General features: G+C 41.5%; 5 protein-coding genes and 2 long non-coding RNA genes across 9 annotated transcripts; 5 read left to right on the top strand and 2 right to left on the bottom strand.

Annotated features, from left to right (window-relative positions):
• Positions 1-2,751: 2,751 nt before the first annotated feature.
• prkacab (protein kinase, cAMP-dependent, catalytic, alpha, genome duplicate b) lies at positions 2,752-17,022 on the top strand. Its single transcript, XM_052085025.1, has 11 exons — positions 2,752-3,287; positions 4,852-4,913; positions 7,812-7,940; positions 10,322-10,420; positions 11,608-11,690; positions 11,789-11,915; positions 12,992-13,087; positions 13,364-13,486; positions 16,047-16,106; positions 16,210-16,314; positions 16,396-17,022. Exons 1-11 carry the CDS (start codon positions 3,242-3,244, stop codon positions 16,519-16,521), a joined length of 1,056 nt encoding a protein of 351 aa, XP_051940985.1. The 5' UTR covers positions 2,752-3,241; the 3' UTR covers positions 16,522-17,022.
• A 3,588-nt stretch (positions 17,023-20,610) lies between these two features.
• samd1b (sterile alpha motif domain containing 1b) lies at positions 20,611-27,788 on the top strand. Its single transcript, XM_052084958.1, has 7 exons — positions 20,611-21,926; positions 23,589-23,796; positions 24,351-24,472; positions 25,562-25,601; positions 25,759-25,879; positions 26,109-26,223; positions 26,341-27,788. Exons 1-7 carry the CDS (start codon positions 20,943-20,945, stop codon positions 26,485-26,487), a joined length of 1,737 nt encoding a protein of 578 aa, XP_051940918.1. The 5' UTR covers positions 20,611-20,942; the 3' UTR covers positions 26,488-27,788.
• Positions 27,789-27,977: 189 nt separating this feature from the next.
• Positions 27,978-30,638, top strand: LOC127613853 (uncharacterized). The gene is made up of 3 exons (XR_007966338.1): positions 27,978-28,180; positions 29,114-29,387; positions 29,533-30,638. It is a non-coding gene; the product is annotated as an uncharacterized LOC127613853 (long non-coding RNA).
• Positions 30,639-30,997: 359 nt separating this feature from the next.
• Positions 30,998-32,665, top strand: ndufb7 (NADH:ubiquinone oxidoreductase subunit B7). The gene is made up of 3 exons (XM_052085097.1): positions 30,998-31,275; positions 32,134-32,302; positions 32,505-32,665. The coding sequence occupies exons 1-3, from the start codon at positions 31,164-31,166 to the stop codon at positions 32,590-32,592; spliced, it is 369 nt and encodes a 122-aa protein (XP_051941057.1). The 5' UTR covers positions 30,998-31,163; the 3' UTR covers positions 32,593-32,665.
• On the bottom strand, positions 32,604-33,134 carry LOC127613858 (uncharacterized). The gene is made up of 2 exons (XR_007966344.1): positions 32,817-33,134; positions 32,604-32,698 (listed from the first exon to the last, which is right to left on the bottom strand). It is a non-coding gene; the product is annotated as an uncharacterized LOC127613858 (long non-coding RNA).
• Positions 33,135-33,759: 625 nt separating this feature from the next.
• tecrb (trans-2,3-enoyl-CoA reductase b) lies at positions 33,760-45,572 on the bottom strand. 3 transcript variants are annotated; one of them, XM_052085028.1, is made up of 12 exons: positions 45,494-45,572; positions 39,947-39,997; positions 37,485-37,536; positions 37,365-37,409; positions 36,972-37,075; positions 35,960-36,075; positions 35,519-35,624; positions 35,335-35,407; positions 35,204-35,247; positions 35,073-35,130; positions 34,478-34,566; positions 33,760-34,342 (listed from the first exon to the last, which is right to left on the bottom strand). In XM_052085028.1, the coding sequence occupies exons 1-12, from the start codon at positions 45,506-45,508 to the stop codon at positions 34,169-34,171; spliced, it is 927 nt and encodes a 308-aa protein (XP_051940988.1). In that variant the 5' UTR covers positions 45,509-45,572; the 3' UTR covers positions 33,760-34,168. The 3 variants fall into 3 exon arrangements, with proteins under 3 accessions (XP_051940988.1, XP_051940989.1, XP_051940987.1); XM_052085029.1 differs by lacking the exon at positions 45,494-45,572 and adding an exon at positions 45,265-45,472; XM_052085027.1 differs by lacking the exon at positions 45,494-45,572 and having other exon boundaries at positions 39,947-40,286.
• A 1,698-nt stretch (positions 45,573-47,270) lies between these two features.
• dnajb1b (DnaJ heat shock protein family (Hsp40) member B1b) lies at positions 47,271-52,032 on the top strand. Its single transcript, XM_052085033.1, has 3 exons — positions 47,271-47,669; positions 50,753-51,342; positions 51,451-52,032. The coding sequence occupies exons 1-3, from the start codon at positions 47,459-47,461 to the stop codon at positions 51,682-51,684; spliced, it is 1,035 nt and encodes a 344-aa protein (XP_051940993.1). The 5' UTR covers positions 47,271-47,458; the 3' UTR covers positions 51,685-52,032.
• Positions 52,033-52,296: the final 264 nt, after the last annotated feature.

Here is a 52,296-nt window from a genome sequence, read left to right as displayed (position 1 = left end):
CCCTCCCCACCGCGACATCTCACCGCACCTCTTCCAGGGGTCCACCCCAATATTAGAGAACTGGTTAAACCATGAGTACTACCTCAATCATACATATCCCCAAAGTAGAACATAACTAATTTTTAAATCATTTTATTTCATTCCTCTAAATTGAACATTTAATTCTTTGGAATAGCCTTTTTTAAAACTCAAATGAAACAGAAAAAAATACTTAGAAAATAAATAAATCAATAAAAAAAAACATGGGTGGCCTAGTGGTCGACTGGTTAGCGCGTTGACCTCACAGTGCAGAGGTTGTGGATTCGACCCCGGCTCCGATCTTTCTGTGTGGAATTTGCATGTTCTCCCCATAGCTTCATGGGCTTTCTCCGAGTACTCTGGTTTCCTCCCACATTCCAAAAACATGCTTGGCAGGCTGATTGAAGACTCTAAATTGTCCCTAGGTATGAGTGTGAGTGTGGATGGTTGTTTGTCTCTGTATGCCTTGCGCTTGGCTGGCATCCGGTTCAGGGTGTCCCCCGAAGAGAGCTGAGATAGGCTCCAGCACCACCCTTGTGAGGACAAAGCGGATCGGAAAATGTATGGATGGATGGATGGAAAGATGCCTTTGTTTTATGTCTTACAAAATTTCCCACAAATAATGGAGCTCCTTTGAATAATTCCCATTTAAACTTGAAATATCAGGAACAAAACATCAATGTTCTGTGCTCCCTGGACATCATAGGTTTGTTGATGACAAAGTAGGTCTCCAGATTCCTAAGTAGTGAGGCCAAAAGGAAGCACAGTGGCACAGGCAATGATAGTCAGCTCACTCTTGCCCCTCCCCGACCCCCTTACTGTTCTATATTTCATTCATAAAATGCAGCATCACTCGCCACTCCATTTTCACTCCAGCCAAAAGTTGCTAGGCAACAGCAGGAAAAAAAGGAAGGTGAATTGGGAAGAGGGAAACTTTCACCCATGTAATCTCGTAATTGAAAGAATTTAACAGTTGGTGCCAAGTCACTGAATAATCAGATCACCACTATTTTCCATGATATAAATCTTATTTCAAATGTAATTGTGTGTGTGTGTGTGTGTGTGTGTGTGTGTGTGTGTGTGTGTGTGTGCGTGCGTGTGTGTGTGTACATACATGCATATGTATGTATGTATGTATGTATTTATGTATGTATGTGTATAAAGTATACATATATATGGGCACCCGGTGATCCAGTGGTTAGCGCATCAACCTCACAGTGCAGAGCTACCGGGTTCAATTCCAGCTGCGGCCTACCTATGTGGGGTTTGCATGTGTTCCCCAGGCCTGCATGGGTTTTCTCTGGGTACTCCGGTTTCCTCGAACATTCCAAAAACATGCATGGCAGTCTGATTGAACACTCTAAATTGCCCCTAGGTGTGATTGTGAGCATGAATAGTTGTTCGTCTGTGTGTGCTCTGCGATTGGCTGGCAACCGGTTCAGAGTGTCTCCCACCTATTGCCCGAAGACAGCTGGGATAGGCTCCAGCACCCCCAGCGACCCTTGTGAGGATAAGCGGATCGGAAACCAGTGAGGTAGAGGGGCTGTGAGCATTTTCATGAGCTATCATTAACATGATTAGTGTCTTCACACATTAACAGCAATCATTGGTAATAACATAGCAAGGTAATTTAAACAAATTTGTTATCCAGTACAATATATATTTGTAGAGCACTTTCAGAACAGCTGCAGCTTTATCTCAAAAGATTGTGTCAAACCGTGAACCCGCTGCATTGTTAGTACGAAGAAGTTGCTCTCAGTTGCAAAAAGGTTGTTAACACTTGATAAGTCAGTCATTCCAGCCCTCTGAGGTCAACGATATAGCCCTCAAAGCAAATGTTTACCACCCCTGGAGAAGTTGGCAGATCTTCTCATAATTTTCATATATGTTTCCTTGTGGTACATAAGTGAATACACAACTTTGAAAGAGACCAATCCCAAATGATCAGTTTCTCTGATTTAGTGATTCATAGCTGCAGGTAGTTTGTGTTTCATTGAGTAAAATGAGACTTTTCTTTTGATTCCATAAAATGAGATAAAAATTTTCAAATACAAATATTTGCAGAAAAAAAAGTTAGACAACCCACAGGGGTATAGTGTTTTTCTTGTTTTCTCGTTAAATATAATTAAATATAATATTGAGTTTCAGATTTTGTGCACGTTCGCCCAATGGGAAGAACCCGAGTAGGCCTATGGGGAAGAGTCGATGATGATATGCTTCCATTTTGATCTTTGGTTGTTAGTGCAGAAAAGCTGCGCTCTCGAGTTGTATCTCCCTCCCGCGTCCGTCTACCATGCCGCGTCCTGCCAAGATGGCCAGACCGCGCCGCGCGTGCGTTCCATTCTGACCAACATTTCTAAAAATAGCTATTGGTTGACGTCACTCGGTGAAACGTGTATGAGTCGCTTAGCGGCGGTAAGAGAGGTGGTGGGGGGTGATGGAGGAGTCTGAAGCTCGTGTCTGTATTTGGAGTGATTTGAAACCTCGATACAATCAGCAGTCAAACGGCTATCACAAACATTGTCACGGTGCTGACACGCCAGGTCAGCGGCAGAGGAAAATATCGGTGACGTTACCCCCATTCCACCCACTACCCCACCTTCGTTTAGTAGGGCGGTGTGATGCCGTCGTTAGAATGACCAATTACAGCGCGGAGTCTGACGTCGCCGTAGATTGTTGGCCAATGAGATCCGAGACTTATCTGTCAATCAAGTCGGATTCACTTGAGTGGGCGGGACATTCACTGGACTGTAGTTCCGTCATCCAGCTCATCTCCGGGGCTACTGGGGGCCAATGTTGATTTGGGCGAATTCACGTCGATATTGGTGGACAGTAGATTTTAAAAAGCCTCAGGTTGCTAGCGCTGAAGCTTTCGACTGACAACACCGCATCCCCGTTATCTCATCGCTGTTTTTTAATGTCATTTCCAATTATTAATTTATTTATGTTTTTGGGGAGCCTGTGTTGACGGTGGGAAGCCAGGGGGGGCTTTGCTCGCAGGGGGCTGCAAGGAGGCAGAGGAGAATACTGGCTTCTCGGCGACCCGGGATTGTCGCTTAGAATCGGCCGGGTGAGCGAGCGGCTGCCTGCACTCTCGCGGCATCAGCAGCGGACAGCCTGTTCAAGATCAACACCTTGTTCGGATTTAGGAAATACGCTCTAGTACTAATCGACCTGCTCCTGCTTGGCGGAGCCCGAGATCGCCCGTTGACAAGTTGTCATCATGGGCAACGCTCCCACGGCTCGGAAGGGCAGCGAGATGGAAAGCGGTGAGTACAGCAAAGCAGTACACTTCCACACCTGACTTATCACCTGGCCGGCGCCATCCTCTTCATGTGAGCGTCAGAGGCCTTACGATGTATTTATTAAGAGCCACGCCGGATTTGGCTGTTCATGCAATCCATATAGTGCACACTGCCAGTTTTACAATCCGAGCCATTCATTATGGAAGTAACATGCTGATTACGTGGTTTGTGTTTTCAGTGGTGTACAACTGTATTACATCAGCCCTTTTGAATGTTTTGTACCTCTCGTGAAGCCAAACTAAGCAATGAAACTATCAGCCCAAACGGATCTGTATGATGCACAGCACTTCAAGTGGCAACCACAAGAGTAAACATCCCTATAGTAGTATCTAACTCAATGCACGTGGGCCAGATGTGGGCCGCCAAATCATTTTATGTGGCCCGCAAAATCAAATCATGTATCTCCACGTGTTTCTTCATGTGTTTCTTGTCATCACTTTGAATACTACTGAGTTTTTGAAAGCATTTTTTGTCATCAAATCATTTTTTATATTAAATGGAGTAATATTTAAACAATTGTTATGAATGACCATTTTAAACTAGCTGTCCCTCAATGAGGCTACTTGTTGAGGTGTTTATACATTTTTATTGTTTTGAAACTTAGCTCTGCCCTCTGGTTTTCTCCTGGTGCTCCGGCTTCCTCCCACATTCCAAAAACATGTTTCCTAGGTTACTCAAAGACTCTAAATTGTTCAGTGGTTGTTTGTCTCCATGTGCCCTGTGGTTGGCTGGTGACCAGGGTGTAGCTTCTCAACACTAGTAAACATGAGTGATATGTACTCCAGGAGAGAGGGTTTCAGTCATCATGGCCTTCAGAGGAAAACCAAAAGTATGACAGAAATCAATTTTACACCATTGTTCTATATGTACTGTGTATCGCTCTAGAAAAGTCAATCTGATTATCATCTTTGTAAAAACGGATGTGTTACCACAATACACTTATTTGATCTTGTAGGTGTATCTAATCATGTGTCCAGTGACTATGCACATACAGTGCATGTGTCTGTTGTTCAGTCAAGCATGATTTAATACGTAACATTTTCAACTTTGTTCCCCAAATCAACACAAGATCTCAGCATATTGACATCTTAAGTGCACTAAAATACAATCAATGTGTGATCTTGATTTCCAAATTATTCTGTTGATCAACTTGTTTGAGAATGATAACTAAAGCTATGTGGTGTTGACTGGCTTTTTTGCATTATTAGGTGCTTGCTTGGCTAAGGCCCCACTCTGCAGTTGAATGAAATAAATTGTATGTCCAATTCATTGTAAATATTGTTGAAATCGAACACTACTGTTATGTGGGTTAAACGTCCATTAATAAGATTTTCATATGAGGGTAGGGAGCTGTCCAGAGCATTCACCGTATCACTGAGCAGTTAATTGTTTTGATGGGTTAAAACTGCCTTATCTGAGTATTTTTTTAATGCTTTGAATAATATTAATATGAAGAAAAGACAGTGGCTTTAATTTTTTTTCCTCTTGAAATAAATAAATCAAGCATTGCTGGTGTTGTCTTCAACAGTTAAGGAGTTCCTTGCTAAAGCCAAAGAGGACTTCCTAAAGAAGTGGGAGAGCCCTGAACAGGTGAGTGAAACCGCCAGACAGTAAGTACAAGAGGTCCTGATGGAAGATGTTCTCTTTGTTTATTCACTTCCATTTCATCTAAACATGTTCAATGCTATCTTATCAAGTAGCTCAATGTCATATTATTAAACCTTTGCTTTTGTTCAGAATAATGGAAAACATAATAATAATAATAATACATTTTATTTAAAAGCGCCTTTCATGCCACCCAAGGACACTATACAACAAAGGAAATAAAATGTAAAAATAAGTAAGAGAAATATTTTATAAAAACAGAACATAAAATTACAAAACAGAGGAAATGGAAGAATTATGTGTAGTAGGCAGTCCTAAACAGGTGTGTTTTTAGACAGGACTTGAAAGTGGAGAGAGGTATACAGTTTTGGAGGTCCGGGGGTAGATTGTTCAAGAGCTGAGGAACAGCGCGACTGAAAGCTCTGGCTCCCATAGTGCTGAGGCAGGCAGGGGGCACTGACAGGCGGAGGGAGGACGAGGATTTGAGGAAGCGAGTGGAGGTAAGCACCTGGAGAAGGTCGGACAGGTTGGGAGGGGCCAGGTTGGGGATGGCCATATATGTATATAGGAGCAGTTTGTAGTTGATGCGGTATTGGACACGGAGCCAGTGGAGCTGTTGGAGAACGGTGGTGATGTGCTGCTGTGAAGATGTTTTTGTGATGATGCGAGCAGAGGCATTTTGAACCAGCTGGATTTTATGGATGGACTTGAGAGGTAGGCCGAAACATGTTACATTTCTCTATCAAGAACCAAAAAAAGAAGTCAAGGAGCGATATGAGGTCCCAAATTATTAATTTCCATGCTAGCTGTGAATTTGTAATTGTTTCATGGGTACCTATAGGCTAGAAATAAGACAAGGAAGTGGCAATCTACTAGGAAGTTGAATTTGAGATCTTAATGACAAATAATCAGGATGTTTCTTGTGTTTCAATTCAGATTCTTGATGTAATAGCACAATTATTGAGGAGAAAAAAATCTTGACACCATTATAAACGGGGTCACCAACCTTTTTGAAATGGAGACCTACTTATTGGGTACTGAGTCCCACAAACGCCTACCAGTTTGATACGCACTTCTGAAATGTTAAATTATTTCCGCGGTAAACTCCTCAACTCCACGAACTAGTTTGGCCATACACACAATACGAGAAGTATACAGTTTTTTGTTTTGTTTTAATATTGTCATTTCCAAATTTTCACTGATGAAAATATGATTTTGAAAAAGAATAGCACCCCAAAAAATGTCACCACAACTCACAGCTAATTTCCATTTTTACGTGGATTTACAACACACACAAAAAACCCGAATACCATAAGCATGAACTATTTTTAGAACAGACCTGTGGGCTACTCATGTGGTCCTTGGGGGCTACCTGGTGCCCGTGGGCACCACGATGGTGATCCTTGTTTTTGTGAAATCCATTGAGTTCTAATAAGTTGTATATTTAGAACAATGGATATGAGTCTATTGAGAAAACTCTTGAAAAACTGCCATGGATCTGGATATGTTTTATTCAATTTGTAATTTGTAAACATGTAAATAATAATTCCTTTTAAAAATGAATAATTTAAAAATAATCAGAAGAAATCTAAGATAGATCTTTTAGGACTTTTTTGTCACATCTATCTTTAAAAAAACACTTCTCAAGTGAAAATTCTATTCTTGAAATGCTCAGACAAAATTTGGCCACCGTGTGAGAAATAAGGGTCAAGACATAAACCACATGTGGGAAGAGTGCTGAAATATTTCATTTATTGTTCAAGGCAGGTTTAGGACAAAAGGTTCAAAGGGACATCTCAGCATGTTATGAAAATATGCACAGCTTTACTCAGTGTGCAATTAAAGAACACAAATAACGTTTGATTTTCCTAAATATTAAAGGGGCCATATCATTCTCAATCAACTTTTTTTTCAGCTTTTTGCCATGGTAAAATGCTAATTCCGCACCAAAAACACACCATTGCCCCATCTTGGAGCATTCCTGCTAATTCCTGCTGTCTAACACAAACACAAACTTAATATTATCATGTTTCAATGGATTCATTTCAGTATATGCTTGATTGACCTCGAACGGTATGTTCTCACAACTTGTACACAATGGAGCACACAGAAAAAAGGGCCAACTTGAGCTGAATAAAGCCAAGTCCTCATTAACTGATAATGTTGACAGGAAGGTTCAACTTCGATAGGGCAGCATGATAAGATGTCTTCAGTTTGCAAAATCTACCCATTGAAGTAACTAGGTATCCATCCATTGTTTGTACCGAGAGATGTTTTGGCCTCTGACAACACGCTGTACTGAGAGGCCTGACATGTAAATGAAGAAGGGAGTGTTTTTCTGATGTATCATTTGAAATTTTCATACACGATCAATAAAAAGCCGGCAGAGGCTGCAGAGGTCAGGTGTCAGTTGGTAAGCGCACACGGAATGGCTTCGTATAAAACTGCGCCTCCTGCCTGCAGAAAAGACAATCTCTTCCTGAGTCTGTTTGTTCAACTGTCCAAGTGAACATCTCTGACACCCGCCCAATCCAACAAAATGCCAAAATGAGTCTTCACTTTTCTGCATTACAAAGTGAGGAGCCACTCCTGCCCCACCCCTGCCGACAAAACACACGACCAATTTCTCAGAGCATTCTCGCGTATTAAAAAAGTTGAACAAAATAAAAAAACAGCTATACCATGTGCCGTACTTGTGGTATGACACATAGTTCACATTTGGTAGGCCAGTAATCCATATTTTCTAAAAGTTACAGTATGCTTTAAGTGTAGTTCTTATCAGATAGACAATGTAATGAAAGTTTCCTGAGAAACCCTCACACTTAAAATGCCGTTGTCACAGAAAACGAATCAAACTGACGCTTTGTGTTTTTGTTATTTCAGAACACTGCTTGCCTGGAGCAGTTTGAGAGGTTGAAAACTCTGGGCACGGGCTCATTTGGTCGCGTTATGCTGGTGAGGCACAGAGAAACGGGACAGCATTACGCTATGAAGATCCTCAACAAGCAAAAGGTCAGTCCGGGCCAGAAGTCAGGGTGCACTCTCTGCCACAATGCCAATTTTGAAAGAGGCGATGTGTTTGGATGCTCACAGGAAACATTGGAGTGTAATTGTGAAAGGTCCAGACATTTTGACAAGATATAGTCGGGTTCGCCTTGACACACAGCTTGGGCTCTGCTATGAGTCCTCTTGAGGAGTGCTGGACTCTATTTCACTCTGGAGTTGACCCCCGTTGAAAGACGCCAAGCAGGTGTCGGTATGCTTATTCCTTATTAGTGTTTGCCGGTGTGGTAAAACCTGAGAGGTGGGAGGAGTTTCCTGAGGCAATGAAGAACAATTTCCGAATGGCTTTGAGGAAATTCTGGTCCCACAGATATTGTGGGGCTGTCCTGGTTGACTCACCTTGAGTAGATATCAAGGACAGTGCCTCTGGATTGACAGATCGAAATAGTGGTTCCCCTTTTTAAGAAGACTGTGTTCCAACTAAAAGGGGCTCACACTCCTCAGCTTCCCTTGTAAGGTCCATTCAGGAGGGTCCATTATGAAGTTGAATTTAAAATTCGGAAGGAGCGTCGGTTTTCATTCTGGCCGTGGAACAGTGGACCGGCTCTACACCCTCGGCAGGGTCTTAGAGGTACATGGGACGTCGTGCAACTAGTCGACACGACTTTTGTGAACTTGTAGAAGGCATTCGACCGTGTCCAATCGGAGTCCTGTGGAGGGTTCTCCAGGAGTATGGGGGATTGGCTCCTCTGATAGGGGCTGTTTGGCACTTGAACGACCGGTGTGAGACTTTGGTCCGCATTGCTGGCAGTCATATTCGTTTCGAATTAGGGTTGGACACCGCAAAGGCTGCCATTGTCACTGTTTTTGTTCAGAACTTTTGTGAACGCAAAGTGCAAGAGCTGCTTTTTCTAGATGATGTAGTTCTGTTGGCTTTATCAAACTGCGATTTTCAACTCTTGCTGGGTCTGCTCACAGCCAAGTGTGAAGCGACTGGGTGAAAATGCATCTGAGGCCATGGTCCTCAGAGAGAAAAAGGGTGGAATCGGGATTGAGATCCAGCCCCAAACGAAAGAGTTCAAGGACCTTGCATTCTTGTTCGCAAGTGAAGTTGAAGATGGGAGTAGGAGATCAATGCGGCTTCTGCTGTGCTGGTGAAAAAGGAGCTGAGCAGAAAGTCAAAGCTCTGGATTTACCGATTGATCTACGTTCCTACCCTCACCTATGGTCACAAGCTGAGGGTTGAGACCGAAATAACAAGATCACCGATATGTGCAGCCGATACGTGTTTCCTCTGCAGGATGTCTTGGTTCTGTCTTACAGAGATAGGGTGAGAAGCTTGGTCAGTTGGGAGTGGCTCAGACTAGAGCAACAGCATCAAGAGTAACTACATCAGGTGGCTCAGGCAGCTGTTTAGGATGCCTCCTGAACGCTTCCCTGGAGCGTGTTCCGGGCACACTGCACCGGGAGACGGCCCTGGGGTAGAACCATGACATTCTGGAGAGGCCGTGTCACATGGCTGCCCTGAGAACGTCTCTGAATTCCTTCAAAAGAGCCGGCTGGGAGAGGGAAATCTGAACTTTTCTGCTGAAGTTGCTTCTCCTGTCTTCCTAGATAAATCGCGGAAGTACATGAATGGATGTATCATATGTATCGGAGTCTGATTATGATATTCATCCACTCATTTTCAATACCGCTTAGTCTGTTAAATGCTGTATGTGTTTATGTATGAAAAGCACTTGTAATGTTGACCACCTTCACGGTGAAACTCTGTCATCTGTCACTAAAGTCAGGACTTTGTGTTTTATTGACTTTTGTTTAACCCATTCAATCAGTACCAACCAATTCTAGACCAAGTCTGAAAAGTCGTGTAAAAACGTCTTTGGGAGTGAATGAGTTAATATACATGCAACTATCGTGAGGATACGCGGTACAGGGAATGGATGGATGAATGTCTTAACAACACAAGTTAAGTCAGTTTTACATCAGTGTGACAGTTAAGAATAGTTCCTATGCAATTTCAGCTTCATCAAATCTGGAATGGATTCTTTCTTTTAATTTCAGTATTTCCTATTTATTTATTTATGGATTTATTGATTTATTGGGGTAAATCCAAATAAATTTTTCCAGAGGTGATTGATTGCATTCGACCTTGGAAGTTCAAAGTTTGTATTTGGAAAGCTGCATCTTCACATTAGTAATTAACCCGACGATTTATATTTTTATGTCTCTTTTTGAAACACAGTGGTATTCCAGATTCAGAAAACGTTATTTATCCCCGTAGGGCAATTAGGACAGGGATAAATGTTAGGGATAGATGTGTTATTATAACTTTCATTAACTAATTGAAAAATGAGGCCATTTCAATTCTCGCTTTCCCCTAATTTTAGGTGGTGAAACTCAAGCAGATTGAGCACACTCTGAACGAAAAGAGAATTCTTCAGGCCGTCAACTTTCCTTTTCTCGTGCGGTTAGAGTACTCGTTCAAGGTAAGACGATTTTGATTGTTTCTCCCAAATCGTGTCTGATTGAATGCTGATGTCATGAGGTACACCTTGACAGCAGACTTGTTTGACACTGTACCTGGTCCCCAGCTGGCTGTTCTCCACTTAAGGCTTTATCCATTTAAGCTGTTTGGATGAACCTTAAATGCCCCGCGACTGAATACTTTGGTGCCTCGGATAAACCTGTTAACAGCAGGCTTGCCCAGTGTCTGGTTTTTCTACCTCCTTGACATTTCACAGAATTAAGTGGTTGGTATATGGAACAAACCGGTTTGTATATTCCAAAGATAACACCGACCCGCGGGCCATATTTCTTTGAGAAAGGACGACTGCAATCCCATTTTATTTTAGCTGCTTTTTGAGGAGAGCGGACTCTAGTGGCAATTTTTAGAAGTAGAAAATAGGAGCTAAGGACAGTATTTTGGTAGCATTAAAATGATACTTTCTGAATTTTAATTGATAGCATTGTTAATGTCATAGTTCAATACTGCCAAGCCCAATGAACATAATAACCCGATAACGGAAGAGTCAATCTCATCAATTTATCTTCCCTCATTTATTACACAGATTTTTCAAAACATATACTGTCGATATATTTGTGTTGTTTTAAATATAAATAGTTATTGAAAATATTATATAATTGTCTTGTCATCCCAACTCGCCCTAAAGGTCTTATTTGGCTTCCTGTTGCGCATTATTGCTGGAGTGTATTTTCACGTGGTTCAGGGCTTTTGAACAATGTTGGGCTTTTCCAATAGCAAGGCAAGGCAACTCAATGAGCTTTACATAATGAAGTAAAACATTTAAAAGCATTTCTAAACAAACAGATGAAAAACTAAATCTAAAAATAAAGTACAGAAATAAAAGAAACATTTCTAAAATTACGAAAAGAACATACAGTGGAAGACAAGTCTTTTGGAAAGTTGATTTTTTTTTTTTTAAAGAAAGCTTTAAAAGACCTCCATTGTAGGTATGGTTAAAAAAAAACTTTCCAAACCACCATATCATAAGAAGAAAGTTGGTGGTAGCAGGCTACAGAGAAAGAACATTAATCCAGTCTGTTCTGTGTATGAAAATATATGAAAACAACTGTTGTTGGTTATCCGCAGTTTTAGGCCCTTTATCATCATGACATAAAAAAAAGTAAAATTTTCACTCTCCTTTCTCAACAGGATAACACTAACCTTTATATGGTCATGGAGTATGTGCCAGGTGGAGAGATGTTCTCCCATCTACGGAGAATTGGCAGATTTAGGTTAGTATGTAGTTGACATGAATCATTTTTTGGGGGGCATCATGACAATGGTGGTTCTACACATTTGTACTCATGCGCATGTTTGCCTATGTTTGCAGTGAGCCTCATGCTCGGTTCTACGCTGCTCAAATTGTTCTGACCTTCGAGTACCTGCATGCTTTGGATCTGATCTACAGAGATTTGAAACCGGAAAACCTTCTCATAGATCAACAGGGCTACATACAGGTACATTTAATGAAGGAATACAAGAGTAACTTTGGAGATTCCGTTGTTTGAAGCTTTTTAAAAAGTCATTCAGTTAGCTCTGTTTTATTTACTTCCTGTGGTGTTGCAGTTACAGTGATCCCTCGCTATTTTGCGGTTCTTTTATCGCGGCTTCAGTGCATCGCATATTTTTTCAAACATATTCATTTTTAAAAATATACTGTATATATTTTTTTTTTCATATACATGGAGTACAGTACTGTAAACAGTATGTTGTTCTATGTGACTCGCTGTTGTTTTGCAGCTTCTTGCGGACCGTTTGCGGACTTTTTTTAATCGCGGTTGGTTTTGGTCCCCATTAATCGCGATAAACGAGGGATTACTGTACATGTTTTGAATATGTAACACTGCTACATGTATTCAGTCACTCCTCAAGCCTGCCCAATCCTGCCTTTTAAGACTTTCTGGGTCCCTGTTGAACAATGTAAAACTGGCGCCCCTAGAGGGCACATCCATTACGAATGCAGTCCCAGAACCTTTCTCAGTCTCTTGTTACACAAAGCAAATTCCCAGGCCATCTTATAGAGTCATGCAGCAGTATCGCCTCTTTGTTACCTCTTGGGGAGACGCAGGGAGCCGGAATTGCTGTCCTCCGCCGATAGCACCTGTGGTCCGTTGCCAGCGATGGTGGAAGTCGGTAACCATATAACAAAGAGGCGGGCGTAGCACTGCCGAGATGGCTGTATTTATGGCACTCATTCCCTCTACTTATTGAACACATGTCAAGATTGTTTTGTTCTTTTCCTACAGTACACAGCTGTGCATCGCTATACACAAAAACATCTGCATTTCTCTCCCGGGCACCCTCTTCCCTCACACATGTGCACTCCACCCGCAAATGGCTAAGGAATATTCAGTTTGAGGGTAGACTTGGACAGTTTTATTGGTCCATTGTGACGTGTTCTGTAATTTCATTGGTCAGGTGGGACGAGACTATGGGTAAATCTATTGGCAGCTTGAAGCTCATCAGTGAAAATTAATAGATAGATAGATACACTTACTCAGAATTCAGTCATTGGTCTTTTCCCCCCTCATAGGTGACAGATTTTGGCTTTGCCAAACGTGTAAAGGGCAGGACCTGGACACTGTGTGGAACTCCAGAATATCTGGCCCCTGAAATCATTCTTAGCAAGGTGAGCCACTGTTTTCCTCTTTTTACATTTTTTTTATATAAACTAATGCTGGTACTTTAGGTTACATTCAACCTTTTATTATCAATCAATGTCATAAACTGTTTAAATAGATTAAGACACAAAACGTTGTACTTGTGTCACTCAAATGGTGGCATATAAAGCTATAATAATTTATTTATTTTAATTGTGCAGTTCCTTTTACTGATGCAATCTGCTTCGTGACTGCACTGAACGTGTTTATGAGATGCCGCATGACCATGCTCTCCTCCTAATTAGGGATATAACAAGGCAGTGGACTGGTGGGCGCTGGGCGTACTGGTCTACGAGATGGCAGCCGGGTACCCGCCTTTCTTTGCTGACCAGCCCATTCAGATCTATGAGAAGATTGTATCGGGGAAGGTACAATTCACTCACTGACTGACAGTTATGTATTCATCACTGTCCGTTGACAACTGTGTACTAAAAATTGCAGTTTTATCTCTTGAGGAAAAAAAAGAGACGGTTTTACAGCAGTTATTCATTCAAATACACCACAGACAACTGACAGAAGCACAAGGAACCTAAATATGTCTTTGCACAGACATTTACAGGATGTATTGACAATGACACCTTTAAAACTGTGTCTTATTTGGTTTTACTGGACAAAAGGCAAAAAAGAAGCAAATCCTTGGAGAAGGGTGCTTCGGTATATTTTCAGCTGCAGTGGTGCATGCAGGTCATTTTCATGTGGTGACTTCAATCACGAAAAGAGTAATTAATGCTGCTGGGCACATTTTAATGCAGTTGTTGGTTTAATCATCTCATCATAACCTACAAATGTAATTTCACACCTGTCTGCAATTTACAGTATGCTGATAATTCTTTTTGAGTAAATATACCAAAATATTTAGTTTGACCTTCAATTCCGAGTTAGATTTTTAAATGATTGGATTCATTTTGCTGTCAACAAATTTAAATGCAGAAGTAGCTGAGTGCTGGGGGGATCGAGGATCCTTGCTTATAATTACAATTTGAAGGGACACAAAATGAAAATGTTGCTTTTGATCATTCAAATATCTGTGTGTAAAGTCTCTGACAACCCCTCGTGTGAAATTCAACAGGCAGGTACATTCAGTTCACACAATGTGAGCATGCTCTTCTGCACTTTTGTCCCACTGTTACAAAACATTGGGGTGCATGCATAACATAAACATAAACATAAACCATCCCACAAAGACTTTCGCAGCCAATGACATGATCAGTGAGGTGGCTGTTGACCACTATCATGTCAAAACCAAAAGGTAAGCAGAAGTAAGGGGTGTTTGGCAATGGTGATGTATCCGTGCATTATCTATCGAGGTAAATGTTGCGTCCTGGGTCAAATTGCTCATATTGTCTTGAAGCCAGGCATGGAGGAGTACTGACACAGCTATTAGTATCGATACCGGCCTTATTTCAGTGTATCATGATCGCGTGAAGGCAGCCGATACCAGCTACTGATACTTACATGCATAGCTGGCATTATGTTTTATGGCTGTGTGTGTGTGTGTGTGTGTGTGAATTGTATCCTTTGCAATCCTCTCATATGCCCATTGAGACATATGTGTGTAATTACACATGTTTATACATTCTATTTTGATGATTAAAGTGCTTCATTAGTATATTGCTATCGAAATCCATCCATCCATTTTCTTATCCGCTTATCCTCACAAGGGTCACAGGGTGTAATGGAGCTGATCCCGGCTGTCTTTGGGTAGTAAGCGAGATACACCCTGAACTTGTTGCCAGTCAACTGCAGGATGTCACGTTGTGCCCGAAGCGATAGAATGATCGCTCCGTGCACAACAAAATAAGGAAGAGGATCCCCGAAATAGCAGACACAGAAAGATGTTTGTCAAAGAACAAAAGGAGTCTTTAATATGAACACAAAATAACCCGACAGGGAGAATAACAAAAAGCGCTGGTCAAAATAGGGACGAGGGATCAAATAAAAGGACAACAGAAAACGCTTGCGGAAAAAGATAGCAAGGAGGGTCAGATTAGACAATGAAGATAAATTTCATTCACAAGAGGAACGACGACGCGTAATAACAGCCACAAGGCTAAGAGGCAATGAATAAATGCAAGTAGGAATTGGGCGAGAGAAATTTTGGCACGGCGTGGAATTCTCCGGCAGTGAGTAGACTGCCAGAGCGTCCAAATAAAGGCTGAGCAATTACTCCGCAATGGGTGACAGGTGTGTAAACGGCGGGCAGAAAGCCCGCCCCCTGCTGGCAACCCCGGGACGTGACACAGGACAGACATAGAGCAACCATTGGCACACCCAATCACACTCAGGGTCAGTTTAGAGTGCTCCATTAACTTGCCATGCAAGTTTTTGGAATCTGGGAGGAAACCAGAGTACCCGGAGAAAACCCACAATGTGCATGTTTAGTTACTCACTCAATTTGGGCGGTTGATGACTTTCTGCATTAAGGCATGTCATGCATGTATTTTACGACGATCATTAACAAATATTTTTATTTATTTGTTATTCTATCAATTACTCCATCAAGTTTGCTTGAGTCTATGTGTTTACACGATACTCACTTCAAAGTAAACATTTTCATATTAACCAGGTTAAGCGGGGCGGTCCCTCTTCTGCCGCAAAACGCCATTAAATACAAGTTCCTTGGGTGCAGTGGGCTTTGTCTAGATCATATTTATCATGCACTGCTGTCAAATCATGACTGTTATGACAAATATTAAATTAATGTTTTTTGGGGGGGGGCGGGGCAACCCCACCCCTTTCATTTGTGACAACAAAAACAATTTCAGTGACGTTTCCTTGAATATACTGTCGCTTTTGATCCCTTATGTCACATTGTAGTTAACATTTTGCAAGTGAGGCAGACCATTTTCGAAGGTGAAAATGAATATTGGTCAACTCTAAAAACAGTGACGGATCAAGACTAGCAAGCAGCTTTGTTTTCTGCCTTAGGTGCGTTTCCCGTCTCACTTCAGCTCCGACCTGAAGGATCTCCTGAGGAACCTGCTACAGGTAAAACAGTGCAGCTATTTAAATGAGCATTTTCCATTTGGGTTTCTTTGCCAAGTGTCCTCACTGAATCGTAATGGAGGAAATGCTTTGGTCTGATTCTCAGGTGGATCTCACTAAACGCTATGGAAACCTCAAGAACGGCGTCAATGACATTAAGGGACACAAGTGGTTTTCGACGACAGACTGGATTGCCATTTACCAGAAAAAAGTATCTCTAGTTTTCTGCGTTTGTGCCGTTTTTCGTTTTATGTGCAGATGAAGGCAAATTGTTCTTTTTGTCCATCAACAGGTGGAAGCTCCATTCGTCCCCAAGTTTAAGGGGCCAGGCGACACCAGCAACTTTGACGACTACGAGGAGGAAGAGATCCGCATTTCCTTCAATGAGAAATGTGCCAAGGAGTTTGCTGAGTTCTAGAGTGAGTGTGTGAGTGAATGAGTGAGGGAGTCGATCAGAGAGCTGGGGGAGTCTGAGCTAGGCTGGTCGAGTGGGAGATGTAAGGAGGAGCGTTACCGTCTCCTGTCACAATCACAAGCACCAGCCGCAACTAGAGGGAAAGGGAATCGAGCGAGGAGAACGATAACCAGCAGTGTTGCCTTTTTTTTCTCTTCTACTTTCTTTATGATTCTGTCTCATGTTTGGATTCGTCTATAATGCAGTTGAGCTTCAGATTCATGGGTTGGGGAACCCCACTTGTTGAGGGGTCGCCTCTACAGTTTCCTCCCCGCCGTTATGATTTCATCCTTCCCGTGCGCAGTCCGAGAGAGGCAAGTCCATTTTTTAGAATCAACCAACTGTGTTGGTTGTCCGCGAGGACCACTGGAGCCAGATCAGCTGCAGTCTGCGCTGAATTTTTAAATTCACATTGGTAATTGCTTGATTTGGTGAAAAACAGACATTTCAAAGGAAGCGCTCAAATCAGACACACACAGATACACATTTGGCTTGAAAGGCTTTGGTTTTACAACTTTACAATTTACCAATGTCATATCTTTAACCATATGATGCATTGCAGGCACAAGTCACTCTTGATGACTCTGTGTGCGTGAATATTTAGTCTCATTGCGACTCGGTAACTTTATCCACCTCCGCAGGACCCACTTTTAAATGTTGACGTGTCTCGGTGATCTCATGTCGCACTAATACAAAGACGTGGAGAAGCGATTGGACAATTCAGTTTTGTGAGGGAACCCATGATGTTACAAAATGGTATCTCAGGTTTGAATAGGTCACTCGGTGGGGACATTGGATCAACGTAGGTGACGTGGAAATGGAAATTTCTGGTCCGAATTCAAAGGAACAAAAGGGAATTTTTCAATATTTGATTCGTGTCTTCCACATTTTTGCCCTTCCATTTGGTTTTGTGACCGGATAAAAGCCTGTGTTGTCTGTTGCTCGGATCTCACCTGCTCTGCATGTTCTTGCCCTGAAAGGGACCATCTGAGGCAGACTACCTCAAACTGCTTCTGGATTACCAGAGCACTTTGATCTGTCATTGATGCTGGTCTCATTGGTGTCCTTTTTTAAAATGTTTTTGAATATTCCAATGCTCAACTCTTTTTTTCAAATATGCTTTTTTCCATATGTTTAAATGATCTTAAAAAAAAATCATATCATTGAACAACCCAGGAAAAGGGAGAGCATCTGCAGCTCGTCATTGGAGAGACTAACATGGTTCTTCGTGCGCTGTATACTCTTTAACTTACATGATACATGTGGTCAGCAACTCCTTCAGCAAGGATGGCATGTGTTTTGACCACAAACTTCAACAATGCTCAAACAAAACAAACATCAAAGTCTTTCAGTATTATTTTACAGCAACATTTGAATGCACCGCCAGTCATTAGTTCTTGATATTTGAAGAGAATTTCATACAAAAAGTCGCACACTGTAAGTAGTGCAAACACACTTCAGGTGCAGTTCAATCAAGTTTCATGTTGTTGTAAATTTAACAATGAATGGGGAGGGAAATTAAGGGGCTGTTGGTAGTGTAGTTCATTGACTTTCGTACAGCGAGTGTGGGCTCAATGCCCTCTTTGAAATTGCCCTGTGATGACTTAATTCAAAGTCTTGGCCCCTTTGCATGGTGACACAAATGCAGCGGCCGCAGGTTTAGTACAGGATATTCTAATTCACCACATTTAAGAACTGCCTAAGCTCAAACTAAACTGCTCTAATTTCATACACCACTTTTTTCGTCATTTCACTGCCTTACATGCAGTCTGCAATGTTTTCTGTGTTTCTGTTTTTATTTATCTATCAAACTCCAGAACATTTTTCAAAATGCAACTCAAAATTCATTTGTCTATCTTTTTTTTAAGAGCAGACTCCATACCCATAAGAACAAAACACAAAACAAAGAGATTGTTGAACTTTAGCCATCTAAAGACTGACTTGGAGCCACCTTGAAAAGGAGTTCATACATCGAAAAGGGTTTTATCCAAATGAAATGTACCATGACTGATGCTTCTCTAACAATACACTAAAACAAAAATTGCTCAATTACTGAGCAGTGCTTTTTTCTTTTGCGAGGAGTAACAATTGACTAATCAATATGATGTCAAATTCACAGCCATGAGATCAATCATGATCATTCCTGCTTTTTTTTTTTTTTAATATGTTGGTGTAACCCACTTCTTAAGACTTGACATTTGGTGTATCCCATCCACGTCCAATTCAATGTTGACTAACAAAGTTTGTAACGAAAGTAACGAAACAAAGTTTGAAGTTACATGTGATTCAACAATACTGTGTGTCCATCGATGATTCTGCAGTGACACTTCCCCTCAAAGCAGGCACAATGCTGGTATATGTTGTCGCATTTTTAGGGAAATGAGAGACTCTGGTGTGAACCCAGTTAACCCTCGCCACACATACAGCTTAACACACACACACACACACACTCAGACACCCATGCAGACAGACACTGAGCAAAGGGAATTCACAGCAGCAGTGGCAAAAAACGTGAGTGGCATATTTTGCAACATAAATATCATTCCAATAAAGTTTTACTTGTAAAATTATCCCTGAAGTTTGCTATCTTTCCCATTTTGGATTTGTTGCTTCTTCAAAGTTTACATATAAATAGGTTTCCTGCATGAAGGTAGATTTTTCGGGTATCTAAATGTATGAGAAAGTATGACCACGATCATCTAACACAGGGATGGGCAACTCACACACATTCACATTCTGAGTGGCCCCTTTATTAACAAAAAAAGTAGAAACTTTTGAGGAAAAAAAATGTTTTATTTATTTTCCAACTTTCATCATTTAAGTTGCCCATTTCTGATCTAACATATCAGCATATCAGCTCATCAATAGTAGGAAATTGTTGTCAGTTGAAAAAAAAGCTGTCTTTTGTGATAAACAGCATGATGCTGTACCATTTTAAATCAGTCTATGTACTGTGTGTGCGTGTGTGTGTGTGTGTGTGTGTGTGTGCGTGTGTGTGTGTGTGTGTGTGTGTTTGTGTGTGTGTGTGTGTGTGTGTGTGTGTGTGTGTGTGTGTGTGTGTGTGTGTGTGTGAAAAGAGATTGGCCTGACTGCAGTGATGCTAGCCGAAGAGCTGCATTAGGCTTGCTATGCAAATGCACAGTGACACAGTTGAATTTGGTGCACAATACCTGAACTAAGACACATTAACAACAATGATGCAACAGATTTGGACAAGCAAAATATTCCCCATCTGTGGTCTTGCTTCAGAAAACTGTTGGATGTTGTCAGCATGACAAATGATTCTCTGCGCGAGTGTTAATTGGTCCGTGCCAGCCTATAGAAATTCTCAGTGTTATATGGGAAACACATGACAGTTAAGGTGATTTGTTTGAGTTGTCATTAGCTAACGTCGTGGGTGTTGTTTTGTTAGTTACATCCCAATAATCTTCCAGAAACACATTAGTTTAAAAGCCTGAGCCAATGTGGGCTGGCCTTTATATTTTTGAAATATGAACGGGAATAATATAAAAGATGGAAACGACTTACAATGTATACCGTAATTCTAATTATTCACAAATAATGATTTTTATTTGCCCTGCGGTTGGCTGGCAACCAGTTCAGGGTGTCCCCCGCCTACTGCCCGAAGACAGCTGGGATAGGATCCAGCACCCCCGCGACCCTATTGAGGATATAAGTGGTTCGGAAAATGAATGAAGGAATTATTTTTATTGTATATTTTTATATATTTTTCATAGTAATTGACAAATTATGAAAACGAACATGGGTAAAAAGAACAGTAAAAAATAATCATTAATAATAATAGCAATAAATGTTCTTAATAATTATTATTATTAACTAGTTAAACCTAGCACTCCTAATTTGACCTTTAGTCAGTTTTCACCCACGTACATCTGTAGCCTATTTGTTCCTATAAGTATAGATTGGGAGTACTTTTGCCACCTCCAATGATGGTATTGTAGTATAAAGATCAGTCGTCCTCTTAGTCTCTAACAGTGCAGCCGTCTGCGGAACCTAGTGGGGGCGGCGGGGCGGGGGGGAGGGGCGTCTTGAGCGTCTTTCCCCACCACCACGCGGCGCACACGCAGCCCACCGCGCGTAGCGTGCGTCAGTCTTTGTGTATCCACCGTGGACTCCACACGATGACACGATGAACAAAGAACGTGGCTGTGATGCGCCAAAAGCGAGACAATTCCACCTTAAATGCCGTCGCGAGCGCCATCTTCGGTCCACCTTAAGCGCACATTGTGGCCGACGATCGGCGAAGTGCCGAGCGGGCTTCCGTAGCGGTCCTCCAGCCGGGGAGTCGCACTCCGCTTTCACACAGCAGCGCCACTTGAGGAACACCGAATTCACACGTTCTCAGGCCGAACCCCAACGAGAACATGTCCGGACCCAACAAGTACCGAGAGTGGATCCTGGAAACAATTGACTCTCTCCGCTCGCGAAAAGCGCGTCCGGATCTGGAGAGGATTTGTCGAATGGTTCGGAGACGACACGGGTCAGACCCGGACCGAACCAGGGCAGAACTGGAAAAATTGATCCAAGAGCAGACTGTGCTTAAAGTTAGCTACAAGGGCTCCATCTCGTACAGGAACGCGGCCAAGGTGCAGAGGAAAAGCAGAAAGAAGAGTGAAGACCCTGTGAACAACAACGGCGACAGCGCGCTCAGCTTCACCGACCAGGAGGACGACTCGGAGCCCAGCCCGTCTCAGCATGCAGCGGCCAGCAAGAAGCGCGGCGCTCACCCCAGCCCGAGGAGCGGAAACGAGAGCATCGGTGGCGACGGGGCGGCGGCGGCGGCGGCGGCGACGGCGGCCCGCCTCATACAGCGAGAGAAAACAAGTGCGGCCACGGGAGCACACGAGGTGCGTCCCGGTCCCGGCCGCGACGATGCACTTGGGGGAGACATGCAGCCGAGTCCGTCCGGGGATAACGCCCGCAACCAAACTTGCGCAGGATGCGCCAGCATACGCAAACAAACAGTGGCCCCGCAGCCCAAACTTCCAGTGGAGGGAGGGGGCACCGAATCTAACTCGGACCTGGGCGACCGGCTTGTGGCTTCAGTCCGCAGCCTGTCGGAGAGGAGCCACCGAGGGACCGCCGCCGCCGCCGCCGATGGCACAGGCCCCGCGGAGCCGCTGGGGCTCAAGGAGATTTGGGGCTGTCTGAGCAACCAGGAGGAGCGTCTCTTCGAGGAGAAGCTGACCGGGGCCAAAGTCAAAGTGGTCATGGAGAGAGAGGTGGTCAGCGGCAAGCTGCGCGCGACCCGCTGCGGGAACATTACTCTTCCTCTCAGGGGGGCGACGACGAAGACGGAGGCGTCCGCTGAGAGTCTTGCAAAGAGCGCGCTGCAGCCCGCGATAAAGGTGGGCGACACGAACTTAATATTTGCAACACGTCCGGGCCCGCGCGGCGCGGCGAAGCGAAGCGCTGTCTGCTGTTAAATTAATCAAATCTGGTCGAGATCGTGCACATTGCAACATAACGCGTTCCACTTCACCCAATCAAAAAAAAAAGGAAGAAAACAAAAGATACTGCTGCATAATGGAAATGTTTGTTTCTCGTTAATTATAATGAGACGTGTTTATTGGACAGGTGTGGATTTGGCCGGTTTTGCTTGTGCTTCAAGCACAAAAGCCGCTGGTGACAGCTCAGGAGCGGCTCCCGAAGAAAAAAAAAACGCGCGCGCATCTTGTGAGCGCGTTTCTGCATATGGCGCGTGCACGAGCGAGTTCTTCTTTGGAAGTGAGATCGGTCACGTGTCATTTTCCCTCTCAAGATTGGTCGTCGTGGTTGTGACCAGTCGACCCCGCTCCGTCTGTTCATTTGCCTCAAGCAAGCGGTCACTTTGCTCGCCATCCCCCGTCTCTCCCAAGTTCCTGTCATCATCATACAGCCCTTTGTATCACCGTTGGTCTCCTCCTCCCTTTCTCCACTCCCACAGCGTGACGTGTTCACACGTTTGTTCGGGAAGTTTATCTATTTATTTCTTTATTTTACGGTCACTCGATTTGGACGTTGATTTGAAGCATGAAAATAAAAACAAAACAACCAACAATAGACAATGAAATACTTAACACCAGTGTCCCGTTTTCAAAAAGACAAGGACATCTCATCCTTTCTCCATGTACGTAAAATTAATTCATGCTCCCATGACGCAACCATCTACTATTAACAATAATAACTATAAGTTTGTACATCAAGTTATCCATCGTTCTTATCCTCATTCATGTCACCAGTCGATTGTAGAGCACATATAGACAACCTGAGGACAATTTAGAGTACTCAGTAAGCCTATCATGCATGTTTTGGGAATTTTAAGAGGGAGCAAGCGCACCCTGAAGAAAACGCGTGCAAGAGAATGTGCAAACTCCACCCAAGAATGCCTGATTTGAAATTTAAACCCTTAAACCAGGGGCATTTGAAAAAATAAAAATAAAATGTACAATAAAATAATGGGCGGCCCTGTAGTCTGGCCTGCACGTCGGCTTCACAGTGCAGAGGTACCGGGTTCGGCTCCAGCTCCGGCCTTCCTGTGTGGAGTTTGCATGTTCTCCCCGGGCCTGTGTGGATTTTCTCTGGGTGCTCCGGTTTCCTCCCACATTCCAAAAACATGTGTGGCAGGCTGATTGAACGCTCTAAATTGTCCCTAGGTGTGAGTGTGAGCGTGGATGGTTGTTCGTCTCTGTGTGCCCTGCGATTGGCTGGCAACCGATTCAGGGTGTCCCCCGCCTACTGCCCGGAGACAGCTGGCATAGGCTCCAGCACCCCCCGCCCCTGACCCTAGTGAGGATCAAGCGGTTCGGAAGATGAATGAATGAATGAATCAACAATAAAATAATGACAACGGTGTACATACCTTAAATATATAATATTTTAAAAAGATTGAATGAGACATGCTTGGTTTTAGCAGTACAATCTTTTATCTTCACATTCTGGTCCAAATTGGAGCCACAATTGGTGAAGTCCAAGCAAGTCTTTTTTTTTTTTAAAACCCATTGTCGATGCTGCACTTGCCGTCTCTTCAGGACATTGAGCCGATAGAAGAAGCCAGTGAAGATGATGGTGTGCAGGAGGACAGTGAGGATGAGGAGGATCCCAGGAGTTCTAATGAAGAAAGAGGACAATCATTGGTCCCCATGACAACCGCAGCAATCCTGGTTGGCAAAACCAGTGAAGATAGCGAGAAAACGTCGGAAGAGGAGAGCCTCGGTCATCATCTACATCATGACCAAGGTGGCTTTTTTTTTGGGACAGATTTCAAGAATAATTAAGTTCATTGTTTAATAAAGGCATTTTCTCATCATTTTAGTATGTTGGCTGTCCCAGCCCTTCTGCACAAACTAACGAGATCCCCTGTAGAAGATTAATAACAATTGCTGCCGCAAAAAAAAAAAAATTGACTTGGTTTTGAGTGACCGTCAAACAAGTACTCATTTTAAAACATGTACAGTACATTCGTACAGTGATATAGAACTGTACAGCATCCCATGGAGAGGTTACAGGTGATACTATTCAAGTTATGGTGTGTAACTCAAGTTCGGAATCGAACAGATCCACCTCTCGGTATGATTTCATTTGACTCTAATGCCGATATTTTCAGCGAATACCTCTCTGACAATGGCAGTCAATGATGAGCTTTTATATGCGTGTTGGGTCTCATTAGATCGTGCAGGTGTACCTAATATTGTGGCCGGTGAATGATAGTTCAAACTATTTGCTGATCTCATCTCTGTGCGGCAAATGTTTATTTGCTCATCCATTCCCTATTGGCGCCGATGCCTTCTCAGTTGGGGATCCCCTCAGTAGGACCGAGTCTTCACGTCGTTTGGGTGCTCCTCCATCTCTGTGCTTCACAGCCTATGTGGAAGGAAGATCTGGCACACCTGATCAGCCACTTATGGATGTGCAGGTAAACCGCTAAAAATAATCTCCCTACTCGGTGACTGTGCGCATCTCTGTGAATTAATGTCAGTTTTTGTTGGGGCCTTGTGATTTTCTGGCCGTGGTGTACAGTCTGCCTTTTTCCCAAAGTCAAGTGAGATAGGCTGCAGCTCCCCAAAACGCGAACCATATTAGCAATCTGGAACACGGATGGATGGACAGGAGAGAGAGATTTACAGTCACATACCGATCAATGAATCGTTTGGATGTATTTATTGGTTTTATTCGTCTGCCTCATAGTGCCTCCGCCCTTCCTATGTGGAGTTTGCATGTACTTCCGGTGCCTGTGTGGGTTTTTTTCCGGGTACTCTGGTTTCCTCCCACATTCTCAAGATAAAACATGGATTGATGGATAAAATACGTGCTCTTAATGTATTTTATTTTTCATAATACATTTCTCAATGAATGTATAAAAGATCCAATTCCTAACCTACCAACAGAGGGTGTGAAGCAAACAACAAAATAACTACATTGTGTAATTTTATAATGTAATACACGTTTTCCGCAAAAAAAAAAAAGGTTTGCTCCTAGAAGAAAAATCCAAAACAAAGAGAAAAATGAACACAAACATTTGTATGAATAATGAAATAAGAATATAGAAAACATCCGCAAATGGTGTTGAGGTGTATTCGGTGGTCCACTGTAGTAAAGGAAACGTTCATGCTGTGGTGTGACATTGTGGTTGATTTCCTAGCAATGTGGTCAATATGATTATTTGAATATGTAAACATTGGCAGACATTGTATTGACATTTTTCTGTTTCCTAATTGTTGTGAGAAATCGTGAAGTGATGATTGTCTTTAGTAATTATGAAGAATAACAATATAAAAAATCATTTGAGCAAATTTGCTATTTTGGAAGTGTTCATAAATTAGATGCCCTTTGGCACTAATCAGTACCCAAGAAGTTGCTGTCACTTTCCAAAAGGTTGGTTATCCCTGGTTCAAGGACGTTACATATGCGTGGTTTCGCATTTCAGCTTTTTCACCGTTTGTCCAAATGGTAACTGAACGAAATTGGTTTAAGTCAATAATTTAAATATTTTCTTTACATGCAGAGTCAGATCCACACCCAGCACACCCAGTCAGGCTTTAACGGTGAGTTCTTCTCTCCTCTGCGTGTGTGTGCGTGTGTGTGCGTGTGTGTGTGTGTGTGTGTGTGAGCGCGTGTGTGTGCGCGTGTGTGTGCGTGTGTGTATACATTTATGGTTACAACAAGAGCAGGGAATCTAACTTTTTTTTGTGGGTGGGGTAGGTGTTGAATGTAAGCCAGAAGCAGGCGTGTCCTCATGTTTGCTCACACCCACCGCTTCCCCGAGAGACACTGGCCTGTCTGAAGAACAAGGGATGAACGATGAACAAGTCAGTCATGGAGGGTGAGCGCAGTCATTTCCCATCCATTCTTTTTCTACCTCTTATCCTGTTTAGGGTCATGGGTAGAGTAGTCACAATTTATCACAGGGCACACAACCATTCACACTTACATGCATGTGAATGGTCTGCCACAAGACAGCAGGGGGCGTGAACAATGAACCTCGATATAGCGTGGGAACACTAATTAATTGATGGCATTCATTTCATTGATTGATTATTTTCAATTTGTAGGTTTCATAAGATGGAAGGGGCCAGGGGTAGCCCAGCGAACTGGACTGTGTCGGATGTGGTCACTTATTTTACCATAGCAGGTTTTCCTGAGCAGGCCACCGCCTTTGGAACACAGGTGATGATGCCTTTTTACCACTAGGGGGCAGCAAAGACCGATTTAACAGTTGCACATTTTAGTACAAGATACAGTACTTCTGCCTAACTTCTGTCTAACTCCTGTACCTGGCTGTAGGAAATCGATGGGAAGTCACTTCTCCTCATGCAGCGTAATGACGTCTTGACTGGCCTGTCAATCAGACTTGGCCCCGCCCTGAAGATCTACGAGCGACACGTGAAGGTTTTGCAAAAAACACACTTTGAGGATGAAGACTGTATATGAAACACATACAGAATGTAACTCGAAAAAAAAACATGCACGAAACTATTACGCTCTCCAATACACTTCCTGGAATAAAAAAAAATATATATATTTAAAAATCGTGTATTTAAAATATATTTATAAGTGTACACAAACAATTGAACAATGTTTCTCGAGGTAATTTCAACGACAAAGACTGTTTCAAAAACAATTTCTTTGTCATGCTACCCCATGTTTTGCTTCTGGGTGGGTACAGTTTATCTACCCCTCCATTGCGGGACAAATAAAGGATATCTTAATTTTCGATACCACTTGTACCACTTGTTTCTCGCCGTCTCAACTCACTGTTTTTCATATGCATTTTGCTGCCGTGGATGACATAGGATGATTGAGACTAATATTAGGTAACATTGATTGTTTAGTCATGGATATTGATATTAGTACTCCCCAGAAGTTCGATTGTTACAAAAAAGTTAATCAGTTGAGTGGCTGTTGAGCTATGTCTATTATATGCATCAAGAGTTCAGAGACAATCCTAACAAAAGTGCAACTTGTAAACCACCATGAAACCAAATCAAGTGTTTTTGTGCTAATGTGACTTTAATAAGAAGCAGAGACTATCATCATACCAGGACATATTTACAAAATGATCATAGATCTTGAAAGTGTGACGTCATGCTATTGCCCAAGTGTACCTAATATTGTGGATAATGCCTGTGGAGAACCAGATGCTATATCTCCAAGGAATCTGGTACAAGCCTCAACAAAACACAACATACTTCTTACCTCACACAAACAATTGATGTTGTTAATTTATAGCATACACTTGCCAACAGACACGCCAGCTAAGTCAACAGAACAAATAACTTAATATGTACATATGTAAATATATTTGGGCTTCTTTGGCAAGAATTTGTAAATAACATACAAGTGATCCTGCAAGTGAATCACAGGTTCAAGTCAATCAGCTGCTGTCACGTCACACAAAGTCCGCCTATTTAACACAAACTCTCACGACAAACAAACAGTCAAGCATCTAGTTTGACAGCACATAAATGCTTATTTTGTTATTGAAATATGGAAATGTTGTTCTGTTTTATGAATGGTGTCCTCCACAAGCATGACTACCTCTTTCATTTGCCCATTTTCCACTCTCTTCAATGTCCAAGAGCAAATTCTCACTTCACATTGAGGTGTTTGATGAACCTTTTCCATGCAGTTGAGATGTTAACCAAATTTCTCTGGTTTTCTCATGTTGTACAGTCGAGTTTTGTCCTACTTGCTTGTAACCTTTCAGAATAAAGTCTGAACAAAAGAACACACTCATGTGTCTCCTCTTTGTGTCTATGTTGATCCTCTGTTCTGACATTGTGAAAGCAGAGTAAATAATAACCGACGTGCCCATGTTTGAGACTTAGGGTGTGTGTTTCTGCATAGTTGTGTGCCTAAGTTGAGGGAATAAAGGCATCCAAATAGGTACATGGAGTGCTGTAGAAACATGTTAGTCATGGGCAATTATAAAGAGAGGGGGAGGGGAAAAATGCACACGGGAGCCAATCAGAAAAGAAGCATGCAGGAACAAGAACCTAATACCGTTGGCACTGATTCGAGGAGAAGGCAGATCATACCCGACTAATTTAGTCCGACTGGACCCAGAAGGACAAGTGAGCAAAATGAGAGCAGACAAAACAGAACAAACTTCTGTTGGAGAAGAGTGAGTGAAACGGCGACTACAGTTTCATCTGAATTTGTCTCATACTACACATTTACTGAATGTTTTTTTGCCACACTTCAGAGTTGACACAAAATTTGGTCGATTATATTTGCATTCAAATGCCATGTGTCATTTTGCAGTTCTCATTCTCATTTGCATAACTTAATACAGAAGTTCACAAAAGACATGATTATGTATAATTATACTGCACAATGGCACTCTGGTGTTTCATTCTATTTCATATACACTAGTCCGATGTATTGCAACATTGAGCCTTTATCTTTGCTCAGGTTTGTCGTGTAAAAAGTGACTGAGACAAGCAATCAACGGTTAGTCTGCTTGTAAATTTAGACCTGTGGTTTTCAACTGTTGTGACCCTGGGTTTTCATTTTTCTACTTTCAGCACATTGCGACTCTTACCTGATTTATTTATATTTAGGAGTGATGAACAATAAAGAAAAAGTATTTGTCAAAAATAACCTTTGAAGGCATTTATTTTCAAATATAACTAAAAATGCTTTTATGTGAACATGAACATGTCTTTCAAAGCCCCTTATAGAGAAACTGAGGATGGACACGTTTGTACAAAAATAAATTGTTGGACTGAACTCTGCCATGTAAAGCAAAAACCTAAAACCGGAGGGTTGGGTGATGAACATTTCCAGGCTATAATTGTAAAACAATCAAATGAAAAACATGGCAGTTACCGAGCTTGCATTCTTGTGCCACGCGTTTGCACACTGCTGCCCAAACAAGTCAGTTGCGCACCATTCCTAACCTTGAAACGTTATATGTTGGTAGCATTGTAAACTGAGTAAAATTAAGAAAGTCTGCATTGATCATTGACTATCAAAAGGTAAAATGTTGAGATATAGAGAGATAATGGTGCTTCTTCTCACACACAACATTGCTCTTTTTATTATTTTTTTTTAGGTTCGGGGAATCAAGGCGTTACACAGACCTCTTTGTGTTTGTTCCTCAGTTGTCATCGACAAAAAAGTACCCTTCACTCCACTGTGGTACAAAAACTGTTTCGACATGAAATGATTGGTATCCTTCATTCTGCATGACCTCTCAGCTGAACAGGCCGGGTTAAAAAAAATAAATAAGGGGACGACCCTCAGGACCTGTGCGCTGGCACGGTCATCGTCAAAACACACGATGAATGAGTCATCGGCCAAAGTACTGCAGACATGACAGGCGACAGGTGGAGAGTTCTCTGCCAAATATTCTGTATTCTATCTTTGCAATGGAACACTTTATTCACTTCTTCTCGGAATCTCACTGTCTCATAGTTGCTATCACACAAGTGGATCTGTCTTGTCTACATGCCTGTTTGGATCACATCGCAGACGCTAGCTCCAGGGGAACAGATCTGCTGGCAGGTTATGGATCAGTGGTATTCAGTGACGTCGCTTGGTGTGAGGTGGGACCAAGGTGCTGATCAGGTATCCAATTGAGTGAGAATGTCGGGTTGATTCTGCAGTCACGCTCTGTATCGTTGCACGTTTAAACTTCTGAAGTTGTGATTGGTACCTGCTATCAGCTAAAATCCGCCCCGTCCACTACTCAAAACAGAGTCAGGCTATGTGTGCCTGGTACAGACTGAGTCAGTGGAAGATTAAAACAAAAAAAAATCCCTACAGGGCGGCTGTATGTTTTATAACTTTCAGCCTTTGGAGTGGGAACACATGCAATGTAGTTAGAAATACTAATAGTAATCTATTCAAACCTTGTTTTTACATTTATTTCTTTTTGTAGGGTGAAGACCTTTCCTTTATTCCAAGGACCAGGATGCAATGCTCTAAATGGGTTGGAAAATTAATGGTTTTATATGTCACATTACAATTCACATATGTCACGTTATATATACGGTAGTTATAGTTTCATACACACCCATTGCATCAGATTAACGTTTTATAACTCCCCGTGCACACAGTCAGTCATACCTGGACTTTGTTTTCAAAAAAACTTTAGATTGCACAATTTTTTACATCACTAGTTTGGAGGTACAGTAGATATCTTCCAGTCTGACATCAATATGGGACAGCCTTTCCCAAAATAAACTTGAGCATGAGTTTTTATTGGGTCATTCATTATTAAGAATATTAAAATAAATAAGCACAATTTTCAGCATTTTGTTTTTGCGTAATAGTAATGGCTGTTGTACTCTCGTTATTTGTATGTACTATGTTGTGAAAATATTTTAAATATTTCTGTATGTTTGAGTTCCTGAAGATGAACATTCTTAATGTGGATTTTGAGCATATTATATTTTCTACTTAGGTTCATATCAGATGTTAAAATGTATCCAGTACAGTGGAAACTACCTCTTCAAGATATACAAACATGTAAGACAATGTCATTAAAAGGGGGCAATTAAAATTACATTATATTGAAATACAGACTATTCTAAAGAGATTCAAATTGATCTGGGGAAAAAAAGCATTTAGGCTGTAAAAAATGACACAAAGGAAGCAGCAAGCTACTCTCCTTCAACCCTATTAAGTCTATCATCCCTACAGGTATAGGTTCTTGGTGACCCACGTTGAAATGTTTTATTATTGTTTTTATGTAAAATTGAAACAAAGCATGAAACATTAAAAAAAAATACAAAAATAGCTTGGCACGTTAAATATCATTCCAACTAGTTTTGTCTGCAAGTCCCAATGTGGCATTCTTAAACCATCACCAGAAAGTTGTGTGCAAAAAGCTTTAACAATTGTTTTAGAGGAGCATCAAAATTGCTTGATCACCCTGAAATTTACTAGCGGAACTCCTGTTGCTTGCTTAAACGGGAAGATGTTGCTGAAGGACTGAATTTGTCAGCTGTTTATTTCCGGTAGAAACGGAAGTGGATTCAAGGGGCTTGTGTAGGTGACCGAATGGCAGATCGCTGAAGCATTTTGAAGATAATTTCCCAGCACGGAAGAAAGACAGTTCCACTTAATATTATTAAAGTGCATACTCTATAAAGGATACAATGGGGGCTCACCTGGTCAGACGGTACATCACCGAGACCGACACCGAGCCAGACCCGGCGAAGAAATTCGAGTTCGACCCCAATTTTGGATTTCCTGAGAGGAAAGAGCGAGGTTTGTACGAAGTACTTGTGAAACGTTAGTGCGTTGGATGATTGTGTTTGTATATTTCGGTTGGTGTCTGAATTAGCGTATCTGTCTGACCACGTATCGATGTAATCTCGCGATAACTTGTCAAATCGGCCTGTGCGTATTTGGGCTGCATCAAACCATATTTTGACATTTTTCGCAATGTAACAGGAAATGCATTTTTCTCGTACCAATTTTTCCTAGAGGGAAATATTTACTGAATTAAAAAATGATCATGTGTGAATTAGGTTTGTGCAGTTTACCATCCGAACACAGCAATATTTACAATATTTAAATCAGCATGGTGTAATTGTGGTTCCCAAGTTTATCTCACAATTCTGAAGTTCTGGGTTCGAATGTCCTGACATGCATGTTATGTTGGTTCATTGACTAATTGGCTAGAGGTTTGAATGTGCGCGTGAATGGTTGTGTGTTTTCTGTGATTGGCATGGCGATTACGGTGGTGTATGGTGCAACCCGACTTTCTCCCCAAATCAGCCAGGGTAAGGCACCAGCTCACCCGCTACCTTGATGAGGACAACGCCATAGAAGTGGATGGATGCATTTTAAAAGAAATGCTCAGAAATGATTCTGTAATGCAAAACCAATTACTAGCAATTCCCAGATAACTAAATTGTTACTAAGCATAATATAGCATAAAAGTAAATAGTTACTCCACGTGCTGTGTTAACCACCATTACAGTCCTGAATTAATTCATTTTCACTGTTCTCACAGCCAAAACATTTCTCAGCATGGCAGGTTAATCACTGGCTCCTATATTGCGAGTGGATAAAAAAAAAAAAAAGACTAATGGTATGTTTGTGTGTGCGTGCTCCTTCCAGAGATGGTTGCGACCCAGGAGCAGATGAATTTGGCCATGCTGCCGTTGGAGCAGAGGGACTATTGTGCTCATTACCTCCTGAAGTTCATGAAGTGCAAAAGGGACAACTGGCCAAACTTCCTTGCCTGCAAGCACGAGAGACATGACTGGGACTACTGTGAACACCGGGAGTAAGTCTTTCCATCACGAATGACTGTTTTGTCAGTGGTCACTCGTGCTTGAAAGAATATATTTGATTGACCACATAGGGAAATGTTTGCTACGATGCAGTATATTTGCCGACGCTAATGTTTCAAAACAAGATCGGTTCTCATGGCACAAGCGTTCCATCTTCAAGCAAAATGTGTATTTCATGTGTTTGTTTGTCTGTAGCTATGTGATGCGGATGAAGGAGTATGAGAGGGAGAGGAGGCTCCAGCTGAGGAAGAAGAGAATTGAGGCCCAGGCTGAAGCTGCATAATGACACGCATCTTTTCCCCTCATCTCTGTATATAGCTTACACTGTTCACATTAAACAGTGCTGCTTAATTACAGATCGCAGTCATCGCATTTTGTTTGTCGAGCATCTGGGATTTCCCATTGCTCATAGCTCTACCTAGCTCTATGATTCATATGCACTTTGTAAAGATTTCTGATATATGTTCCATGTTCTGACAATGGCAGTTTTTAAAGCTCTAAAATCACATCATACTTACTTTTTTTTTAATTGCTTGAAGAATTGGGAGATTTTAATGTTCTTTTTGTCTATGTTGAATGTGTAATTGTGATTGGCTGGCGACTAGTCCAGGGTGTACCTTAATTCTCTCGCTAAAAATCCAAGGCTATCTCACAGTAGGGATGCGTCTTGCCTGTCTTCATTGCACACACACAATCAAATAGGTGATTCTGGTCCGTGTGTTTTTTTTTTTAAGAACAGACATACAGTTTTGTTCAGTCAGGTTAAACAGCTGGGTAGTCCAGTAGTTAGCACGTCGACTTCACACTGCAGAGGTACCGGGTTCAATTCCATTTCCGGCCTCCCTGTGTGGAGTTTGCATGTTCTCCCCGGCCGGGCCTGCGTGGGTTTTCTCCGGGTACCCCGGTTTCCTCCCACATTCCAAAAACATGCGTGGCAGGCTGATTGCACACACTAAAATTGTCCCAAGGTGTGAGTAAGTGTGCATGGTTGTTCGTCTCTGTGTGCCCTGCGATTGGCCGGCAACCGGTTCAGGGTGTCCACCGCCTACTGCCCGAAGACGGCTGGGATAGGCTCCAGCACCACCCGCGACATCTTGTGAGGATTAAGCGGTTCGGGAAATGAATGTTAAAACACCTTTTACTTTTGACTGTGCTGATGTGCTAAAACGTTGCGAAACACACAAAAAAGTTAACATCCTCTTCTTAAAACGTGAAAAAAATGTATGTTATTGTCATGTGTCACCCTTGTTCTATAATGTCTATATACGTGTGAAATTGTGACTTTTTCAATTTGTATTTTTTTTCTCCAGCATCGGCGGCCTCAACACTCTTTATAAGCACAATTTTGTGCATCTTTTCCGTCTTGTCTAGACAAGTACATGCTCAGATTCTGTCAAATGTTTTTTAGCGCTACATATTCCAGACAGATAAAGAATCAACAAAACCATCACATATTTGATTCCTTTTTATTAATAAATTACTTTTTCAGCGGATTGGATGTAAACAACAATTGACACTTCTGAACATGAAAACAAAAAACAGACCTGCATGAGCTGGAAAGTGTATGTCAGTGCACATAGTCGTTTGGGGGTCAGAACTTATGTGGGCGTACAAAATGATTCACAACCAGGCAAAACTGGTTGCTTTGTTGAGTGTGTAAAATGAGGCAAAGCAAGTGATGCGTTAAACATTTAGCATTTATAGCGAACAAACATGCAACCAGCACGCCAGCATGTTTTCAGTCACTATTTCCAGTTTAAAAGCGGGGGCGAAACAAAGATGATACTTGTCAGGTTGGGATAGAGACAGGCGAGGTCTCTACCAGCAACAAAAGCAAATTTAGATGAAGGAGCCCTTGTCTACAGGACAAAGGGCAAGATGGGTGACCGGAGAGGAGGGTAATCCCGGAATTCCTTCAGGTAGCTGCGATGCTTGCCCTTGGCCCACACAGTCATCTGAATGAAACCCACCAAGGTGAAGAAGGCCACGGGCAGACACTGAGTCATCAGCGTGAAGCCGAGCCAGGAGCCCAACTGCAACAAAAAGAGGAATGTGGAAATGTACATTGGCTGACCTTACGCTACTTATATCAACATGATTAAGAATTTTAGAATGGAGTCATATTTAAGTTTTACCACAACAGGAAAAAAAGAAAGAAATAAAACAACCTCATAAGTGTAATTGGGACAGGAGACCAGCAGAAAGATCCAGGTAAAGGGGTTCTTTGTCGGGTAGGGTATCTTCCTGGTCTTGGAGCCTGAATAAACAAGTGGAGAGAGAGGGATTTCGTTTTTTTTTTTTTTGGTAGATCCATAACAAGTGTGCTCCAACAGTATTTTACTATACTGTAATTTAACACCCGTTGAATGGTATCTCAACATGATGAATGTGATTTTCCAAGTTAAATTTTGGAAATGTGAATTAAAGTCATGTTGGATAGTTTGGATTTTTTTGTGTGTCTAAATAAGACAAATTGTTTTTGTGAAACTGAATATCATATTTCCTTGGGTTGTGTCTGTGTGATATTAAAATTGGTTTGATGAACTGCAAATTGCACAGAAATGAGGAAGGGTGCAGATACTTTTTCCATGCACTGTATCCACAAACATTTAATTTACAAAACAAGTCGATGTACAAAATATTCGTCAAGGCCGGCCAACACTTCACATTAAAATCACAATTTTTTCCACTGATAGTAGGGCAAGACACTTCACATTAAAATCACAATTTTTTCCACTGATAGTAGGGCAAGAGTGCGTATACCTGGTGGACGAAGGTTGCGAAGCGCGATGTGGATGGAAAAGTTGCCAACTTGACAGAACTGAGAAAGAGGACGCCGTTGATGAGAAACACAATCTCTGCGGATGCCATACATTGATTGGAGGGGTTCTTACCAGGAATAAGATGAGGGCCAGTCTGATCTGTTTCTCGCCATAAACTGGAACAGTAAGTCACACAGACACGCGGAATGAAGTCCCAAGGAGACATTTATGTACAAGAGAGTATGTGCTATGTGCACACTCACTTGGCGGTGTATAAAGTGGGTGATTGATGTAATAAGCCATCCATGCTGCAAAGCCCCAGTAGTATGTACAATTCTGAAAATAGACACTTCTTTAAAAATAGTCCTAAAACACGTGCCTCAAACATTGATGAGGCAGCGACATCACATGTCAGATGACAGGGCTCAAATAGTTTAACAGTCGCACCTTGAAGATGTTGCGGAGTGGCATGGTTCCATGAGAGAAGCGATGGACAAACAGCGTCTCCAGCAGCCTTTTCACGTAGTGGAAAGAGTGGCACATACAAGCAAGACTGGGAAAAGCAAAAGACCTGGATTAGCATCTTATTAAAAAGCAAATCTTGATTCGTTGGCCTTTGCGTCATAAAAAGCACGTTGTCGCGGTTCTGTGAAAAACAGGTGTCCATTTTTCATGGGAGTGTCTGCCTTTCGGACATGCTATTAATTAAAAAAAATAAAATTAATTAATGACAAAAACGAGCAGAATGTACGTGGGTTTCAAAGGACAGCTACGATATATAAAGCCTCGCTCATTCGTAACTTGTTGTCAGAAGGCGAGGAGTTCAATTTTTACATGCAAACACATTTGCAAACGTGTCACTTGAGTGACATTTTCCGAGACACTTACTGCACGACCCAATGTTTACTGGTGGTGAAATCATATTTGGGGGCATAGATGAAGGGGACCCTGAAGTAGAACATCAGGTAGATGACAAGAGGTCCGGTGTACTCTGTGAGGAAGACCTGAAAGTCACAAGATGCCATATAATCAAGCATTTAGCACCAACTAAGCATAAACTAGAAAGAGCCAAGAGCGGTATCCATAATTCTTCTTCTTTCGCAAAGTAAATATTTACTGGCAATTGATGCTGTCAGAGGTCCTCAATTAAGATGCCCGTTTCTTTCATTGTTGTGTTTGCACTGGGAGGCGTTCGAAATCTTGGCTTACCTTATTTAATTAACTACATGAATGGCCAGTAGTATAAAAACTGATTTTGTTTAAGATTTAGTTTTTTCATTAGATCTCATGAAATTGTGCAACTGCATCTAAATGTGTACGCTGGCTGCAATGATCTAAAATGTCCTATTTTGCCATAATATTGATTTAACGAGGACATACAGTACACTGCTTAGCAAATGTATTAGAGGGCCTCTCATGAAGAGATCCTGCATCGTGAAATGCTCTTATCTGGACTCCGGAGCAGCTAAATTCAGCCACAAAAAAACATATTTGTACATATTTTAGCTGCTTCATTGTATTAGTTATAATGTATGGCCAAAGACAATATAAAGCAATAAACTGGTTTGATAAAGTCTAATTTAGGCTGACCGTCACACACCCGCACACACTGTAGCATTCATGTGCTGATGTGTGCCCTTATAGGGTGCGGCCTTGTGAAAGACTCCAGCTCCAGTTGCTTTTTCGCCATGTGGCTTGTTCAATGTTGGGTGGACAATTAGCCCGCCTTCACTGTGCTGTTATCATACGTCATTACTTCTTCTTTAACAGCCTGATTTCAGCAACCTTTGTATCTGTGCAAATAAGTCACAACATACTCTCCTCCAACATAGTCGAGGCAAACCATGAACTGTTAATATCATTGCTCAACTCTACTGGATGTGGTAGAACCTGTACTGACCGTGACCCAGCTGATTTGAGCCCCCAGGTCTCGGAAGTAAAAAGTTGCTGTGGTTCCCACAGGAAGCTGCTGCAGAACGTCCTCATCCTTCAGTGATTTCCCCTCTGAAACATACCGGTACACACTTTTACTTAACACACACTCAGAGAGGTCCAATGTACTGCACGTGCAAGCATGAGCACAGAAGCTAAGGACTACTTTAAAAGTGTGTTTTAATAAATGTGAGCGTGTTCAACGTGGGCGGGAGGAGTGAAATGGCAGTATGTTGTTCATGTTTTATATGGATTTTCACCAATTGTGGGTGGAGCTGGAAAACATCTTGAAGATAAACGAGGGTTAACCACAGACTTCGTTGACTATGAGGTTACGTTAATGAAGCCACAAACGACTTACTGGGATCAAGGCGAATGGATTGTCTGGCTGGGTACCACTGTGGATCTGAAACAGACAGACAAGCGTGAACATTTGTTTGCCATTAATTACGATGTATGAGGCCATAGTGAAAACACTCACGGCTCTTGTGGAACATAGACTTGATCTCCCCAATGGTGGCATTTGGTTCCACCTGCAAATAACAACGTGACAAATCAATTGATGTAAACACACAGATGAACAGACACCAATCCAGTTTTCCATTCATGACAGTGATTAGCAGTAAATTTAGCTCTGGCAGTGCCCACACACACACGAACAATCCAACAGCTGGTATTCAGATTTCAAGGATCCTACAACCACAGCCAAAGCACACGGCATTGTGCCAAGCTGACAGCAACCAACTTGACTAAATATGAACCCAAAATTGTAGTAAAACACACAAAATATTGATGCCTATACAGTACTAATGGCCATATAGTGACTTGATGTTGGCATACTCCCCCTCACCCCTCCCCCCCAAAAATCAATCAACCAAGCAATCAATAAATCTATTTACACAACATATTCCATGTACAATATCGAGACACACACTTCCAATTAACTAAATTCAAAAGTACACAATTCAAAATGAAATAAAAATTAAACTACCTGTTTAATGAAAAAATTATTAATATTACCGGGTATAACCTTGGTTTGGAGTTGTGTCGCCCCAAATCTTTGAATTCAAACCAAAACATTTGGAACCATCATAAGCATCTGACTTTGTGGAAGAAGACCCGCCCGTCTCTGTTTGCATCAAACGTGCACATTTCATGATTTCACAGCCACAACAGATGTTTCTGGTGACACTCTGTGAAGTTTCATCGGTATTCTTTCTCTCTTTCCTTACTGTCATTCTTCCCACATATAAAAAAAAAAAGAACTAAAAAAAATCTACAGTAATGCTTATTCTAACACGGTATTATGCTTTGGAATGGGACCAAATGACCCCGTATCACTTAACTCAACTGAATTGATTGTGTACAATGCAAACTTAATTTGTGTATGATTTAAATTGCTCATCTCTGGAAAGTAGAGCTTGTTTGAGTGTTAAAGCTCTCTCGCCAATTACAAGATGTGTTTCTTTTTCCATGCGTGCTGAACTTTCAGAGCCATTTCATTAATAGACTGCTTGCCCGAGCTTTGCTAGACTGACAAGCATCAATTCTTTCCACGTCAGTCTGAAGACCTTGCGACCTTTTCAGCAGGATGACATCGCTTTAAAAAAACTGTACACAACTTCCCACAAGTATCTGGACTTCATTAAGTGCTCAGTTTGCGGTTTTGTCCTATAAACCCTGACTAGACATAATAAACCGTTTAAAGAAACAATCCACTTCCAAAGCAACCCCATCCTTTCTGTACTGTATCTGCCTTACACGAGATTGACAAAAGCATTGGGACACCTTGCCATTACACTGCAAGGAGTGAAAATGGCATGTATGTGCTGCTACGTCATTCTAATCTGCCCAAGGCCTTCAGAATCAGTAGTACCAATCAATGTAATTTAAAATAGATGAGAAATTTCACAGAATCTCCAACAAATCCGCCTTTCATTTCTCCACCCAAAGCAAGCACGCTGACTCTGAATGACATCCGCATGTTTCCATTCTATGGTTGGTCAGAGCAACCCAAATTCAACTAGCAAAACACATTTGCGGTGATCTGAAAACATACATACATTGAGTAATTATGTTAGTGAATATTTGCTTATTCATCCAGAAGAACATTTGTGAAGTCAGCCTAAAAGAGGGTCTAATGGCACATACACACACCATCTTTGTTCTAGTTCACCCTAAAGGTGTTTGATTGACTTGAAGTCAGGATGCTGAAGTTCTTGCCTTCGTGGACATTGCCCTGTATATTATGGTACACTCATGCTTGAAAAGAAATTGGCCTTCCCTGACTTCAATGTTTGGGTATAGAATTGTTTTGGTAAAATGAAGGAAATTAAGATTTAAATGGTAAACGGGGTGCATTTATTTTGCGCTTTACAGAGGCTAACCTTCACCCATTCAGATACCAATGAGCAGCTCCTGCCCTGCAAGGTGCTGCCAGGCCCAACTGGGAGCAAATCAGCGTATTGTTTTTCCATTTGATTGTTTAATACACCCATTCAAGAAGTGATTTTCAAACAAATGTTAACTTGGATGGTGACTTCACGACTGCGTTTGCATCGGCTAGTGATCAACTCGTGATCGACTAACTAAAGCATTCAAATTTGGGTTGATATGGGTGATGTACCATAAACTGAGCATCCACTGCATATTGACTTTGTACCTTTCAACTAAGTGGCCAGAACACCAAACAGGCAGAGTTCGGTCACGTGTGAAAGTGTGCGTTTACAGTTGCACGGTCTTTGACGACAACTGAGGCAGATTCGGTATGTTCTCGAAAAGGTATGACTCTCACTGACACAGTTGGATATTTTTACATTACAGAGGACCCAACTTCGTTGTACCAGTTGTGTGCAAAAAGCATTCGCACGCCCAATCTATGCAAAGAATCATGCAAATTGTAATATGAGTGTTCGTGAAAATAGTTCAGATGTCATTGCTCACCTTGTCCAGGAAGCAGAGCTTGTCCTTGGTCTTGGCATCAAGTATCTCCACCTCAAAGAAAACAACAGCCTTTTTAGCTTTTTTAGCAGGTTTACGTTTGACTGGTGCGGGGGCCAGTAGAGGTGCAGCCGCTATCCCGTTAGCTGGCCTTTTACCAATGGCAGCCTCAAGCGCGAGGGCATCCATGTCAACGGTCCACCTTCTGAACTCACTTTATTCACTTCTCTCCACCACCAAAGTGTCAAGCCTAGAAACACTGCAAGCCAGAGGAGAGTTGCTGCACTCAGCTGTGGAAATAAATCTGTCTCCCTCATGCTTGGTGCTTTGACAGCCCCTCCCTCTTCCTCCGCTACCTCATCCAACAACCCCATCCCACCCCGACTGCTCTCATTCCATCGCTTCTGGCCAATTGCTTATTTCAATTGCCAAACAAACCCTGGAGAGTGGACAAGTGTGCAAACAGTTGCAGATTTGGATCGGCCATCTGCAAACATCTCATGAAGGGAAATAGGCACGCGATTATGGAGTTGGTTTGATTATGCAATACGCCCCCCCCACCCCCCCCCCCCCGGCAACTCCCCTCTCCCAATCTTACCATAAAGACAGTCTGACACCGCTCAGTCTAGTCTACAGCTAAGTTGCCAGAAGGGACAGAGGTGTTATGACAACCAACACCGTTCGACCCCATCTCCTCCTCTCCCTGTAGCTAAATATAAAATCAACTGCTAACGCTGCACAACCCTTTTGCCACCGACCCCCCTATATGTCCATGGGGTGATGTCATTAGACTGACATTGCCATTTGTGTCTTAAAAACACCTGACTTCTTCAACAGGTTCTGTTGGGTGACTGGTCGTTTCAAACCCTCTTTTCCCATCTTTCAGTCACACACAGCAGGAGTTGCCTTTTTTGCCACCCAAAGGTGATAATACCACAGATTCTTCTCACTAAGTTAGGGCATTCCCCTTGCTGAAGCCCACCCATGCCTCTCCACCCTCTGATGATCAACAGTTGCACATACAGTTGTCATTTCTCAATGAAAGGCATACACAGTTAAACCTTGCAACGTGGCGCTTCAACTCAGACGCGTTTGCTGTTGGACTTGTCAATGAACATCGAATATGAATGCGCCAACGCATTTTCACATCATTCGCAAGCCCACAGGCCAACGTTAAAGTTGAACGGCACTTATTAGAGCGTCGCTATTTGGCATGGTAGAGCGCCATATTGTTTTGTTTGTTTGTTGGCAGGGTACTTACTGTCTAATGGAGAATCGTGTACATCAGGGGTTATCATTTTTGATGACTAATATAATATTAAAATTATATATATATATATATATATATATATATATATATTATACTAGCTGGTTCGCCGCCCTCTGGGCGGCTCATCAGCTAGTTCCTGCAGAAGGCTGGTAAGGTGGTGGTTCGCCGCCCTCCGGGCGGCTCATCAGCTAGTTCCTGCGGAAGGCTGGTAAGGTGGGCCTTCGGCCCACAAAAGTGTTGTTGCTTGTTTCAACTTTTTGTTCATCTTCATTGCTTATCGCGAAAATAAAGACATGTTTAGCTCTACTAAATAACTAACAATTTTATTGCAATGCTTGTGGGTAGACAACATTTTTTCGCTAAGATGCCCGCGCGATCGTAGTGAGCCACTGCCTGAGCGGCGCAGTGGCGGCGCGGTGAAGTAGGTACGTTTTGAAAAGGGACAGACGGAAGCACAGACCGCGTGCGGGACGACGCGCAATATATATATAGATAAACAGTATATATAGTACACACACTTTTTGATGATGACTTAAACTGCTCATTTGACTAATTAAGGGTCAATAGGATCCACTGTATATTGAAAAAAAGTGACATTATTGGGGCGGGGGGCATATGGCCCCATGATACTGTTCTTGAGGCCAAGCATCCAAGCATACCCATGGCCACTTTATACCCCTCACGCCATCCTTGTCTATATAAAGGCTCAAGCTAATAGTAACAGCCTGTCAGTCTACGGCACAATGAGCTGAGGGGGAAGCGAGGAAAATTTAACTTCAACAGCTCTTGGTACGGTAAACACAAGCAAAGACTGGCTAATTTGCCAGATCCATCTGCAAGGTAAGATTGTGATTGTCAAATCATTATTATTTGAATGTTGGGAGTCGATTTGCAGGGTTTAGCAACTACTAGACACAGTTGGTCTACAGTGAAAGAGAGAGAAAGAAGTAGGGATTTTATGGCCCTCTGGTGCAGTCTGGGTTATATTTTACAAAATAAACAAGGATTTTTTTGTTTTTTAAATTAGTGATTTTCATGATAATCATCAAGTGTTGCGTAGAATGTGTGGAATTGATTGTTGTTTGTTTAATCAACTGGATCGAAATGGAGTGCACTAATTGGCTTCCACCAGCAGAGGTAATAAAGTTGTGTTCAATACGACAACGGGACAAAAGTGCGAGTGAAGAGAAAGATTCACAATAAAATATTTGAAAAAAAACACCAAAAAAAAACAAGTAATGAATGCTATGACTGCTTTCTTCCAGAGACATTCAAGTAAATGTTCATCCAGCTTTTGTTTCAAGGAAGTAGTGATGGGCAATACCAGACAATTTGGACCCAATTTCATATTGAATACTTGTAAATACCAATTTTTTTTGTAAATACCAAAACTGATAAATATTTTTTCTAAATACTCATACTTTGTGTGGGTTTTTTTTTGGCCCTAATTAAGCACTTGACAATCACCGCCCATTTAACAATTGTTATATGTTTTGTTCATAACATGTTGATTTAAAAAAATATATGTATATATTACTTAAAGGGTAAGTCATTTAAAAATATCTGCAATACAGTAATATGTTATATGCGCCCCCATTAGTCTCAAAGCGGCATTACGATTAATATTACATTTGTGGAATGTGAAATCCAGCTGTTTTTATCCCTCTCTGGGGGTGGGCATTTTGCCACTTGCTGAAAATGACATCACAGTTGTTTAGGTCTCAGGTTACGACCAATTACAGCAAATGCTAGCAAACGTCACATGACCAAACTCATGAAAGAGGTGAGCTGTGATCAGTCGTCACTTGAGTCCTGAGCAACTGTGATGTCATTTTCAGCCGAAAGCAAATGGTAAAATGGTCACCCGCGAGATACATACGAGGTGGATTTTTCGGATTAATTCATACTACACAAAAAATAAATAAATAAAAAAGATGACGCCGTGTTCAGACGAGAGGGGGCACATTGAATATATTATTGTAAAGAAAATCTTTGAGTCGATTTCCCATTTCACTTGACATTTTAATTTGTCAAATGAACAATAACTTTGATGAGCAGGATTATTCATCAAACAAATTATTATTCCTTACAGGAATGCAAATTAAAAGTACTTGTAATTTCTTCAAATAATTATGAATTGTCTTGTTTAATACAATAAAAAATGTACATATATTTGAACACGTTTTCAGGAACAGTAGCAAACTGTAATCACATTTGTCATACAGCTTGTATGTAGTAAATTCTCCTAACAATTGTGGGACACATTACCTTTTTATTAAATTTATTAATTAGAGTGCATTCACAAATTTAATCTGACGCTCTAACTTCTCTGTGAGAAAAGCGTTCCAAGAAGCAGAGCACCATCACTTTACTTGAATTTACCAACATTTTATTGTCAAATCCATTCAAATCCCACAACAGCCCAGAACCCTTGCATCTTTAATTAGAACTTCTAACTTCCATCTTGTCTAGCCTCAGGCTCTGACGCTCTGTGTCCAAAGTCAGAGCGCACTCCAGGCACCCCAAAGTGTGGCACTCTAGTCTATATAACCAAATAGCACATTCCAACGATGCTGTGAGTTTCCAAACGGTCGGAGATGAGCAAAGCGTGCTTGGACAAATTTCCGAACACTTGATATTCGTGAGATGATCAAAATATCATTACCACCGAATCAATACACCCATCCCTGCAAGGAAGTAACTCCATGATTTTAAAAAAAACCATACTAACGTGTATCCCCATGTCCACCAAGTACAGTCCTGTAGTCAATATTTTGAATTTTGACGGGTAAGAAACTGATCCAAACTGTACCAATTTGGCAATTTTTAAAACTCTTACCCATCAACTGAAGTATACATGTCACATCACGGACACATCGTGTTCACATTCTAAGTCACTTCTATTTTTGGAATGTGAACAAGTACATAAAAAGGTCGAATTTTACAAAAAAAACAAATCAATAATCTGAATTGAGCATCACACTCTTCAGTGTGAACATAGCCTAATAATAACAAATATCATCAGCATGAGCATAAATTTAAATATAAATCAAATCCATATTGTTGTATTTACACTAGTTTGAGGTACTTCAAATTAGATGGTACAAATGGTTTAACAATAACGATAATAAAGACAAATAATGTTAATATATTATTTAACACAATCCATAGCAAACGTTTTGGAACAAGCTTGCATTGTTAGTCATGTCCAGATAGAGCTTTGCATCAATGTGCTGATATTTTGGCTACGATTAAGCACCAAATGTTTCAGTAAAATTCAGTGCCCTTCTACACTACTGCTAACGATGATCACAATAACAAAAGAATTGTTCAATGAATACAGTGCCAATCAAAGCATTAAACATTATTAGCCTTATGACATCACTACTACATTGGATCTCATTCATATATGTGACAGATTAATAAACATGTTCTTTTACCTTAAGGGTAAAAAAATAAAAACACACTCTACTCATCAAACTTTATTCAATGTGCTGCTTCTGACAGGATTTATTTTATCCCGAACATCGTTATTTATGATGTGTCCACATAGTCCCTGGACTTGTATCATTCATGTGTTGTTAAATTCCCACTCAGGTTCACAAAGCCATTAGTGCCAAGAGACACTTGTCGAGTTGGTTTCAGTCATACTGCTTCAATCCTGTCTGATGGGTTGTGGGGCTCTTGGAACTCAAGGAGACATTTTCTTTCCCGCTTTCGGTACTTCAATGTTTTGGTTGAGTTTTACACACGATCAAACACGTGAATTGTATCTTGATTTGCAGAGACGTGAAAAATCTTCGCTGGGCCAAGAGGGACCGTTGCAACGCCCAAGAGGGACCGTTGCAACAAGACTGTCTTATCAAGTGGATTATTGAGTAATAACGTGACAAAGAGGGCCATGAGTCATTCCAGCCAGAGATGGCGGTGATGCAGCGTGTTACGCGATGTCTTCAGATAGCAGATATGTTTAGTTCAATTGCAGATTGAAGAAACGCGACACACTAGTCTTCTCACTACGACTAATTCAGCGATGAGAGCGTACACTCACCAATAAAAAACGCTGAGGTCAAGAATACGCTCAAACACAAAGCTTCGGTCACAGCAGGCAGTCGATGTAACCTGCCGTGCTGTACCACGCTAACTACTGCATAACCAAAGATTGGCTAATGCCACGGTGTTCACTGCGATGTAGTTACATAAAACATTCGCAACTCATTAAATTGCTCAAATCTACGAAAACTCCACAGTGAGTTGAATGACTCATTGTCGCTACTCACCTCATAGTGCTTCATCTTGTCAGTCCTTTCCTTGGTATCACAAATGATTGACGCAGCAACCTCCAATCAGAGAACTAATATCCCAACACTGACGGATATTGGGCGGGATAAACGATACCTATTAGCCAATCAGACTTCGTGTTAGTCGGAAGAATTTGCCCATAGCATCCGCTTCCGAGCAAATACGACTGGTGAATTGGAAGGTCGTTGTCCATACGAACTTGTTACATTTGTACTCAGAAATGAAGACCATACCCCGGCAGAATTTGTGAAATGTTGGCATTTTTTAGGGAAAATAATAAGAGCATCTAATACTTTTCTGTATTGCTATGTATCCAAATAAAAATGTGAATGTGAAAAATAATGGAAAATTAAATCAGTTTGTTGTGCCTGATCATTCATGTTCTTGTTTGTTTGTGTTTTACATAGTGGTACACATCTTTCAAAACCTGCCAACGTATATAAATTTATAAGACCAGCAGTATGTCACGTGTTGATGCCAATGCTCACTGGTCACAATCAGGGCCCGCCTACGCCTCTTTCTGGCATGAAGCAAAATTAAATTTTGAAGCCCTCTATTTCTTCTCATATAGATGATAATTGACTATTAATACCCACATTATAAATTAATTCCTGAAGGAACTGACTGCTGATATGTTTATTAATCTATGAAGGTAACACATTCAGAGATAAGAACGGCGAGACTGTTGAATTATACAGTACATCTTCAAGTGATTAAGTACTAAGTGGCATAGTGAATATTATTACTGGCCTTACTTTATTTCTGATGTACTACTGCAAAAGAAATGTGAAGAAGTCATTTGTAGTTCAATAATAACATTTAAGTGTAACAACAAATAAAATCACTTAGTGTGATTATTTAAAAAAATAGGTACAACTTTAAAATACAGATACAAAAAAATACAATGTTAAGCTAATACTGATGTAATGATGAGGGAAAATATCTAAACCTGTACCGTATTCCAAACATGTATCTTGTATTTGTTACTCTGGTCTTCCTAAATACAGTACTCAAGGCTCTCTTCACTGTTAACAACTTAGGGCTCCCCTGAGTGGTTGTGGGCCTTTCACAGGTGCTTAGTTTTTTATATACCCTGAGCTAGCTCTGGTCACAACATCAGGTACCCTCGATAATCCAATGTGATAACAATACAGGGAAAAAATGATGCCCTTAAAATATGATTTACAATATGTTGCTTTATGTATTAAACGACAGCTACCATTAATTTAAATTGCCATCATCATCAAAGGCATCTTGCAATAAGGCAACTTGTGTGACACTGTCTATTTTTTTCATCAACCGTGAAAAGAGCGTACAGCGCTCAACCTAAAGCCCGACACATATCCTGAAGGAAAAAAATAATTTGTTTTTTTTTTTCTTCATTTAATGTTTGTTTGTTTTATCCCTCGCAAAAAAAAAAAGATCGAGCAGTGGCCGGACTGTCTTGCTTCATAACTTGAGTAACAACTATTTACATACCTCACTGGTGTGCAAAAATCTGGGCCACACCTTACTGAAACAAATGTTCAAGTCAGCACTTTTTGACGTTTGGTTGAGAAAGAACAGTGTTGTGTATTTGTCCTTATGTCGCTTTTTCAACTCATAATGTTTTATGTTGGCTGTGCAAAAAGAACTACCACATGCTACTTTAAAAATAGTTTGTTTCTAAAGGGATGGAGCTTTACTGTACAGGAATATTTCTGACTATACATGAACGCATCACTGTTTGACGTGAGTGGGGCGTGGTTTATTTCAGTTGCTGGATTCTGCACAGCGGAGATCGTACTGGCTTGTTATGGAAATCTCTGGAAGTTTCCATACGGTTTATATTCACACTGTCTCGGGCGTGTCGCAGATTTGAAACCGGGCATTGAACGAGGACTCAGGCTCTTCCGACAGTTGTGCATTTAAACGACTGACTGGCTGCCGGTTGGGCGGGCATAATGGGGAAAGACTACTACGACATTTTGGGAATTAAAAAAGACGCCTCTGAGGACGACATCAAGAAAGCTTATCGTAAGCAAGCTCTGCGTTACCACCCAGACAAGAACAAGTCGCCGGGAGCCGAGGAGAAATTTAAGGAAATCGCCGAAGCTTACGATGTTCTGAGCGACCCAAAGAAAAAGGACATTTACGACCGCTTTGGGGAAGAGGGTAAGCTTTTCCTTTTGTTTATTTGAAATAGCGACGCTGTAAGTTTTTTTGGTGGGCCACTTTTGATGGGAGCAACACACAGACGTCGTTTGGTACGTGTGCCTAATGGAACGCGTTCCTAATAGAGCACACTCGATTTAAGTTTAGTCGTCGAACTTTGTTGTCTGGGCCGGGATATAAAAGCAAACCTCTTAAAGCAGCGACTCCGCTGCTAGTCCTTAGTTGTGTTGTCAGACTTGTGCGACTTAAAAGATGGATAAAATAATATGGAAGTGACGTGTCTTCCAAATTTAAATCAAGCGTCACACCGTTAATACTTGGGATGGCAAGTGGAGTCCTCTAGATTAGACGTGAATGTGGGCCATAAATGTACATAGTAGAAAACGTCAGCACAGTAATTATAATAGATTTTTACTGTACGCCTTCCTTTTGTTTGTATGACTGGAGAAACGCGTTCGCTGGCCCACGAATTGTTACCATGGTAATGAAATACACAGCAAGGTCCATGTGGAATGGGTCAAACTTTCTCCCAATTTTAAATATTACATAATTTATCTTATCCATCATATACACTTTTAACGCGTGATGTTATTTATGTTGTTATTTTTTTAAGTAAGTCTTGTTGCCTTGCTTAATGGTGTCCTGTGGTCAGGCAGGAAGCATACAAAACATCCAATGCCCCACCTGGATTTTAACCTTCGTTCTTTTTTGTACTCTTTGAGTTTTAATTGACTCTTTCTTTCTTTGGAATTTGACTCAGCATGACTTAGATTTGTTCTTGATTTTACTGTTTGGTGCTTTCTACTGCCTTTATTACCGATTTGTCTTACTGTTTATTGTGGATGTTAAATTGCTCCATGTACAGCACTTTGTATGCAGCGATGGCTGTTTGATGGCTGTGCTCTATAAATACTGTTTACTTGACTTGACTTGACTCAATCAGAGGCAAATCTCTATTACAGGGTTCAGGATTTTTTTTCCAACTTTATTGTGTTAATTTATCAAGACATTTTTTAATGTTTTTGTAATCATCAATTTGCACAGTTCAAAGCACGAACATGCCTGCAAATAGAGAGGTAATTTACTCAAATATCATCAATTTTGCCAAATCACTTAGCAACTATCCCGATCCTTCTAGTGACTATTTTTCATCAAAGCAAAAAGCAACTTTCAGAAACAGTCAACATAAATTGAGTCACGGCTTTCCTCACAGCTGGGCCATATGACAATTTCTATCGCGAAGACGATAGAAATCATTCTGTCCTTTTACTTGTCTACTATTGCGTCTATCGTAATTTGTCATATGGAGGAAAGTGCAAGAACGTTAGGCGTAAACTTTGAAAGTTATGCCGTACAGCTGCCACCAGGTGGCAGACGAAACAACGACAGTATAGTTGTAGGGAAGTGAATCATATGCAGTACACTACTGTACTGTACAGTCATCCTACATTACAAAGGTACGGGGCATAATAAAATTTAATGGCTAATAAAAATTAATAAATAACAAGGTGAGTGAATGCAATAATGACTGCTACTACAGTACTTTGGGAAAGAATACATTAACAACATCAAACCCGTAATTATTATTAACTATTTACAACAACAACAAACAGTCCCCGAAGGCATGCCGGGTACTCCTTAAACTACACAACCATAGCAATTTGCATTTTGAGCCTCATCAGCTTAGAATGTAAAAAAACAACAACAACTGAGAACAAGTTTTTTTCCCCCACGGAGACCGTCCCATAAAGCTTCGCTGGGCTGCTTATGTCACCTGCATCGAGACGCTGCAGCAGCGAGCTGCTATTTGCAAAGCTAACCACGTTATCCTGAAAGGCCGCAATTAAGGGTTTGGATGAATGAGTATACTTTACAGAGGTATAGCTGGGCTCTCATTCAAGTGGGGCATATCCACCTTTTGACAGCAACACAACAGGCAGATTAATAATTGTCCGAAGAGAAAATTATACAAAATAATTCTACACACAGCCAAACTGGAAACGACTGGTCCGGCTCCTTGTACGTCAGCCGAGAGGAGTGGCCTAGAAGATCAAGTCAAGTCTAGTACAAGTATAGTACAACTGTATTGTCACATGCAGCACATGTGACAACAAAATGTGATTAAATTTCCTCACTCATAAACAAACAACAAGAGGATGAAAAGTATCTTAAAATTGAGGACATGTGAATCAGAAAATGGCAAATACCAGGTCCTTAATTTTTGTATTTGTAGCAGAAGTTGACAAAGCATTGCGTTTTTCGGTCAACTCCGAAGTAGTCTTTTTGTGTGTGTGTGTGTGTGTGTGTGGGGGGGGGGGGGTATTTATTTATTATCACCCCCCAAAAAAGAGACCTGGAACAGTACTCTTGGTGCATTAACATATGCATGCTAAAGAATGTTGCTACCGGCAATAATGCAATACTACTTTTTTCCATTTCTTATACTTTGATCTGGCTAATGCTTTTGGTGCCACCTTCTGATTCACCAAAAGTATTCACTAACTGCCTAAAGTGGAGGATTTTGCCTGCTTTTGCTCGAAGACAGTGTTATATTTTCTTTTTCTTTCGTTCTTGACAATACAAATTATTTGTGTCAATAAGCTCACATGCAAATGAATTTATTTTTGAAGCATGACACTGTTAAGAATGCCACTGTTATGATTGAGAGGACATTTATACCTCCAGGACAGACCTTCTAGTTGTTCTTTTGCTAAAACCTTATGATTTTCATGCTGAGGGACATCACACAAATATGTGTCATCAGACTCGTGCTTTCTTCAGATTATAGTTTATTGTCACCACGTAGTGCAATTCTGGAATACAACAGGCCGTTCATTGCTATTTTTATTATGGAAAATTAGATATATTTCCAGTATTAAATTGTTTTTATTTACTTCTTGTGACCTACGGTAGATGTCTGGATCAGTATGTTTACAGGCACCAGATTGATGACGTGAGGATTACACCAGACAATAATATATTCGAGAAAAAACATGCATCGTTGGGTAGCACAAAACAACAGACTTTTTCATCGGTACATTAATTTTACCATTCATATCTGTGTTCTCCCCCCTCTCAATCAGGTCTGAAAGGAGGCGGTCCCTCAGGTGGTGGTGGCGGTGGTCCAGGCAACTTCAGCTACACCTTTCAGGGTGACCCACACGTCATCTTTTCAGAGTTTTTCGGAGGACGAAATCCTTTTGAGCAATTCTTTGGCGGCCGCAATGGCGGCATGGATGAGGATATGGACACTGATGATGCGTTTGCCCGCTTTGGAATGGGTGGCGGCGGCTTCCCCCGCTCCTTCAGCTCTGGTTTGGGAGGGTTTGGCGGTCACAGTAGTGTTGTGAAGAAACAACAAGACCCCCCTTTGGTGCATGAGCTGCGGGTGACCTTGGAAGAAGTGCTGTCTGGTTGCACAAAGAAAATGAAGATTTCTCGCAAAAGGGTGAATCCTGACGGGCGAACGCTGAGAAGAGAGGAGAAAATCCTGGAGGTGCAGATCAAGAAGGGTTGGAAGGAAGGCACGAAAATCACATTTCCCAAGGAGGGTGATGAAACCCCAACAAACATTCCAGCTGATGTGGTCTTTGTGTTGAAGGACAAACCGCATGCTTTGTTCAAGCGGGACAACTCTGACATTGTTTACACAGCCAGGATTTCACTCAGAGATGTAAGTTCAAAATCAATATACATTTTCAATGTGCTGGAAATACCCAAATGAGGAATGTATTTTTTTTTCTTGATGTGGAACTCACGTGGATGTTCCTTCTGCCCTCAGGCCTTATGTGGCTGCACAGTCAACGCACCAACACTGGAAGGCCGAGTCGTCACAGTGACATCAACGGATGTGGTGCAGCCCGGGATGAAGAGACGCATCAGCGGTGAGGGGCTACCGTATCCCAAGCGCCCTGATCGTCGAGGTGACCTGATTGTGGAATATGAGGTCAAGTTCCCCGAGAGGCTCAGTCAAAGCGCCAGGGACACAATCGCCCAGGTTTTACCTCGGTCGTAAACACGCCAAAGTGGACTCAAGCCCCACAGCCCCACACACTGACCCACCCTGCCCTTCCTTAAGCTGCCAATTCAGTTGTATTTTTTGTATAGCACCACATGGCAGATAATGTTGTGCACTGTTGTCACACCATAGATATGGGACATAATACCTAGTGACCCATATTGTAAATGCCTCATTGGAAAATGTAAGATATTATAGGCTAGATTGTAAAAAAAAAAAAGCCTATCTTTTGAATGTTACGTTTTATGAATGAGATTCTATTTTGCTGAAATATTTGTGTATAAGGGGACTGGAGCTACGGAATTGTGTTAACCGCAATAAAAAGTGAGAGGATTTGATTGCTTATACTGTGTTTACTGATCTGTCAACTTGGCAAGTGAGCGGTATGATGATATCTTGGACTCAAATGTGAGGCCTTTCAGCTATTGCAGTGCAGTCAGGAATACACATGTGCGGCCTCAAGCAGGATACTTTAAAAGGTAAGCAAATATCTGCACGTTTGTCTCATAATCATGATTGACCGAACCCACAGGACAAACTGAAGTCAGTTAGTTGGGTAAAACGAGCTTCTTGGAAAATGACAACAACTGCAAATTCTATTTAAACTGA

This window comes from Hippocampus zosterae, chromosome 13 (assembly GCF_025434085.1).
Source record: "Hippocampus zosterae strain Florida chromosome 13, ASM2543408v3, whole genome shotgun sequence".
Lineage (NCBI taxonomy): Eukaryota > Metazoa > Chordata > Actinopteri > Syngnathiformes > Syngnathidae > Hippocampus > Hippocampus zosterae.
Note: the sequence above shows the minus strand (reverse complement) of the source record. Positions and strands in the feature narration are given on the sequence as shown.

Excerpts from the sequence above, each read along its gene's own strand:
- prkacab (XM_052085025.1), top strand. The coding sequence starts at position 3,242 with ATGGGCAACGCTCCCACGGCTCGGAAGGGCAGCGAGATGGAAAGCG. Across the intron at positions 7,941-10,321 it reads AGATCCTCAACAAGCAAAAG|GTGGTGAAACTCAAGCAGAT; the intron begins GTCAGTCCGGGC and ends CCCTAATTTTAG. Across the intron at positions 13,088-13,363 it reads CTGAAATCATTCTTAGCAAG|GGATATAACAAGGCAGTGGA; the intron begins GTGAGCCACTGT and ends CCTCCTAATTAG.
- samd1b (XM_052084958.1), top strand. The coding sequence starts at position 20,943 with ATGTCCGGACCCAACAAGTACCGAGAGTGGATCCTGGAAACAATTGAC. Across the intron at positions 25,880-26,108 it reads GAACAAGTCAGTCATGGAGG|GTTTCATAAGATGGAAGGGG; the intron begins GTGAGCGCAGTC and ends TTCAATTTGTAG. Across the intron at positions 26,224-26,340 it reads CCACCGCCTTTGGAACACAG|GAAATCGATGGGAAGTCACT; the intron begins GTGATGATGCCT and ends ACCTGGCTGTAG.
- ndufb7 (XM_052085097.1), top strand. The coding sequence starts at position 31,164 with ATGGGGGCTCACCTGGTCAGACGGTACATCACCGAGACCGACACCGAG. Across the intron at positions 31,276-32,133 it reads TCCTGAGAGGAAAGAGCGAG|AGATGGTTGCGACCCAGGAG; the intron begins GTTTGTACGAAG and ends TGCTCCTTCCAG. Across the intron at positions 32,303-32,504 it reads GACTACTGTGAACACCGGGA|CTATGTGATGCGGATGAAGG; the intron begins GTAAGTCTTTCC and ends GTTTGTCTGTAG.
- tecrb (XM_052085027.1), bottom strand. The coding sequence starts at position 40,132 with ATGGATGCCCTCGCGCTTGAGGCTGCCATTGGTAAAAGGCCAGCTAAC. Across the intron at positions 35,408-35,518 it reads CACTCCGCAACATCTTCAAG|AATTGTACATACTACTGGGG; the intron begins GTGCGACTGTTA and ends GTCTATTTTCAG. Across the intron at positions 34,343-34,477 it reads GTCCCAATTACACTTATGAG|TTGGGCTCCTGGCTCGGCTT; the intron begins GTTGTTTTATTT and ends TTTTTGTTGCAG.
- dnajb1b (XM_052085033.1), top strand. The coding sequence starts at position 47,459 with ATGGGGAAAGACTACTACGACATTTTGGGAATTAAAAAAGACGCCTCT. Across the intron at positions 47,670-50,752 it reads CGACCGCTTTGGGGAAGAGG|GTCTGAAAGGAGGCGGTCCC; the intron begins GTAAGCTTTTCC and ends CCTCTCAATCAG. Across the intron at positions 51,343-51,450 it reads CCAGGATTTCACTCAGAGAT|GCCTTATGTGGCTGCACAGT; the intron begins GTAAGTTCAAAA and ends TTCTGCCCTCAG.